At 36.8% G+C, this 54,615-nt stretch overlaps 1 protein-coding gene across 1 annotated transcript; it reads right to left on the bottom strand.

Moving 5' to 3' along the window:
* Nucleotides 1-1,764: 1,764 nt before the first annotated feature.
* CPB1 (carboxypeptidase B1) lies at nucleotides 1,765-45,123 on the bottom strand. Its single transcript, XM_054585281.1, has 11 exons — nucleotides 45,053-45,123; nucleotides 44,870-44,945; nucleotides 32,951-33,075; nucleotides 19,882-19,981; nucleotides 19,694-19,795; nucleotides 18,909-19,010; nucleotides 15,700-15,810; nucleotides 15,521-15,611; nucleotides 14,656-14,858; nucleotides 3,708-3,792; nucleotides 1,765-2,092 (listed from the first exon to the last, which is right to left on the bottom strand). The coding sequence occupies exons 1-11, from the start codon at nucleotides 45,121-45,123 to the stop codon at nucleotides 1,905-1,907; spliced, it is 1,254 nt and encodes a 417-aa protein (XP_054441256.1). The 3' UTR covers nucleotides 1,765-1,904.
* Nucleotides 45,124-54,615: the final 9,492 nt, after the last annotated feature.

Below are 54,615 nucleotides of genomic sequence, written 5' to 3'. Positions count from 1 at the left end.
TGGTATCCCTATTATACGGATATTATTAGGTTTCATGTTGTCCTGCATTTCCCTCAATGCCTCTTCATTCTTTTTGAGTCTTTTTTCATTTTCTTGCTCTTTCTGGGAGCTTTTTTCTGCCTTGTCCTCCAGCTTGCTGATTCAGTCCTCAGCTTCATCTAGCCTGCTTTTGATTCCTTCTGCTGGGTTCTTTAGTTCAGAAATTGCATTCTTTATTTCCTCTTGTCTCTTATGGATAGTTTCTATGTCCTTTTTCATGCTAATATAGTTTATAGTAAATTCCTTGTAGTTTCCCTGTAGTTTTTTTGTAATTTTCTCTGAGCTCACTGAGCTCATTGAGCTTCCTTAGAACTGTCATTTGGAACTCAATATCTGATAGTTTACTTGCCGCTATTTCATTTAGTTCTCTTTCTCTTTGAGTGGGGCGTATTTCTTTGTTTTCCTATTATTTGTGAGACTCTTCTCTTTTGCTTCTGCTTCTTAAGTTGATCTGTCTTGATTTCCTAACTTTTTGGTGTGAATTTCTATGGTTGGAGATCACTGTTTTTACTTTCTGGGTCTGCCTCTATCTTGTGTGCTTTTTTGATGGTGCACACAAAGTAGAATTCTTTTGAAATGAGCACTGTCATAGATATTTCAACATATTTTGCTAGGTGTAGAATTTTCTTTTCCTTGAATCTGCATAGAAAACAATGAGCTAATATTTTGTTCTGTGAATATGAAGTAAGGAATGTCCTCAACTTAAAACTAAATATATATTATTTAAAAAATTTTAACTTTGCACAATATGCTCCAACATTAGCATGTTCAGTTCTGATTCTGGAAAACTTCAAGTCATGGAATGATTTTTGGTGCAGCCAGGATTCTTGACACCTCAATGTTTTACCTCTAATCTGCCTTCTACACCTTAGCCTGGTGGGTGTTTTAAAAATTGATAATGTCATCTATAACTTAATGTCTTTAATCGTCTTCCATTGTACCTAGATCAATGTTCTAAATCCTTAAGATGACCTGCCTGACATGGTCCCCACCTCCTTCTTCAGCCCATATATGTGCCCTTCTGTCCCCAACTCCCTTAGCTTCACGCTCTTTGGCTTTCTTCTCTCAGGTTCTGAATAGTCACAGGGCCTGAAAGGGGTGCTTATTTTTTCCAGCTAATTGTAACTTATTTTTTGGGATTCAGTACTTCCTGAGAGCTTTCTCCCCTATACCAGGTAAGTAGATCTTTTAATTATTATTTATTTATTTATTTATTTATTTATGCAGTTTGCCCAACACTTATTTGCTTAATGTAAATTAATGAATTATTAAATAATAAGGTAGATATTTGTTTCAGGTCTGTCTTTCCAAATGGCCTATCCAACCACTGAGGGCAGAAATGTTATCTTTCTTTTTCATTCATTACTCTGTTCTCAATTGCTTCACAAAGTGCTTGGCATGTAGATAGAGAGCTCATAAAATAACTTGAATGAGCTGAGTGAGATGAAAGCTAAACCAAGTGGGGTCCTTTCATCTATACTGTGGTTTCCAATCCTAAAGTTCTGCTCATGTTTATTCTACCTTGCAAGCCCCCATCATAACCTGTGCATCTCTGTGCTCCTGTCGGTGTTGGCTGACACCCCAAGGACTTGAACTCCTGTGTGTGCTGACCCACGTCATTACCTGTACACAGCTCACTTAGTCATTTGTTCACATTTTTTTCCTGAAGAAGAAGGCAACTTGTCAGGTTTTCCTATTATAATGAGTCACTTTTATTATGGCAAATATTCAAAGATGCAACTAATTTAACAGACCCAGAAGCTTAAAAGAATTGGGATCTGGAAATATTTAGGCAAACAGAAATTAGAATTCAGGAAAGAAAAGGAAGAGTGAGCATTTTGAACTAAGGCTCTCAGCATGCTCAACTAGTATGGATGCTCCAGGACATAGCTGGCAATGTTCTTGATGGCCAGCATCGTCTCCTCACAGGTTGGCCGGATCTGGGATTCAGGAAGGGTAAAACCGTATCTGCCTCTGTCCCGCAGTTCAAAGGTGAAGGCATATTTGATTCCTTGGTCATAGGCCCAGTCGTCAGAGCCTCCGGCAGCAGGATCTAAAATGTGCCAAGAGCAGAAAAAGAATCTTTACATCTACGAAGGAAATTTTTGAAAATGCCAGCTCCCTTTTATAATGACAACTGTTTCACTGTGCAATATAAAATAGGTAGGTTACTTGTCTAGTAAACTGGATCATAAAGGATACGGGGGCTATTTAAAAAAAATAGTGCGATGTCACCTCTAAGCCTGCTTTGTAAGAATGATGTGTTTAATACCTTAGGAAGTATGTAATTGTAATATATGAACTTCTCAGCGTGCCTGCAGGCTACGGTAAACTATGCTACATTGTCTGTAATTTGTTTACAAAACATATATAATTTCTGGGAAAAGAATGTGTATCTCCTAGGAAAAGAAGAAAAGCTGTATGATGATTGGAAAGAGGAGAGGGCTCCACACCCTGCAGAAACTGTGCTGCGTGATGAAATCAGAGGAGCTGGAAGGCAGGGCTGCACCTTCACTTTTGTTTCCTCAGAGCTTAGCATATGTCCTGGCACAGATGAAGCATTAATTCAATAACAATTACGATGTCACTGCCACACAGATTATGCATTCATCCGCTCACTAGTTATTCATTCATTTGTTCATTCTTTCATCTATGTAATTCCATCAGTGATGTACAGCCCCCACTGAGCAGCATGCCACTGGCTCAACTCTGGAGACATCAGGACAAATGAAAGACATGGCCTCTGCCCTCCTAGGCCTCACAGTATAAAATAGACAAGAAGTTCTCAACATAAATAGATGGGTTATTTCTGCTAGAACCCTTTAAGAAAATAGTGTACCACGCTGAATTCAGAGCAGTTTTCAAAAGGACGAGAATACAGAGAACTGTGTTTTACATAAAGCTTTAAAAAATAAAGCTTTAGTATTGGAGCCTCTCCAGTTGCATGGGAGGCCCCTTGATGACAGTCCTGGGTCTTTTTCCTTATATTTCTAGTCCTTTCAGATGCAGGGCAGAAAGGAATCATGCAAGGGCAAAGAAAAATATTGGTAGCAATTGAAAACAGAGCCTGCAGAATGTGCCTTCCCAGTCAAGTCTGAGGTTCTGGGGTCTTGCCCCCACCTAGTTCACTTGCCATGTGTCTCTTGTCCACATGTTTGCACAGCCCAAGCGACTGGTTATCCAGGGAAGCCCTCCTTCTTATGCTTTCCTCGGGCAACTGTCCTGGATAAAGCTTCTGGGGCAAGATCCTGGGTAGTTATCGCTGGCACCGCGGGCTGGGTTGCTTAGTCCTTGGTGTGCTCTTTCCTTGTGCACCCTTCTGTCCCAGCACTTAGTTCACCTATGTTCACATTTCCTGCTTCCCTGCTGTGGGCTCTTTAAAGACTATGTGGGTCCCTTCCTTCCCTTTCTCCTTCTCTCTTCCCTTCTCTCCATTCTTCCTTTCCTTCCTAGGACCTAGTAAAGGGCTGGCACATGGTAGATGCTCAACAGGTGTTTACAGAGAGTGAATGTTTCCTGAACAGAAAACTGATGGCATATTTTATAAAAAACTCACTGTCTGGCAGAAGACACATGCTTTAAATGATCAGAAAGAAGAGGCTCTGGGAACCATTTGTTGCCTTTTTAGGCATGGGGTCTCTCTACACAGTTCTGAAGCCAAGACTCACAGATTGTGGTAGCTCCGGGGCCATATGTGTACTTGGTGCCGTGCAGTGTGGCCAGTTCGTTCACAGTAGCTTTAGCCAGGGCATTCTGCAAAAAGACCACCAGTAAGTGAGTAAATCAAAGCACACACTGACAGACAGACAAACACACAAACAAACAAATATGCACACATTATTTTTAAGACATTGAAGAGGTGTAAGTCACAGTTCTGATTAACATTTCATACTTATTTAGCATGCATTCCAGTTTTTCCATCTAACTTTGTCATGTGATCCCAGTGACTGCCCCTGAAGACTGCCTTTCCCTAAAGCTCCGAGCAGTCACTCTGAGCTTCCCTCTGTCTCACACACAATGTGTCACATTGTGTCAACACCACTCGATGGCCTCTGAATTCTCAGTGACTTTTTCTGTCTTTTCTCTCAGTGGCCCCAGGGTCTAGTTCAGGGCTTGTCATTCAGTGGGTGTTCAGTAACGATTTGTTGGAACGCTGAGGATGCTTAGCGCTCTTCTTACTAATTTGAGAATTAGTTTATTTATTTTAAATCATGTTACAGTAAAGTATCAGTCTGGGAATAAGTTCTGTTTTAGTCAGAGGACAGTCTTTTACTTCATTTTCTTGTTTATTTACATAGAACTTAGTTGGTCTTTTTTTTTTTTTTTTTGGTGGAATTCTTATTTAGGCTTGTTAAACATTTTTTTTAAACCTTAGTTCAGGCTAGAGAAATGAGGCTCTAGTGATTTGTAACTGTCCCAGGTATCACATTTATCAACATAACAAAATGTCACTGTGTATTGAAAATTAGATCATGTCTCAAGATTAATTTGGCAATTTTATCTTGTCTCTGGAGCTTGTAAGAAAAAAGTGAGAGGAAAGGAGGTCTTTATGGTTGTGCAAAGAGGTTATGTGCTTATTACAGGCAAACAAACAAAAGTCAAATGCACACAAAATAACCCCAAACAAAAACACAGCCACTTGGAAATGTGTCTGGTTATAAAGCCAAGATAAAGTCATGGTAGGGTAATGGGAGTTGGGGCAGGAGCATTAGACACTACATGTATGAATGACTCAATAGCCAATGCAATGCTCACAATCCAGTATAGAAATGCGTAGGAACTGGTAGTTGCAAGGATGGGTTGATTTTTGAAGCTTGGAAGATTTCTAGACTGAAAAATTAGAGAACATTTATTTTATTTTCAAATGAGAATATTTGAATTCTAGAGTAAGTAGCAAATATTAACTTCTGTGTATTCTTTTTTTCTTAGAAGTAGCATCACCCTCAAAGGGCCCATTGCCTACCTGCCCCCTGCACTTAGCCCCTCAAGGAGAAGGAAAGCTTTGTATCCAGCACCTCCTTGTACCATAAGAGCTCTAACATCCCTTGACACACTGCCTGTTTAAATGAATCATTAGAAAAGCAAGGCCTGCACAGGCTACCCGGGGAATACAGATTTGAAAATCTGTTTACTGAAAGAGAATAAGCCACAATTCATTCTGGTTATGAAACTAGCTGTATTTCATACGTTGGCATCATAATTATGTCTTGTACATATGCTTGGAAAACTGTGAGGTGGGTGATGAAAATAGAATAATTCTATTTACAGCACAGAAACTTCCTTTAGTCTTTCTCTAATATTAAAACCAGTTTAGTGGATTCTTATGTAAAATTGATGAGGGTATGCCCGTAAGACTTCAAAGATTCCTGCTCCCAAGGAGTTAATGCTTCATCAACCAAGTGGTAAATTAAAAAATTTAAAAAGAATTATAAAATTTAAATCATGATTTTCTGGTTTGGTCAATTCAAATGATGCAGTAAGTTTTTTTGTAACTAATTTATTATTCTCAGAATTATGGACAGTAGCTTGAAAATTTTAGAGTTTTACTTTCTTTTCTTTTCTTTTTCCAAACTGGTAAACTATCATGTGCTTTCTCTTACTGCATGGAATCTTTACTGGTGTGATCTAAGTGTCTGGTTCCTGTTCAATCTTTTTCTGACCAACACACCAGAGTTAGGTCTTCTCACCACCCATTACAGCCTATTGTTAGAATAGGAATAATCTACAAACATTTTATAGTACTCAGAATAAATTTAAAACCATCTGTTAGTGGTGTGAAACATGATAAGATACTAATTCTTTTTGTAGGCAAACAATATGTTTTTACTGTCCTACAATTTGACTTGCCATTACCTAAGACCATCTAGTTATTTTTTCTGTAATGCAGAACCTCTGATCCTAAAAAACTTTTATTCCTCCTCTAGTTACATTCTCCAGGCTTTTCATCTGTTCATTCCTTTCCCCTTTAACCCAAGAATTATTACTTTTACTTAGTAGAAATATGGTTCTAGGAAGTGCCAGTGATCTCAGGTATAGCATTGTGACCATAGTTAACAATACCGTATCAAATACTTGAAGGTTGCTGAGAGTAGAGCTTTAATGTTTTCACCATAATGACAAAAACAAAAACAAAATAGTAATTATGTGAGGTAAAAGATGTGTTGACTGATGTGGTAAACATTTCACAATATATACATGGGTCAAATAATCATATTACCAGTATATTACCAGTGTATTATAATATGTCAGTTATGTCTTAATAAAGCTGGAAACAAAAAGATATATGATTCTCCAGGGTTGGTCCCAAATGTGAAAAGTTATAAATACTACAGAGGATTGACAACAAAAAGATTATTGTCATCATCTCCTGAATTCCTGTATATTGGTTGACCTTCAAGTTTCTAAATATATTTATTGGTATAACATAATATTTGAGATATCCAACAAAATCTAAGGGGCCTACTCGTGATCTGTCACTTCGTTTGACTTATTCAACTTATCAGTCTAGCCATAACTACTGTTAGGATCACACAGAAAAGTTCTGTTTGCCTTTTCTCAAAATGATAACCAAGTGTTTTGAAAGCCTCATAGGCATCTCGGAAACAGCTGCTTTGCCTGTGATGCTGAAGCAATATCTAAGATTGATGTTATCTTAAAACTGCCGTTGTCTTGCTTCTGTCTCTGGTGCACGTTGCAGGAACACTTGGTTTATATCCCTCAGCTTTAGCTCTCCTTGTCCTCAGGGACTCTCTCATCTGGGTATCTACCTCTTCACTCATCTTATGAGCAGCACCTAATCATACCTTTCAGTGACTCTCAGCTTCTAATGCAGGCGAGCCTCCATTTTTTGCATAAGGGTGTGTGCTTGTGCCTCCCTTCTCTTTCAGCCTTGCTGCGCCTCTCCTGTTCCTTCTGAGCTAGGTTTCCCTGAACTCATCCCTGTAGACCCAACCTGGCTTCTCCTTACCTCCATGGTCCTTCTCTCTTTGTCAGAATCTCCTTTCTTTCCTTGTTCACATGGAAAATTGCTCTTGTTCTTCAAGATTTTGGTTTGTAGTGTTACCTATCTTTGCTAAGCTATCTGAACTCTCCAAGGGAACACTGAGTCCCCTCCTTTGTGAGGGCTTACACCTCTATCAGAGTTCCTGTCACTTTGTGCTGTAATCATTTTTTGTTTTTTGTTTTTTGCATTTATTTGCCTCTCCAGGCCACACCCTGCCCCGGGTGAGTTCCTTGTGAGAAGGGATTCTTGGCTATTCATTTTGTATCCTCAGCAGATTGCAAAGCACCTAGCACATGGTTGGTTGACTGAGTCTTATTCTAGGACTTTGGGGCATTACAGATTCGGGGCCTGATTTGGATGTAGGTGCAAAGGGATGGTCTTTGCAGAGGCTGAACTGTGACCCACCTGAGTGGTGATTGGGATGCTTGTGGGGAGGGTGGCAGTACCATAGAGTGATGGCTGATGGGTTGCCACGTTTAGACATTGACCTCTGCTGTGGATTTACTTATTTCCATTAATATTGAAAAAAAATGAAGTCTGTGAACCCTTTCTCTCAGCCCCTCAAAGCCAAGAAACAAAAAATTCAGAACAGACATTAAGCAACCAAAATATCATATTTTAAATTCCAACGATCTTAAAAAAAAAATCCCTGGAATCAGTGTGGGTCTTTTCTTTTGAAGAGTTCAAATACTTTCACAAATGTTAGTCATTTATCTTCCCAACATTATCTGTCCACATTTCATTGATACAGAATTTTGCAGCAGAGCGGAATGCCGTGGGGGGCAGCGTGCTTGGTGCGAATGCTTCAACCAAGCTGGGCGACTGACCCCTGCCAGGGACGGCCAAGGGGGAGGTGATCCCTGCATTTGCTAAAATGTTAGAGTGGTAACTCCTTTCCCTTGTATGGCTCTGTAAAAAGGGACAAAGACAGCTGAGGAAAGACCCACAGAAGCAATCGCACATCAGAGTGTGATCCACATCTTGAAAAACTCCAATTAATGACACTTTCTATATAACCTGTCATTTGAGGGACATCTTACATCTTTGCTCAATGGGTTCAAAATAAGAACTAACATTTACATAAACTTTAGACTCTACAAAGAACTCTTGATAAGAGCTAGATATTTTTATCCCCATTTTACAGATAAAAGAACTGAAACTCAGAGAGGATAAAAGAATGTGCCCAAGGGCACGCAGCCCTGGTAAGTGGCTGACTTGAGCTAGGTTCTTCTTGCTTTAAATCCTGTGCTCTTTTTCACTTCTCCTTGTGGCCTTCGAATACTTCAAAAGAAGTGTTGCTGGAGCTGGTTTTACCAATTGTAAAGAACAGAAGAAAGCTAAATATAAATCAGCCTCAGAGAAAACTTTGCTTTCAGTCAAGGCCAAACATAACGAGCCTTTATTAATCTTTAGATATGAGTTTCCTACCACATCTTATGCATGTTCTCTTTTGTCACCTGTTTTCTTAGAAAGGGGCCTTAGTCATATAGCAAAAGACAGAGAGAGTCTAAAGTGTCACATCTAACTCAAAGCCCAAGAGACAGAGGACCAGTGTAACGGTTCTCCAGGCTCCGAGCTCCAGGGGGCTGGGGAGATGAATAAAGTGATGGTGTTTTTTCCCAATGACCTGTGTTCCTGGGTAACATGTGATGGGGAAGCCCCTGTCTCATGACCGAGCTCATGGTCCTCATTGCAGCCTCCATTTACACAGCCAAGGTCATGATCAGGGATGCTGCCTTCTAATCTTCCACTGGTCCATTTTTATAGTGCAAGAAGATGAAGGCCCCAAACTGACTTGAGGTCTAAACCAATTCAAAGGAAATTTTCTTCAGAACTTTGTTTCTTACTAGAAGTCCTGAGTTTAACCATCTCTCTGATGGATGCATGTGATACTGGAAGCATCAAAATGATCTTTAACTGTAGTTTCCTTCCTTTCCTCCTGTGATAATGGGGAACTTAAACCAAGGGACCAATGAGGAATTGAACTTTTATAATTTTGGGGCAAAAGCAGAAGCCTGCAAGGCCTACAAGCAGGCACTGAGGAGAAAGCCTCTGGGACTTTAACAAACAAATATGCTTCTGAGGAAAAAAAACGCAGGCCCGGGGTTGCAGAACCCTGAGATTAGAGGAAAGGCAAGGAGGCAGGGGCAGGCTTGGCTTAGGAGTGCAGGGCCTGCTATCTCAGCAGAGCCCACAGGGAGTGTGGGAATGTTTGCACTGATGTAAACCAAATTTTTCCTGTGGCTGATCTACAGACATACTTTTAAGCTCTTTAAAATTCAAGGAAAATGTGAAGCATGAGTCAGCTGGTTTCAAAGTCCAGTGATTTGTGTGTGTGTGTGTGTGTGTGTGTGTGTGTGTGTGAGAGAGAAGTGGTCCTCTTTCCAAATAAATACGAAAAAAATAAGTGCTACAGAATGGGGATGGACAGGTCTCCTGCACTTCAGATTTGCAGAACATTGTAAACTATTTGTGAGAAGGGTGTGAGATCCTGTGAAAGCCAGGCACCTTTGGCTGGGAATGTGACTCTGTTCTTATCTTTGTTTAGAGCAGGGTTTCTCCACTTCAGCGCTCTTGACATGTGGGCTGGGTGTTGCTTTTCTGTGGGGCCGTCCTGTGCATTGTAGAATGAGGCCAGAATCCCCTGGCCTCGACCCGCTCCAGGCCAAGCACAACCACAGTTGTGACAACCAAAAATGTCTCCCCAACACTGACAAGTGCCCCCTGGGGGCAGGGGAAGGGGCAACGTTAGTTTAAAGGAAAGTCAGATACAGGATATAATGATGGCAAAAGAATATATTTTGTAGAAAAAAAGTAAAAAAGGCAGGTAACTGGTTTTAAACGTGTTCTGAATCCTTATTTTCTTCTGTTGACTATGGTATAAGTGTCTCCTAAATACCACTGCTAGGTCAATCCTGCTAAAATATCACTTTACCAGCAGGGTCACCAGATATAGCATAAAATATGGCATTCTCAGTTAAATTTAAATTTCAGATAAAGAAAGAACACTTTTAAGTTTAAGTCTGTCTTGTGCAATTTGTAACATACCTAAACACTAAAAATTATATGTTGTTTTTTTGAAATTTCAGATGTAACTGAGAGTCCTCTATTTGACCTGGTGATCCTATTTCCAGGTCGTTGACTGCAGGACCCTACTCTGACACCGGATTCATCCTGACATTCAGGTTCCTCCAGAATCTGGTTACCTCACCCCTGCTCTCACAAGAACTCTCAAAACAGTCCCTCTCCTCCTCGACTCCATTTTCAGTCCCACTGGGGTACCTTTGTTTGCTCTTCTCTCTGCCTAAAGTTCACTTTTCCTTCCGCAGCCACCCCAGTTCTGCCCATCCTTCAAGGCTGTTCAGAACAAATTGGGTCTCCTCTCTGCAACCTCCATTGAATAGCTTCATCACACATTGCCATTTCCCCGCCCTGAAGTCCCGATATTGTCCCTATTTGGAAACTCCCATTCGGTACTTCTCTTGTACAGTATCACATAGGTGAGTCTTCTCATTTCAATAGGATCCTACCTTCCCTATCGGAGGAACCATGGTTTATGCTGAGCACTTAAGAGGTGCTCCATGATATTTCTGGTAATTGCCTGATGAGCCAAGTACTGACCAGGCCCTAGAGGAGAATTTTAACAGGCCAAGAAATCACTTAAAATGTATAGTGGTAAAGCAGCAACCAATTTCTCCAATCAAAGAAACTGTGCAGTTGTTATTTGAAAAATTTCTGTCTTTTAAGTGAGATTACAAATTCTGAGAATATTCCTGAAGTGGATGTTTCGTGCTTCCAGTCCTGTCTGATGTAGCTGCTGGTAGCCTACCTGACAGAGGGACAGTGGCCTCCTCACTCTTGTTATTAGGCAGGGACATGGTGACACTGTGACTGGCTGTGTCCATGGCCCTGCAGTTGTCCACCTCCTAATCACAGTTTTCTTCTACCTGATTTTTATGTTCATCTCTAACCAGGGTTTTGCTCTATGCTCACATGCTTGGGTGAAGTGCCGGATTTCTATCTTGGTGGCTCATTAACTGAAACTTTAATTTAATAATTTAAATTAAATAAATTTAATTTAAATTTCTTATTAATTTAATAAGAAGTAGTGAGGTGCCATGAGACTAGAAGGTGTTAGACTTTAGAATGAGATTTCTATCTTTTGGTTAAGTTTAATAATTTTTCAGGAAGACTATCATTTTTCTCCTGATTAATGAATATCTACCCATGAAAGTAGAACCACAATCAAGGCTGAGCCCTGAGAAGTCAAGCACCTCAGCTGACGAGTGTAAATCCTTAGCAAAGACCAGGGACAGAGGTATGAAAGACTTTATTTGATGAGTGACAGCTACATGGTGTACCAAGATAGAAAAGGGCCACACCAATATGTGTGTGTGTCTTGGGAAATTGGGGAAGCCTAGGACATTCTTCAAGATCCAATGGTGCTAGGCCCTAGGCTGCCTCTGTCACTACTTTGACTTAGCCAAGCCTTTGTTGTCTCAGCTGAAAAATGAGAAACAACCAGAGAAACTCCAAGATTTCCTACTGTAAAATTCAGTGCTTCTAATGCAGAAATGTGGCGTGAGATGCACGCCCGTTTGTGAACCTTTGTAGAGTGAGTGCACATCAGCTTTCTATTTGGTCAGTCTGGGGAGTGGGTCAGGATACTTAGTTGATTTAGTTATTCTGGGTTCTTACTTTTGAACTGAGAAGTTGTATAATAATAATTATTATCATTAATGGTGCCATGTAGTCCTCTCTCAGGGGGAAGGTGTACCAAAAATTGGGAGCTTCTCCTTGAAGCATTTTTTTGGGCAACAAATATAATCTTATAAATTTTGTTAGTATATAGAGAAATTAGAATCATGTATGTCTCCATATATATACACATAGATATATACACACACCAAATTTTGTATAAGACAATATCTGCTTTGCATTTCTTTAAGAAAATTCTGACTTATTTATAATAATGTGGTATGCCCAGAATTTATCCTAGTAATTTTTTCCTACCTTGTTTTCTACTGTGGGGTCACATTTTTTTAACTGAGAATTAATATGGAGACACTAGATTTGGATGGAACATTCATCTTTTTAGAGCAAGACTTTTACTTTCTCCTTGATATCCTCATTAAAAAATCATGAAAAAGCTAATATTTCTATTTTTGAGAGGCTCAAATTGTTTTTTGGCTATACATACATTTGTAATAATGCTGCAGTTATGAGTTCTAGCAAAATGTGCTTAGGAAGTGCATTAGATTTATACAAAATAAGAAAAAAGATTGAAAGGATCTCTAGTTATTCAAAAAATTTAAAGTTTCTTTGGCGTGCCAAACTAAATTCAGATTCCCAAATGAATCAAATTACACATACCTTAGATTTTACTGGTGCATTTAAACATTTCTTTTAAGTTACCAGGCTAAAATTTAATCATAAAACAATTATTGGAAATTAAAGTAACTTAAATCGATTAGTGTAATAAAAGTAAAATGCCATTTTGCATTTTAGTCACTTATTATACTCTGAAAAAGATGAGGAGTAGCATATACTTTTCCTTGACTCTATTAGTTTTGTGAATATAAAAATAAGTATATATATCCAAGATAAGATTATTTTGTGGTTTTTGCTTTTTTTTTTTGAGAATAGATTGTGAAAATTTTACTTTAATATATTTCTGCTTATTACACTTTTTTGCTAATTAGAATTTAAAAGCAATTTTGAAGGACAGGATTTCTAATACTTTTTTTGCGATTCTCTATCTTTCCTTGGTTTTCCCATGAAGAAGGGGCTGTTAGAGGAGCAGTGGTGGCTAACATTGTGAGGAAATGGTTTCCCTCCCCTGGGGTTACATGTGAACTGGCCCACTAAGCCCAGCAGCTCTGAGTCTGGGTCTTTTCCTGAATAAAAGTACCATAGGAAGTAGCAAAAATTATTCACTAGATTCTAAAAGTACAACTTGACATTTTTTTTAAAAAAGGATAATCTGTAGGTTTTCAGAGTGACCCAGATACTATGTTATTGTATTGGAGTGACAAAGTTTTCACCTAAGAGAGCTTGAATATTTTCTCAAATTTAGAAAAAATATTGAAACTTTGTGAAGCAGTTCCATTCCAAAGAATACTTTAAGCATTAGTCTTTTAGAATTTATGTTTAAAACTAGTTGCTCTTAAGTAAACTGGATACCTTGGTTATTGTTACCCTTAATATGGTTTATAATTTTTGGAATTACTCTTTTACTTACTCATTAGTGCTTAGTTATTATGGCTTTGTCTTTTTCTGTTCTTAGGTAGTACAATTTAAACATATTCACATGAATTAAGCAATCAATCACGCCCTTCACCCCCCGCCCCGCCCCCACCTCCTCTCTTTTGGTGGCCAGAAATATGAGTCTGAGACGAAGAGCTTACTGCTCCCTGCCCCCCACCTCTGGGATGGCAGGCCTTCAAGCACCCACTGGGAACACTCATAGACCGAGTATATTGGAAAACTGAAATATTTAATGGTTCTAACTAATGATGTTTTCCTTTGTATTTTGGCTACAGATAGGGAAAACAGGGAGCTTTTTGAAAAACAGCATTTTTTTTTTTTTAAAAGGACCTGGCCAATTATTGCATTAGCTATCATTTTTCTAAGAGGGTGAGTTATTTTTCCATTTTGATCTTCACAAAATATTTACAGCATTACATGTTTGACTTGGTCTCTGAAAGACTGAATCTGAAAGTACAGAACAATTTCCAGTTGTTAAAGTTACTGGGTCTTCAAATTTATGTATTTAGGTAAGCCAAATAAATATCTGTGTCACTGTGGAAGTGGAATAATTTTTTTTTTGGCATAACTCAAATGCTTTAAATCTTTTACTTGTTCTTTTAGATCACTCATCCCAACTTCTGGCAGCCAGATGTTTCAAAAATTTAAAAAAAAATTTGAAGAATTTAAACCTGTTTCTTTAAAAAATATGCACGTATGTGTGATATTTATTATATAATTTAGCTTTTCATGTAGTTATATCTTGATCCTCCAACAAGATTGCTAATTTTTTGAGTCAGAGATATTAATTTTTTTGCATTATTTCATATATCTAGTAAGGACTCATTCACATCATTTTTCCATTGATTGATTTACTTTTGTGTCTCACCTAATCAAACAGTGAAATAAGTAATTTTAGGATCTTATCACTTAACCCATCAACCAAATGTGTCACCTGCCATCCCCTGCCTATGTCAGATTCAGGTCAAGGCAACTTGACAAAATTGACTTTCTGATTAAGATTATGTAAGAGATGAAGGAACTTTGTTGATTATCCCAGATGCTTCCGAAATTATCATGTGAGTCAGTATTGTGGTGAAGCAGGAGTAGGTAGAACTATTGTCATTCTGAAGATTAGCGAATAAGCCACATGTTGCGGACTGTTCCCTGCATCAAAATCATATTTTTTTTAGCTAATTTATCTAGCCAATTCTAGATTCCCTATAAATCTGTGGTAAATTTTTGCTTCTATTACCAAAAATCACTGATGGAAGTTGCAGAAATGGATCTTACAGTTTTTTTTTCCAGAAATAAAATTAAAAAAATTTCAACAGTGAAATGCCACATCTATTGTCATGACTACTTACCAACTCAGCATTGTTCTCTGTGAGTTTGTAATCATAGGAGTAAGGATAAAGCATCATTTGAGAGTAGGAGTGGATTGTCAGATATGCTTTGATTGAAGACAGGTTGCTGCGGATGAAATTCGCCAGGGCCTTGGACTCCTTCTCAGATTCTGCAGCAGGTCCACAGTAAGTTTCATCACAGGGATTTCTAGAGGCTCCGATTTCTGAAAAAAGATATTTTGTTGTTAATGGCAAATGATCATGTATTGAAGTTCTCACAGGGCATGTTTCAAACTTTCAAATTAGAGAGTTAAAAATAAGTGGTTTTCACAGAATGACATATAATTATCCTCTTATATGTATACATTATAAAATATGTACACATTTAGTCACAAGATTAGGACAGTTTGTTTTTTAAAGTAACAGGGTAATAAATTGCATGTGAAATCAGCAATGTTTCCCTCTGTAGTAGTATACAATCAGAGCAATATGGTGTAAGAAAATTAATATCCATGAGAAATTTCCATATTATTGTAATCACTTGTAAGAGTCAAATCACAAAATTACAATTATATCACAATTTTATTTAAATAACTATTTAATGATGGTCTCCTCTAGATTAGCTGTTCCACAAGTAATAGGATTATGTCTGGTTTGTTCAGACTTATGTTTCCCACATCTAGCATAGCTAGGAACACAATAGAGCAGGCAATACATTTTTACTGACTTAATAAATAAATTTTGTTACCCATGCTTTCAGAAGTTAGAATTCTAAACTGTAAAATTTTATATTTTTTCTTATTTTAGTCACTATTGTGTTTCCTATGTCACTTTTCCTCCTATGCTTCTCAACAGATACATGCAAAACGGTCAGCCAGATACTTACTGCACCAACCAGCATCAAAATTCCTGTTGGGGTCTGTGCCAATGCATTTAGTTCCAGCATATATGGAGCGAGTCTTTCTCCACATTCGGTTCTGAAGGTAGATTATATGGTTAGAACAAGTAGAATAGAAAGTGGTTGGTTTTAATTTGATTAGACCCTCTCAGTATTGGTTTATATACCTTTGTCCAGGTGTAGACGTAGCCATCAATATTGAACACAGGCAAGACATAAAAGTCTAACTTTTCGAGAAATTCTGTCATGTGGATCTCACGTCCATAGGTGCGAATAGCCTGTGTATGAAATATGAAGCAGAATTTCATGAAAAAATGGAATGTATGATGCTACTAAAATTACAGTCTAACTACATAGACTGGATGAATGTTGACTTTGGTAATGAAAGCAGTGTCTTCTATTAAGGTAGATATTAATATTTAAAAAGCAATTAGGAAAATACTACTGATAATTTTATTTAAAATACTTATTTCTAATTTTTCCCTTTTTTCAGGATACTCTATTTTATCTCTATGTAATCCATATAATTATTTTTTATTTTAACTTTAAAAATGAATGAAGATTTAACAAAATTAAAGACTGCTAAAGAACTTAGGAGGTATCCAGAGTCTGTCCAGAAGGTATCCAGCCATGTTATATGAAAAATAGAGACATTTATTGAAGAAGACACAGATACAAGAAAGAGTGTACATAGGACAATGACACCTCAGTCCCCTTCAAAATAGGCACCTTGGGATCTTACACAGTTCTTCCAATCTCTGTCAGCTGCCCCATCATATTTTCCTGAATCTCAATGACGGTCTGAAATCTCTTCCCTTTCAAAGGTGATTTTAATTTTCGGAAAAGCCAGAAGTCACATGGTGCCAAACGTGGGCTGTAGGGGGGCTGAGTCACCTGGGTGATTTGATATTTCAATAAAAAACTCTGCACGAGATGTGATGCATGAGCAGGCATATTGTTGTGATGAAGCTACCAATCACCAGTTGCCCATAGTTGAGGCCTTGTGAATCATCTGAACAGTTTCCTTGGAGGAATGTTCAAGCTCAATACAAATCCGGTGCAGATTTGTTGCTCTACTCACTCAGTCATTTTGAATGCAATGGCTACACAATACACATGTTCACACAATAGTGTCTTCTGCCCCCACTGACTAGTCCAGTGAAGTTGTCATTGTTCATGCATGCACATTCCATGCTCCTTGGCAGCCAGGTTACATGTATGTCCTGCAAGCCATTTTTGTTATATTAACAATGGCTGGACTTTTTCTGGACATACCTTTGGGTATATATTTACTTCCTTTGCAATAATAACTGCAATATCTTTTTTTCAAAGTTAGTAGGATATGAGGGTGAGACCCGTTCTACTAAGTAAGCAATATATATGGGTGGCTATGCATGTTTCTCATAATATCATCTAGAAAATTTATTTAATTTCTACAAAACTTCCTGTAGATGGTTTCACAGGAATGTCCATCATAGAAGAAGAATGAGAAACTCTTCCATTATGAAGTGAACTTCCACTGATGAATTTTGGGCAGCCTGTCACTGAGGCTCCCAACTGCGCAATGATGGAAGTCTCCTTCCTATTCTTCTTTCTTCAGAACAGAACTCTGTTAAGGGACTGGATTTGTTTTCCATGCTAAGTAATGTGGACACTTATCAAGGAATGAGGACCTCATGCTGATTTATTATATTCTCTTAGTTGTAGTCGCTCAGCCCCAGAATTGTTTTTAAGTGAATAACTCTTCCCTAGGCTTGCTTGCATGGACTTTAAGATATGTAAGTATTCTATGTACTAATAGTTTTTATATACTTTCTGTGACCCTAAGTGTGTGTGATCATTATAACAACACTTGGTAAAGCTTGGGCTTTTTAGGTTGGAGAAGCTATAGAACCATGCTTTTTTAATGGTATACAATTGGAGATAACCAAAGTAATGATAAATGTTCTTTCCCTCTAGAGGACAGATGGTGAGACACCCACTGAAGTTAAATGGTACCAGTTAGATACGTAAAACATCTTGAAACCAAAACTATACAAATAGGCACAGAAGTGCTTCACAGAAAGTATATTGTATATAAAATATTCTTATATTTTAAAGCCCTTTAAAATATTTTAAACCTTTGACTTTGAAATAATTTTAGACTTACGGAAGAGTTGCAAGTACAGGGAGTTCCATACACCTTTCACTCAGCTTTCCCTAAAGTTACCATTTTACATAACCATGGCATCATGATCAAAGTGATACACTTTGGTACAATATTATAAACTAAACTACAGGCTTTACTCAGATTTCACCAGGTTTTCTACTAATGTTCTTTTTCTGTTCTAGGGCCCCACATTGCATTTGGTTGTCATGTCTCCATAGTCTCCTCTTATCTGTGACTGTTCTTCAGTCTTTGTCTTTTATGACTGACACTTCTGGTGAAGAGTACTGGTCTGGATATTTTGCAGAAACCCTCAGCCGAGTTTCTCTGATTTTTTAAAAGTAATTAATCAGAGAGAGGTTATGCATTTTGGAGAAGAATACCACAAAGACAATATGCCTTTTCAGTGGGTAGTATCAGAAGGTACATTGTATTGATTATATCTTATACTGGTGGTGTTAACCTTGATCATTTGGCTAAGGTAGTTTGTGCTAGATTTCTTCACTGTCAATTTTACCTTTATATTTTGATACATATTTTTGAAGAGATACTTTTAAGACCGCAAATATTCCATTTCTCTTTAAACTTTTACCCCCTGATTTTTGTAGCCATCCATTGATTTCCCTGAACTGATTATACCTATGGTATTCTAGTGACGATTTTCTATCTTGCTCATTCTTTGTATATCCATTAGTTGTAATTCTGTAAGAAAGACTTGATCATTCCTTCCCTTTTATTTATTTATTTAATCATCTATAACAATAGGAGCTCATGGAAATTTAAAAATTTTAATTTTTAAAGGGCTTTCAAATGTATATTATAGTTATAAGGAATAAAAACAATATCATTTAGAGTAGGAACCACTATGTACTGTTTTCTTTTATTCTGAAGCATGTAATGATTATTATTCAGGAGGTAATGATCAAGGTAGTGATTTATACATAATCATTAACTTTTATCCACTATATTACTGATTAGCCTCTCCAACAAAGGTGGGTGTGAATGTTAGATGAGTGAAATTCAAGTCAATACAATTTCCTGTTTTATTTTTAAAATCTTGACTTATAAAATTCTCTTGGTGAAAATTGAAGCTAATATCCAAAAATGGGAACTTGAAATTATGATTTTTCTGCTATTATTCTCTATTATTATAGTTAGTTTATATGGAACTGATAGAAGTAAAATAATACTTTCTATTTCCCTCTACCCAAAATCATTCTACATACTGACCTCTCTCACAAACCACTGGCAAAATGCTGGGGAAATCCACTCTCTGGCATGGAAACCACAGTCCATGAAAATGGCAGGTTTATTTGGTCCAGGTTTGCCAACCTATTGCAAACAAAAAGAAAACTCAAGATTTCATCACATTCAGGGCTGAACATTTACTATGTTTCTGAGCTTTGAACTCAACAGGTGAAACTTGATAGCAGCAAGTGATATGTCCCATGATTAAATTAAAATGTAATAATAGCACAGTATGTTCTTGCCTTTAGACACCCACAGTGTTTGAGCTGAAGGCTTACATGGCTGTTTATTATTTTTATTAAGCTTGACAAGCTCATATTTTCAGAAGATGCTTGATTAATCTGCTTAATTGTCCTCATGCTAAGGTTATTCTCAGCTGCTATGATTAAGTGACATGACCAAGACTGGATGAGTAATTAGAAATAATTGTGATTGTTGCTAATCTTGTAAGTATTTTTCCTTCTCTTCCACTTATTACTTGTCTTTATGTTCTTCATTAGAACTATGTGACCTAACTGGCATTAGAGGATTGTAATGTTAAATTTATAGGTCATCTATTTTATTGTGTTTTTCTTTTTGAATAAATCAACATAATGATTGAAAAATCCACATATGATAAAAGAAGCCAGATTTCCTGGGGAATACAGGTTGGGGTAGAATTATAACAATGTTTGGGATGAGCATATCTGTGAAACTGATGTTTGATCTGTAGAATTCATTGATTTAAAGCTCTCAGATTTGGCAAGGTCATGGTTAAAAGCAATTACCTTGAGGAGGTACATAGTGCGTCCTTCAAATGTGGTGCCGATTGCACTACGAGAGATGAGGTCTGGGTTCTCACTGGCAACTTGCTGAGTCCAAGCCTCTATCTATCAAATAGAATCATGTGGATCAATGTGACATTCTTGGTTTGACTCCTAAAGTAATGTCTTACAAAATTATATGCACATCATACCGTTTCCCAGTTGTTGTACTTCTCATAACTGTGTCCAGCTGCACGGACTTGGCTATCAAACTGAGCCTCCAGCATAGATCTCAGGTTGTTTATCAATACCCTGCAATAAACCAATATGGGTGCTCCTGTGAACGTAAGTGTATTTCCCAATGAACACATGGAAAACCCAGAGTCATTGCATTAGTAGATGGTACAACACATTCTCCATAGAATCACTTGTGATCTGTGATAGTTTCTAATGTCCTTCAACTTGAGATGATTTTCACAAATGATGAGTAAATCACTGAGAAAGATACTGTAGAGTGTGAGCAAAACAGGCTCTTCCTGGCTTGCCTAGGACCCAACACTTGAAAAATGGTTTATCCTGGTACCAGGAGCATGCTAGGTCAGGGCCATGAGATGCCACACGAAAATATGCACTTGAGCCCTGTTTGTGGTCTTTCTTCTTCAGGACATTCCTGTTGTTAGCACTAAAAGTCCCATGTCCCAGGAACCTACTCAGTCCCAAGTAGACCAGGACAGTTGGTCATCTGTGTTCTCTCTCTCTGTTTTTGAGAAAAATATATTAATGGGTGGAAATTCAGAAATATTAACAAGCTAAAGATTTATTAGACAAAAGAATACTGACTTTAAGACCTAGTTTTTGCTTGCCTGTCTTTCAACTGTTTAAAGTAATCTAAGAATGGTTCTGCAGCAAAGTAATATGAAAATCAGTGATAGAACTTTTTAGGCCTGCTTATTTCTATAAATGACTGTTCAGGTGAAAGTTCCTACTATCAGAGGCAGGTCTGAGGGTGTGCATATATGTGCCTTTATTTCTTTGCTATTTCTGAGTGGAAAGTGTATTCTGAAGGGACAAAATATTATAAGTATTAATGTCCTGAATCACAGCACTGTGAATATTATGGACAGAGGCCAGGTAGCAGAAACTTCTGTTAACCACAATCAAGCCTTGAAATTTTTTATCTGATACACTGAGAATTGCAGCCCCACATCAAAAGTCTACCTCTCTTCCGGCTGACCCAAGGGCACTCCGATGAAGTATGCCTGAAGCAGCCTCTGAATCTCCCCCTTCTGGTCTCTCCTTCATTTGGTTAACTTGGACATGAACTTGTGTCCGTTTATAGAAAATGCAATCAAGTAATACTAAATGATATTTGCTTCCTAGCAAAAGATAAATACTCTCTTAAGGTAGATTTTTTTTTTAAAGAAAAGAAGCAGATTTTAAAATTTATTCTTTGGAAAGAAAATTTTCTGATGAGCCACCATTAGTACTTTGTTAGTGCATTAGTTTCCATGGCTGTTGTAAACTACCACAAACAACATGAATCTGCTATTTTACATTTCTGTAGGGGAGAAGTCCAACATAAATCTCTCTGGACTAAAATCAAGGAATCAGCAGGGCTGAGCTCCTTTCTGGAAGCTCTAGGGGAGAATCTGATCCTTTAACCCCTCCAGCTGCTAGAGGCACAGTCCTTGGACCTATGCTCTCCTCTTAATCCTCAAAGCCAGCAACAGTGGCTCAAGTCCTTCTCACCTGGCATCACTTGACCTCTGCTTATGCCTCCCTCTTCCAATTTTAAGGACCCTTGTGTTTATAGTGGACCTATTTGGACAATTCAGGATAATGTACCTATTTTAAGTTCAGCTGTTTAGCAACATTAATTCCATCCACAATACTAATTCCTCTTTGCCAATTAACATAATGCATTCAAATGTTCTGGGAATTAGGATATATGAGTTTTGGAGGGATCATCATTCTGCCTGCTAAAGTTAGGGACAATGAGATTAAAGTAAGTTCCATAATTATATTCAGTACCTACATTGAATTGTTAGGGAAGAAGTTAGAAGTAGAAGAAATCCTAAATTAGAAATAAAAAGATCAGGGTTGTAGTTTTGCCTAACTCATGAATTGGATTCAGAAAATAAATTTCATCTCTGGGACTTAACTTTCTAATTTTTAGAATGAGAGTATTCAATTAGCTGGTATTTAATGTTCTTTTTAGTTCTAAGATGCAATGACTTGACTCAAATGCATAGGCCTTGGTCATTTACATAGATGTCTTCCAAGGTTTTTTTAAAAAAAGATTAAACTATGGTCAAGTTTCTACTTAACATTTTCATAAAATTCAGGAAAATATAGAGGAAACTAATGTCTAGAATACAGATAGTTTAGGAAGATGACTTTCAAATACAAATAAAAATAAACAAAAACCTTGAAAACTGAAAAAAATTAGCAAGCAGAAATTTTTAAGCAAACCATTACATCCTAAGATTATCAAATTAAGAGAACAAATCCTGCCTAACAAGGATGAACTTCTCTGATCAAATGACAAAACTAAAAATTGAAGAGGAAAGAGTAAATGACATCTATTTTCACTTTAACAAGATTTTCCATGGCTGGGGAGCAGGTAATATAGCATCTCGGTCATACGGCTTCTTAGTGGGTGCCCAGAGAAAAGCAATCATCAGTTAATTGTTTGCAGTCATTCCACAGCCTCAAGACTTTCCCTAGATATTTGTATCTAAGACCATAACCATGGTGACAACCTCTCACTATTGGGTACTGGCCCTGAGTGGCAAGGGCAGCAGAGCTCTTAGAGGACATCAGCATATCAGCACATCGCTGCCCTTCCTCCTGTTCCCAAACCTCAAATCCAAATTGTTTAGGAGAATCAGTGACTATGTGGGGGTTGGTGTTTTGTTTGGTACTAAGATGAGGTATTCTGTTAGCATTATTACTATGTTAAATATTAAACATTTTCATCAATAACCAGGACAAAGAAGCATAAAAAAGGGTAAATTTAAGATGATGCCTAAAAGTAAAAGTATCCTCCATTAACTTGCAAAACAGCATCAGAATTAGGTTGAAATGTGGTGCTGACTTTTGCCTGAAGGCAGGGAATTGACCTCAAATGATCTTTCCAGCTCTATGATTATTTGATTTTATTAGATTTAGGACAAAGTACTACTTTAGCTATATTACAAAATATTATTACTAAATAATGAGCTCCTATTCTAGGAGATTAAAACAATGCCTCTTAATGTAATAGAGACCACATTACAGCTCCAAAATACAGAGCCATGTACACTATTTTATACTTTCATATGTTCCTTTTATAGTGCTATGCAACTTCATTTTTTAAAATGCTGGCAAATTAGATAACAGGCACTCCCAACAGAGCAAGGAATACAATGCCTGAGAAGGAGAGACTTGACTCAGTTCTCTTCACCTTTCAGGTTCCTGACAATAGAGTATTTGTTCAGTTCCTGGTCTAGGTGCCCATTGCTATTGAAGAATACTACTATGTACTCATTGTTCTGCGAGGACACTTTCCTGCGAGAATCTGAAAGATGCAGAAAAATGTTGTTATAGGCAGTTAGGAATAATCAGTCTCTCCCTGGATTGGATATCAACACCACTGAATTCATTGTCTGTCTGTATCTAAGGGTGCAAGAGAAGCTTTTAAAAATAGTTATTTTTCTGGGTACATACATTGTGGATTTTTTTCCCATGATAATTCAGAATCTGATTAAAGTTGCCAAATGATACAAGTCTTGGAGAAGAGGATTGGAATCACTGAAATATCTGAAAAACTGTTTTGGTGAAACTTGTGCAGTAGATGGTTCCTATTGTATACAAACACAACTGCAAATTCTTGCCAGCAGGAAATCATACAAATACAAATTAGTTACCATATGAGGTAATAATGGGATGCACAGGGACTTCTTGCAGCCCAGGCAAGGATATTGCTGGTGTGCTTCCCCAGGATTTCTAGGGACTTATTATTATTTAATATTTAGAAAATTATATGCTACAAATGTGCTCCACAGTGAACACAGAAGCAAAAATTAACAGGATCTTAACTCTTAGGGAATGTCCTGTGTTCTAGATGAGACAACGTTCATACACAATTCCCCCAAAATTTACCCACTAAAAACATATGTAAATTTTCTATCTGATACAAGAAGATTGGTGCGTGATTAGAAGATATTTTGCTACTTTGCAAGATGGGTAGAGTTTGGATATCATTCAGATGACTAGGGTTAGCTTATGGTCACTGATCTTTTCTCTTAAAGAATGATGAAGAAACTGTCATCTTTTTAAATCTTACCAAAGCCTCCTACAGGCTAGGAATTTAGAAGTTCTTCCTAGTGCAGTAAGAAGAGCAAAATGTCACAAACATGAATCTTAATCACATTTTGAAATTTACTATGTTATATTTTTGTTTTTAAAAGACAGTCAATTCTTAAGGTGAAATTTTGACTTTCCATAGGCAGAAGCAGATAGCTAAGGTATGTGAAGCACGATAATGGGGTTAAACATAACACTTTCTGTTGACCTTTAAAAAAATGTATAATCTCCCTCTTTGTATAACACTAAACCATAGCAGCATTCTTAGCAATAGGAATATCAGTTGCAATTTATTTAGATATTGTGTTTTATCTTCACAACAGTTCTTTAACAGAGGCACCATAGCCTCATTTTATTGAGAAGGAAACTGAAGATCAGAATGATTAAGCAAATTTCCAAGATCACACGACCTGGAGGTTGCAGAGACAGGATTTGAACTTGGTCTACTTTTTTTTTCTCCAAAGCATTTACTCATTGTGTCATGCTACACCACTTCTTCTGATGGAGGTGCAGATTTTACAAGTGAAAATCTGACATATTCAGTAGCATAAATACTATTCTATATGCTTAAGATATGAAAAACAAGAAATTTTCTGTTAAAATTGTATAGATCACATTTTCTCAAAATATAATGAAGACTTGAGCTTGGGGTGGAGGATTGTTGGGGAAACATTTCAATGTTTAGGACTAGAGTCCGATTCTGTCCCTTTGCTCCATGGGGACCTACTCTCTGGAGGAAAAACTGCTCTGAACTAAAGTCTCATTTTCTCCCTCCCTCTGGGTTAACATGGTTTCTCCCAGTTCTAAGCCTTAGCATATAGTCTATTCTCTGCCTACCAGGGCTGTCCAAATTTTGGCATCTCTGGGCCACACTGGAAGAATAAGAGTTGTCTTGGGCCACACATTAAATACATTGTGACATGTAAACACACAAAAAATCTCATAATATTTAACGTAAATTTATGATTTTGTGTTGGGCCCCCTTTATAGCCATTCTGGGCTGCACACAGCCCACAGGCCATGGGTTGGACACACCTGGTAGAGTACAATTGGTTCTTGTCATTGTCTGGCTAATTCATACTCATCTTTCAGTGCTCAGCTGAAGGCTCATTTCTTAGGATAGCCATTTAAAAATTTTCTTGTTGAATTTATTGAGGTGATATTGGTTAATAAAATTTTATAGAATTCAGGTGTACAATTCTAATATACATCATCTGTATATTGTACTGTGTGTTCACCATCCCAAGTCAAGTCTCCTTCCATCATAATTTATCTCTTCTTTACCCTTTTCTATCTCTCCTGACCCCTGTTTCTGTCTGGTAATCGCCATACTGTCGTCTGTGTCCATAAGGTATATTTTCTTCCCTTATTCACAGTTTTTACTAAGCTTCTTTTACCCTCTGACAGCTGTTAATCTGTTCTCTGTATTTATGAGTCTGTTTCTATTTTGTTAACTTATTTTGTTCATTAAATTATGCATATAAGTAAAATTATATGGTACTCATCTTTCTCAGACTGCTTTATTTCACTTAGCATAATACTCTCCAGGTCCATCCATGCTGTCAAAAAAAGGTAAGATTTCCTTCTCTTTTTACAGCCAAGTAGTATCCCATTGTGTAAATGTACCATGGCTTTTTTATCCATTCATCAACTGATGGGCACTTGGGCTGCTTCCAGATCTTGGCTATTGTAAATAATGTTGCAATGAACATAGGGGTGCATATATGATTTTGAATCAGTGTTTCAGGTTTCTTTGGATATATTCCCAGAAGTGGGATTGCTGGGTCAAAAGAAAGTTCCATTTTTCATTTTTTGAGGTATCTCCATACTGCTTTCCATAGTGGCTGCACCAACAGTGCACGAGGGTTCCCTTTTGTCCAGATCTTCGCCAATACTTTGTTGATTTTTTGATGATAGCCATTATGACAGGTGTGAGATGATATCTCATTGTAGTTTTAATTCACATTTCTCTGATCATTAGTGACATTGAGCATCTTTTCAAATATCTACTAGCCACCTGTATGTCCTCTTTGGAGAAGTGTCTACTCAAATCCTTGGCCTGTTTTTTAACTGGATTTTTCATTTTTGTTGTTGAGTTGTACAAGTTCTTTATAAATTTTGGAAATTAACCCCTTATCAGATATATCATTGGAGAATATGTTCTCCCATTCAGTGGGTTGTTTTTTCAATTTGTTGATGGTTTTCTTTGCTGTGCAAAACTTTTTAGTTTGATGTTGTTTCATTGTTTATGTCTTTTTTTGTTTCCCTTGCTCAGCATGATATATCAGAAAGTATACTGCTATGAGCAATGTCCAAGGCTTTACTGTCTGTGTTTCCTTCTAGGAGTTTTACTATTTTGACTCTAACTTTTAAGTTTCTAATCCATTTTGAGCTTATTCTTGTATATGGTGTAAGAAGGTGGTCTAGTTAATTTTTTGCAAAATCTGTCCAATTTTCCCAGCACCATTGGTTGAATAGACTACCTTTATCCCATTATATTTTGCCTGCTTTGTTAAATATTAATTGACCATAAAAGAGTGGGTTTATTTCTGGGCCTTCTATCTTGTTCCATTGATCTATATATCTGTTTGTATGCCAGTAGCATGCTGTTTTGATTACTGTGGTCTTATAGTATAGTTTGATATCGGATGCCATGATTCCTCCAACTCTGTTCTTCTTTCTCAAGATTGCTGTGGCTGTTCCAGGTCTTTTGTGGTTCCATATAAGTTTTTGGAGTATTTGTTTTAGTTCTGTGAAATATACCATTGGTATCTTGATAGGAATTACATTGAATCTATAGATTGCTTTGATAGTATGGACATTTAAATGATGTTAATTCTTCCTATTCATGAAAAAGCATATATTTCCACTTATTTGTGTCTTCTTTAATTTATTTCTTCAGTGCCATAAATTTCTGAGTACAGGTTTTTTTATATCATAGGTTGAATTTATTACTAGATATAAATGGGATTCGTTTCTTAGTTTTGCTTTCTGAAAGTTAATTATTGATGCATAAAAATGCAACTGATTTCTGGATATTTATTTTGTACCTGCTACTTTATTAAATTCATTTATCAGTTCTAGTAGTTTTTGGTTGAATCTTTAGGGTAGTCTATATACACTATCATGTCATCGGCAAATAATGACAGTTTTACTTCTTCCTTTCCAATTTGGGTACCTTTTATTTCTTTTTCTTATCTGATTGCTGTGACTAGGATGTCCAGACTATATTGAATAAGAGTGGTGAAAGTGGACATCCCTGTCTTGTTCCTGATTTTAAGAGAAACACTTTTTATTTTTGCCCATTGAGTATGTGGGTTTGTCATATATGGCTTTTATTATATGTTTCTTCTATTCCCCCTTTGCTGAGAGTTTTTATTTTAAATGGGACCTGGAGTTTATAAATTGATATTTCTGCATTCTTTGACATGATTGTATGTTTTTTATCCTTCATTTTATTTATGTTGTGTATTGTTTATTGATTCATGGATATCATACCAAACTGCATCTCTGGAATAAATCCCACTTAATCATGAGGTTTCATCTATTTAATATATTGCTGGATCCAGTTTGCTAATACTATGTTGAGGATTTCAGCATTTAAATTCACCAGGGATATTGGCCTATAATTTCCTTTTTTGTAGTGTCTTTATCTGTTTATGGAATTAGGATATGGATGGCCTCCTAAAATGAGCTTTGGAGTCTTCTAACCTCTTGAAGTTTTTGGAATAGTTTGAGAAGGATAGGTGTTAGTTCTTTTTTGAATGTTTGGTAAAATTCAGTTATGAAGTCATCTGATAGTCCAGGACATTTACTGGAAGTATTTTTTTAAATTACTACTTCAATTTCATTTGTTGTAATGTTTTTTCGGATTTTTGATTCTGACTCAGTTTTGGAAGATTGTACATTTATAGGAGTTTATCCATTTTGTCCTGATTGTCCAGTTTGTTGGCATATAGTTGTTCGTAATATATCTTATGATTCTTTGTAGTTGTTTGGTGACAGTTGTTATTCTCCTCTTTTATATCAGATTTTATTTATTTGGGTATTCCATTTTTCTTGATGAGTCTGGTTAAAGGTTTGTCAATCTTGTTTACCTTGTCAAAGAACCACTGCTTGGTTTTATCGATCTTTTGTATTTTTTTAGACTCTATTTTGTTTATTTATGCCCTGATCTTTATTATTTCCTTTCTTTTATTCCCTTTGGATTTTATTTGTTGTTTTTTTCAGTTTCTTCAGTGTAAAGTTAGATTGTTTGACATTTTTCTTGTTTTTTTTTTTGTTTTTTTTTTTGAGGCAAGCCTGTAATGTTATGAATTTCTCTCTTAGGAGTGCTTTGGCTGTGTCCAATAGATTTGGGTTGTTGTATTCTCATTTTCATTTCTTTCAAGGTATCTATTGATTTCTTGCTTGATCTTATTATTAACAGATTGGTTGCTTAATAACATTTTATTTAGCCTTCATATCTTTTTGTGTTTTTCAGGGTTTTTTTGTGGGATGATATCAAATTTCATACCAATATAATCAGAGAAGATACCTGATATCACTTCAATTTCCTTATATGTATTGAGACTTGTTGCGTGTCCTAAGTGGTCTATCCTAGAATAATGTGCATTTTAAAAGAATGTATATTCTGCTGCTTCGGGGTGAGATGATTAGAAGATATCAATTATATCCATCTGATCTAGTGTATCATTTAGGCTGCTGTTTCCTTGTTGATTTTCTGTCTGGAAGACCTGCCCATTTATGTCAAAGGGGTGTGAAAATTCCTACTGTTAGTGTATTGCTGTTGATCTCTTCTTTTATGTCCATGAAGATTTGCTTTATACATTTGATGCTCCTGTGTTGGGTCCATATATATTTACAAGGGTTACATCCTCTTGTTGGCTTGCTCCTTTTATCATTATATAGTGTCCTTCTTTGTTTCTTACTATAGCCTTTGTTTTAAAATTTATTTTGTTAGAATAAGTTTTGCTACCCCAGCATTTTTTCATTTTATTTGCATGAAATACCTTTTTCCATCTATTTATTTTTAGCCTGTTTGTATCTTTTATTCTGAAGTATTTCTCTTGTAGAAAGCATACATATGGGTCTCTTATACATTAAGCTATCCTATGTCTTCTGATTATAGCATTTAAGCCACTTACATTTAAAGTGATTATTCATAGGTAGATATTTATTGTCATTTTATCCTTTATAACTCCTTCTCCTTCTTCCCCTCCTTCTCCTTCTTCCTCTTTTTACTCTTTCTCTCCTTTATCTTCTTATTCAAGAAGACACATTAACATTTCTTACAATGGTGGTTTGGTGGTAATTAACTCCTTTAGCTTTCCTTTTCTGGGAAGCTCTTTATTTCTCTTTCAGTTTTAAATAATAGCCTTCCTGGGTAACGTAGTCTTGGATTTACACCTTTGCTTTTCATCACAAATATTTCATGCCAGTCCCTTCTGACCTGAAATGTTTCTGTTGAGAAATAAGCTGACAGTTTCATGGGAGCCTCCTTGTAGATAATTAACTGCTTTTCTCTTACCGCCCTGAAGATTCTCTCATTGTCTTTAATGTTTGCCATTTTGGTTATGATGTGTGTTGGTGTGGGCCTCTTTGGGTTCATCTTGTATGGGACTCTCTGTGCTTACTGGACTTGTGTGTCTTTTTCCTTCACTAGGTAAAGAAATTTTCTCTCATTATTTCATCATAAAGGTTAGTGATTCCTTGTGCTCTCTCTTCTTCTTCTTGCATCCATGGGATGTGGATGTTGTCACAGTTCACATTGTACCAAAGGTCCCTTAAACTATTCTCATTTTTTTAAAATTCTGGTTTGTTTATTTTTTTGCTTCTCTAATTGAGTGGGGTTTTTTTTTCCTACCTTGCCTTCCAAATCTCTGATCTGATCCTTTGCTTCACCCAATCCACTTTTTATTCCTTCCAGTTTATTCTTGATGTCATATATAGTATTCTTCATTTCCAACTCCTTCTTTTTCATGGTTTCTATGTCTTTTTTCATACTGTTGTAGCTCACACTATGTTTCTTTAGCATCTTTCTAACCCTTACTTTGAACTCTATATCTGATAAGCTTACCCCTATTTCATTTAGCTCTTTCTCTAGAGAGTCCTCCTGTTCTTTCATTTGGGTCCTGTTTCTTTGTCTTCCCATTTTGGCTACCACCTTGTGTTTGTTTTTATGTATTACATAGTCCTGTTATGACTCCCAGTCTTCATGGTGTGGCCTTATGCAGTAAATGTCCTGTGGGACCTAGTGGTGCAGTCTCCTCGATCTCCTGAGGTTGGTGCTCCAGAGTGTCCCTTTTGTGGGTTATGTGGGCTCTCTTTTGTAACTTGAGCCTTTATTACAATGGTCAGTTTATGCATGAGTTGACCGTCAGGCTGGATGTCTATGAGGATCGACCTGTACCTCAGTTTTGAGTTGCTCTGCAGGTGCTGATCACACAAAGCAGAACTCACCTCTGCAGGGTCTGGTGCCTGCTGATTTCCCTCTTTGGATATATCATTTGTGAAGCTAATTGTATCATGATCTGATAGTGTCTGAAGCTGGCCACTTGGTGTGTTTGTTCTGGGGCCTTTTGGGAGGGAATTGTGTGCAGACCAATGTCAAAGGCTGCTGGTGACTGGCTCTGGGCAACCTGTTTGTAGGTACAAAATGATCCACAGTTTGTGGCTCTTTCTGCACCACCTTTGTGTGTATAGAAAGCTCTAATCTGCACACCAAAGCCAGCTTTTACCAGCACCAGGCCTGGGGATAGGTCTGCAAAAGTCCTTAGGCACCTCAAAGTCTGCCTTTGCCTGCTTCTGCCTATCAGTTCTTGTTAGGCTCTGTCACTGTAAGAACCCCTGGTGATACTCAAACTTTATGAGGTAGGTCCTCATTGAGTCATCAGGTAGGGGAAAGTTTTGTTCATCAGATTGCTACAGATTCAAACTTGGTGACAATGCTGTGTTTGAGGCCACTCAGCTGATGTCCCAGGTATACTAAGTCTAACTACCACCTGTTAGGTGTTCATACATCTTTGTGGTGGAGCAGCATCTCAGGGAATAATTAGGTTGAGGCCAGCAGAGTTTATCAGGCCTGGCCAGACCAAGGTTTAGCCTTGTGAAGGGAAGGCTCTGTATGGCTCAGTTGTGCAAGGGAAAAATATCTCCTTTCCTAGAGCCACACAACTCAATTTGTCCCATAATTTTTCCAGGAACCTGATCTCAGCAGGGCAGGGCCTCTGGGAATCAGAAGGATGGGTCTAATGGATCTCCTGTAAGGGAGAAGTGCCAGTAAGGCTTGCGGGAAGTTGGGGTTGTGGCCACTACTCCAGAGCCACACCACACACTCACTGATACTTCCTGAGTCGGTCCAGTCCTCTACACCCTGGCCCACGCATCTGACTTCTCAGCGGGGCACAATCTTTGCAGGGGTAAAGCTACAGGGAATCTAGAGAGTGGAGCTATTGACTTTTTACAGGCTTATACTCAGGGAATGCTCCACCAAGAAAGAAGACGTCTGCAGTGTAGGGAGTGACTCAGGACAGGTAATCTTGTGGCTGTCCCTCCGACCCTCTCCCCAGAGCTACAAACCTTAGTTTTTCTTCAGATGACTCTAGTCCACCCTGCCCTCGCTTCACCTGATCCCAGGTTGAGTGGCTGTGAATGAAATTTTGTCTAAGAGGACACCTATTTTTCTAGTGGACTATCATTTTTCCCTGGCAGACAGAATCTCCACTGATTTTCACAGCCTGATGTCATGTGACCACCTTCTCTTAGCCCTGGTGTTCTGGGCTTTAGAGCCCAGCTTGGGGTTGAGACCCCATGCTTCTCAGGGCATACCTCCCATAGCTGAGATATCCTTCTGATGGCCACTGGTCATGGGAGAGTGGCCATCACTTTTTGCGTCTTTGTACTTCCTACCAGTCTCTGTGTGTCTTCTATGAATTCTTGGTTATAAAACCTCTCTTCAGCTAGTCTTCAGTTTGTTATTCAGGTTGGTTTTCCAGTTTTTAATTAATTAGTTATTAATTCCAGTATTTCCCTGTTAAGAAGTAAGTATAACGTCCATCTACTCTGCCACCAACTTAAATCTTAAAAAATTAGGATAACTCTTTCTAGCTCCCAGACTTGGTCTGTTTTCCTACATTTTGATCTGTTTACTCTTCTTAACATCTATTATACATTTTTGCAATTTTTATGAATAGTCTATTTTCTTCAGAAGTGGGTGAGACCATATCTATTCTTTTTGGTACTTGGAATTTGTAGGCACTCACTATTTGTTAGATGAACAAATGGACAACTGCCTCTACTTAGGAGGGCATTCTAATCTTAAAAAGCTTAGATGAATCAATGTGCTTTTTGGAGAGAGGAGACACAGTGTGACCAACTTAGCTAACTCTACTTTTGGAGAACGACTTCTTTTTTTCAGTCCTTTTCTACATGCCTCTCTTGCCGTTAGATATAGTAGAGGGACCTTGGGGGGAAAAATGACAGGAGGACTACTCATTCTGATTCTAGTCTGGTCCTTAATCTAAAGGAGCATGAATAGCTCTCATGGCTCATAATACATCTGGCTGCTCACCTGGAAAGGAGACTTGGTATGATTTGGGACTAAAACTGTATCTTTCTGATAAAAGAGTGCCAGTTGGTTTGGCTGATAGTCTATATATGACTTATAAACCAGTAGCAGGTCAGATATCTGACTGAAGATTTGGGATTCAAGAATCAAAACCATTTTTATTAGAGCAATAACTAAATACAAAATCTACCCCAGGCCTGAAGTTTTAAGATTTGTATTTTAAGGCGAGCTCTGCCATGATCTATTTGTGGGTCCCTGGGAAAGCCATGGTCTTGGTCTTATTTTTACCTTCCCAGAGTTATTCAGAGGCTCAGATGAGACTATACATGGGAGAGAATATTAGTACCTTTAAGATATAGACTTACTCATATGGTAGTTCATTCTGCTCCAGAAAGTCTTCCACAGTGGAAATATCCTGTGCTTTAACACGGAAGTCAACTGTACTGTGAGGTTTGACTTGTGTGACAGAATCTGGTTTCCAGAAGTCAATCTGAGTAAGAAATAAGATATATTGTATTGGACACCTATTATCTATTGGGTGAATTATCATTGGTGAGCACACTATTGCTCTACACCATTGAGTCATTTTCAAACTCAAATTATTCATAAAATCTCTTAGAGATGTATCCTTTGAGACCAAGAATACATCTTGGTCCCAAGAATTGGGGCCAAGCAGTTAAATGTCAATAAAAATATTTACACATATATTCATAGCCCTAATTGATTATCAACAAACATGAAGAACGTATAATTACTTTCCAGAATGCTACTTAATGACAGTATTTTATTGGTACTTTTTTCTATTTATTGATTTTGGGAGCAGTTGCTTATTGGGATAGCAATGTTTGCAGTAGTGGATAAATGTGCTGAATGAGTGATGAGACACAAAATATAATAACAAGAAATTGAGCCTTCCTTTTTGATTTTTAATATACTTATTTTATGAGGAACCCAGTGCTGTACATCACAGTAACACGTGGACTCAGGGCTATTCCTGACCTGCAGAGGATACGTAAGAGCAGAAAAATGTGTCTTTCCACTGTGGCAATCTTCGTTCTATGGCTAGAAACAAACTACTGTTGAAGATTCAGTAATATACTGACATTTTCTTTTGTTCAATTATTCATCAACTGTTACTAAGGACCTACCAGGTGCCAGGCTCTGTATCTGAGACTAGAAATATAACAGTGAGCAAATCAAACATGGCTATCTTCAGGAATATTTTAGAGAAAATTATGCACAAAAATAATAGGATGATGTATTTGACAATTCTATGACTTTCTCTGTGCATGTGTGGTTTCAGATATCTTTTTTTCCATAAAAAAATAATAACCAAGGACATGCTGTCTTCTGTAGGTGCTGTTTTCTGTTCCTCCCTTGAGCTGAGTAAACATCTAGAAACCTGAGGTGAGCCTGACAGTGGATCTTTCTCCACCTATGTGTTGTGCACAATCCCTGTAATTTCTCCACCTATATGTCATGCACAATCCCTGTGTAGATGTTTACAAGTTAGTCTCAGGCTGGAGATATGACAGGTGGAGATATTTAGAATCATTGCTTAGAAACTTGGAAAGGAGTTTAGGCAGACTTAGAGGTTTTTTAATAGAAACTGGTGAGGAAAAATATTAAGATGATTCAATTTTAGATAAACCTATGGGTAACTCCAATATCCAGTCCTAGTATTCTTCAAACTGATGTAGATGTCTAATGGATGTTGAGTCATGAGTCAGGGTCATAGGGAATGTCAGTGCAATGGAAGGCAGGGACACAGGGATTACATCAGGAAGGGTTCCAGAAGAAAGAGTGTGAGTGTGGTTGACACTAAGGAGTTGAAAGGAGAGAATATTGATGATTTGATGTAACCTAGTGAATTGAAGCTGAAGTATTAGAAGTAATAGAGGAAGGGAGTTTCAAGATAGCAGCGGAGTAAGTGGATCTTATACTCACCTCCTCCCAGGACCAACCTGGAAACACAACTAAATTAAAGAACAATTACCCTGATATAACAAACTAAGAATAGCTGAAGAGGTATCTTATAACCAAGGATTTACAGAAGCCACCTAGAGGTATCTGCACAATAGCTCACAGGCTATGGTTGAGGTTGAGCTGCCTAGTCAGCCAACCTGAAGATTGACCCCATGTACAAAAAGGCCAATTGCAAATAAGACTACAAGGCCAATTGCAATCACTACAAGAGGGCCCACATAACCAACATGAAGGACATTCCTGAGCACCCAGCTCAGGAGATCGAGGAAACTACACCACTGGGTCCCACAGGATACCTACTACATTAAGGCCACAACTAGGAAGACTGAGAGTCATAACAAGATGAACACAAGGTGGCAGCCAAAATGGGAAGACAAAGAAACAGGACCCAAATGAAAGAACAGGAGGACTCTCTAGAGAAAGAGCTAAATGAAATAGGGGTAAGCTTATCAGATATAGAGTTCAAAGTAAGGGTTAGAAAGATGCTAAAGAAACATAGTGTGAGCTACAACAGTATGAAAAAAGACATAGAAACCATGAAAAAGAAGGAGTTGGAAATGAAGAATACTATATATGACATCAAGAATAAACTGGAAGGAATAAAAAGTGGATTGGGTGAAGCAAAGGATCAGATCAGAGATTTGGAAGGCAAGGTAGAAAAAAAAAACCCCACTCAATTAGAGAAGCAAAAAAATAAACAAACCAGAATTTAAAAAAAATGAGAATAGTTTAAGGGACCTTTGGTACAGTGTGAACTGTGACAACATCCACATCCCATGGATGCAAGAAGAAGAAGAGAGAGCACAAGGAATCACTAACCTTTATGATGAAATAATGAGAGAAAATTTCTTTACCTAGTGAAGGAAAAAGACACACAAGTCCAGTAAGCACAGAGAGTCCCATACAAGATGAACCCAAAGAGGCCCACACCAACACACATCATAACTAAAATGGCAAACATTAAAGACAATGAGAGAATCTTCAGGGCGGTAAGAGAAAAGCAGTTAATTATCTACAAGGAGGCTCCCATGAGACTGTCAGCTTATTTCTCAACAGAAACATTTCAGGTCAGAAGGGACTGGCATGAAATATTTGTGATGAAAAGCAAGGGTGTAAATCCAAGACTACTTTACCCATTTTACCCAGCAAGGCTATCATTTAAAACTGAAAGAGAAATAGCTTCCCAAACAAGGAAAAGCTAAAGGACTCTTTTTCTCCACCCAGCTGGTATTCCAAAAAATATTAAGGGGACTGATTTAAGAAATAGAACAAGAAGAAGAAATTTAACTGAGAACAGAGTTCAAAGAATAAAATGGCAATAAATACATACCCATTAATAATCACTTTAAATGTAAATCAACAGTATAGGGTAGCTAAATGGATAAGAAAACAAAGTACATATATATGCTGTCTATAAGAGACCCACCTCAGAACGAAGATTATGGAGAAGGATATTTCATACAAATGCAAATGAAAAAAATACTCAGGTAACAATACTTATATCTGACAAAGCAAACTTTAAAACAAAGGCAGTAGTAGGAGACAGAGATGGATGCTACATAATAATAAAAGGAACAATCTAACAAGAGAATATAACTCCGGTAAACATTTGTGCACCCAACATAAGAGTACCCGATATGTAAAGTGAACACTGATGGACAAAAAGGCAGAGATCAACAGTAATACAACTATAGTATGGGACTTCAATTTCTATTTGCCATCAATGGCCAGTTCTTCGAGACAGAAAATCAACAGGGAAATGTTGGCCTTAAATGTTTCCTTAATTATATGGGTTTCATTGATATCTTCCAAGCATTTCTCCCCAAAGCAGCAAAATATACATTCTTTTCAAGTTCACATGGAACATTTTCTAGGATAGACCACATGATAGGAAACAAAGTAAGTTTCAATAAATTTAAGAATATTGAAATCATATCAAACATTTTCTCTGACCACAATGGTATGAAACTAGAACTCAACCCCCCCTTGACCCAAAACTGAAAAACACACAAAGTCATAGAGGCTAAAAAACATGTTCATAAACAATGAGTGGGTTAACAATGAGATCAAAGAAAAAATTAATGGTTACCTTGAAAGAAATGAAAATGAGAACACAACCACTCCAAATCTATGGAATACAGTAAAAGCAGTTCTAAGAGAGAAATTCATAGGGTTATGGGCCTACCACACAAAACAAGGAAAAACTCAAATAAACAATCTAATTTAAACACTTAAAGGAACTGAAAAAAGCCCCCAAATATACAAAGCTCAAAGTGAGTAGAAGGAAGGAAATAATAAAGATTAGAGCAGAAATAAAGCAAACAGAGTCTAAAAAATACAATACAAAATATCAATGAAACCAAGAGGTGGTTCTTTGACAAAAGAGGAAGTCTCAAATAAATAAAATCAAAAACAAAAGAGGAGAAGTAACAGCTGTCACCAAAGAAATACAAAGAATTTTAAGATATATTACAAACAACTATATGCCAACAAGCTGGACAATCTGGACAAAATGGATAAATTCCTAGAAACATACAGTCTTCCAAAACTGAATAAGGAAGAATCAGAAAATCTGACTAGACAAATTACAACAAATGAAATTGAAGCAGTAATAATAAAACTCCCATCAAACAAAACTCTTAGTCCCAATAGCTTCACAGCTAAATTTTAACCAAACATTCAAAGTAGAACTAACACCTATCCTTCTCAAACTATTCCAAAAACATTCAAGTACAAAGAAACCATGAAGCTCTTTTTTTATGTCCATCATTACCCTAATTCCAAAACCAAATAAAGACACTACAAAGAAAGAATATTATAGGCCAATATACCTGGTGAACATAATGCTAAAATCCTCAACAAAATATTAGCAAATTGGATCCAGCAATACATTAAAACATTATATTCCATGATCAATGGGATTTATTCTGGAAATGCAAGGTTGGTACAGTATTTGAAAATCAATCAATATGATATACTACATAAACAAAATGAAGGATAAAAACCATATGATCATATCAATAAAAATAGAAATAGCATTTGATAAAATGCAGCACCCAATTATGATAAATACTCTTGGCAAAGTAGGAATAGAGGAAATATACATCAATATAATAATGACCATATATGACAAGCACACAGCCATCATCATACTCAATGTTAATAAACCTAAAAGTGTTTCCCTTAAGATCAGGAATAAGAGAGGGATGTCCGTTTTCACCACTCTTATTCAACATAGTACTGGAAGTCCTAGTCACAGCAATCAGACAAGAAGAAGAAATAAAATAACATCCAAATTGGAAAGGAGGAAGTAAAACTGTTGTTATTCACAGATAAAATGATACAGTACATATAAAACCTTAAAGACTCCATCCAAAAAACACTAGCTCTAATTAATAAATTCAGGTAGTAGCAGGACACAAAATTAATATCCAGAAATTTGTGGCATTTTTATACATCAATAATGAATTATTATAAAAAGAAACTAAGAAAGTAATTCCATTTACTAATGCAACAACAACAAAAAATATATAACTCAGGAATAAACTTAACCAAGGATGTTAAAGACCTCTACTCAGAAAGCTATAGGATATTGAAGAAAGTAATTGAGTAAGATACAAATAAGTGGAAACATATACTGTGTTCATGGGTTAGAAGAGTTAATATCATTAAAATGTCCATATTATCCAAAGCTACCTTTATATTCAACACAATTCCTACTAAAATACCAAAGGCATATTTCACAGATCCAGAAGGATTATTCCAAAAATTTATATAGAACAAGAAAAGACCCCAAATAGTCTCAGAAATCTAGAGAAAGAACAAAGTTGGAGGTTTCACAGTACCTGATATCAAACTATACTACAAGTCCATTGTTATCAAAATAGCCTGGTAGAATGGGCAGAAGAACAGGCAGGCAGATCAATGGAATGTAACAGAGGGCCCAGAAATCAATCCTCACCTATATAGTTAATTAATATTTGACAAAGGAAGCAAGAGCTTACAACAGAGTATAGGTAGTCTCTTCAACAAATGATGTTGGAAAAATTGGACAGGTATATGCAAAAATAAATAAATAAAATAGGCCATCAACTTACACACATGTAAGAATAAACTCAAAATGGATAAAAGGCTTAAATGTAAGCTGCAAAATCATAAAAATCCTAGAAGAAAATGTAGGTAGTAAAATCTCAGACATCTCTCCTAGCAATATTTTTTGCCTGTATGTCTCCTAGGGCAAGGGAAATAAAGGAGAAAATAAACAAATGGGGCTGCATCAAACTAAAAATCTTCTGGACAGCAAAAGAAACCATCAACAAAATGAAAAGGAAACCCACTTTATGGGAGAACATATATGCCAATGAGATATATGATAAGGGATTAACTTCCAAAATTTATAAAGAAATTATACAACTCAATGCCAAGGAGGCAAACAATCCAATTAAAAATGGGCAAAGGGGATGAATAGACACTTCTCCAAAGAGGACATACAGGTGGCCCATAGACATATGAAAAGGTGCTCATTAATCATCAGAGAGATGAGAATTGAAAGCACAGTGAGATATCACCTTACACTTGTCAGAATGGCTATCATCAAAATACCAAAAAATAACGAGTGCTGGCAAAGATGTGGAGAAAAGGGAATCTTAGTGCATTCTTGGGAATGCAGATTGGTGCAGCCACTGTGAAAGCAGTAAGGAGTTTCTTCAAAAAATTAAAAATGAAACTGCCTTTCGACCCAGTGATCCCACTGCTGGAAATGTATCCTAAGAACCCAGGAACACCAATTCAAAAGAATATATGCACCCCTATGTTCATTGCAGCATTATTTACAATAGCCAGGATCTGGAAACAGCCCAAGCTCTCATCAGTAAATGAGTTAAAAAAAACAGCTATGGCCCATTTACACCATGGGATACTACGCAATTATAACAAAGAAGGAAATCTTACCTTTTGCAACAGCATGGATAGGCCTGGAAAGTATTATGCTAAGTGAAATAAACCAGTCAGAGAAAGACAAATACCATATGACCTGCCTTATATGTGGAATCCAATGAACAAAATAAATTGATGAACAAAATAGAAATAAATAGAGGTATGGATCCATGGAGCAGACTGACAGCTATCAGAAGGTATGGGGGTAACTGGTTGAAAGAAGGTGATGGGATTAGCCAAAAAACATATATGCATGACCCATAGATGCAGACAACAGTGTGGATGGCCAGATAGAAAGGGGGTGAGGCCTTGGTGGATGGGGGCAAAGGGGGTTGAGAAATGCACACATTTATAATAATGTCAACAATTAAAATGAAGTAAAAAAATTTAAAAAAAGGTAATAGAGGAAGTATAACAGCATGTTATAATAAAAACAGAGGAAACAATTGACTGGTAATGAATTCTAGTTAGCTAACATTGTAGAGAAGCATGATGAAGAAAAGAATATTATATTAGAAAGCATATTTTTAAAAGTTAACTCTTAATTTGTGTTTCTAATAAACATGTGTCATTCTAAGGTGGGACAGATGAGGGGTGTATCTTTATAGGCACAAAAGTTTAGAATTGGGTAAAGCACATAAAGTCCTCCAAGTATCTGTTGGCTGTGCCCCACCCATATATCATGCTGGGACCTGTTAGTGTGCTCAGAGGAGTCCCCATGGCCAAGATCTGTGTTTCCATGTTTGAAAACTCTTTCCTCAAGAATTAGAAAAAGTTAAGCTAACAGTTTGAGGTAGGCAGGAGTTGCCAAGTAATAATTCTTTCCAGTGCTCAACCAAGACCCTGGAAGTGGATGTCTAAATACTCCAATTCCTTAAGTTCTCAGGTGGGATAATTCTGAAGCATGTGACTTGCACCCTTTCCTAGAGTTTTTCTGTCAAATTAAGTTCTAGTCATGCTCTGTGGTAAGTGACTTCATAGGAGCCCCTTTGTTGGCTTCTCTGTATCACTCCCCATTTCTCTACCAGTACTCCCTGAACTTCCCAAATGAATTCTTTGCCCACAAATATTTTTCTAAGGGTCTTCTTTGGAAGAACATATATTAAGATGTAACTTGTCACTCAGAGCAAAAAATGTCTGCACAATATCCTTGGTGATGGTTCTAATAAGATATTGATTATGTCTAGTACCACTTTAGAACAGCCTAATTATCTTATGGGTAGTTTCATTTTTGTTAGTTGAAAAATTGCCTTCCCTGAACTCCTAACCTCCTGCCCATTTGTCTTGGCTCTGCTAAATATTCCAGGGAGGTGAAGATATATATATATATATATGATTCTGCAGTAAGAATTATGTTTTTTTAAATAAGGTGGAGAAATATCATAAACATATTTGACAGAATACTTGCAGATATAACTTGAAGTTTCTTAAAAATTTCAGTTTGACATGGAGAAATTTTTCAGCAAACAAACCAACATCCAACTCTATAGAGTACTGCAAGTATGATGCAACTTACTATATTGAAGTTACTCCCCAGTGCTTCTTCAGAGAAATGGAGCCAAAAATCAGGAGTAACACTATAGCCACATGATGTTCACCAATGCATCAAGTATGGATACAAATAATAAACTCAAATTATTAGCAGAAGGAGATAAATGTAAATTTCAGTAATTATCAAGAACTTGTGAATGAGATCTATATCTGAAGTATGGAAAGGACATAAAATATATAATATGACATTTGGGGAATTGAGTTATATGTTAAGAAGTTATACAACTGAAGTCATAAAATTATAATCCAGGAAACTGAGTGATAAAGAACATTTGCTGGAAGATAAAAGAATATCTTTAAGTGATAACACTGAAGTAATGTCAACTTAATCAGCCAGCTGGCTAACAACTAAAGAGTCCTTCTTAAAACATATCACAAAACTAGTGCAATAGCAAGATAAAGATTAAGAGTTTATCTTAACTTAAATTCTTTTGGAAATAATATGGGCATATAAAAGATATTAGTCTTGGGGGTCTTTGGTTCTTCACAAATTTACACATTTGTTTCTTCACATTGCATTCAACTATAAGTTGAGCATATTACTGACTCTTCATTTATCTTGATTGGAACTTTCTTATTGTTGGAAGTGGAAGTGACTTATTTTTCTAGGCTTAATTCCTCCTGATTCCATGGAAGAACTTAACTAGTATAGTGAGAATAATGAAAACATTGAAAGACTGTAACCATGTTACTCTAGGCATAGATGAACATGTACCTTAGAGAAACAGAGTTTAAAAAGTACAGAAAGAAGAAAGTAGGTTTCATAGTAAATGTCAACAATAAAAGAAGAAGTGCAACCTTGATTGCAAGGAGATAAAATAAAGTCCTTACTATACAATTATAGATGAAAAAAGGGAGGCAGCTAGAGCCCAATGTGGTCACGGGTCTCCCCAATACACTTAACTTTTAAAAGGACATGTTCAAAAGCTAGGAGGAAGGACACATGGCCAAGGATGAATACAAAGACTAGATGCCCTTGTAATGATCTTATCAGGAAGGCTACAGTCCAGAATATGCTGTACTTGCAAGATTGCTAAGGAGAATAAAACTCTCTTTTTCGATCATGTTGGAAATAAAATGAATAAAGAAGAAACATGCAGCTCCACTGCTTGTAGCTAAAGCATAGTGTTTGCAGCTGAAAGAGAGAATGTAGGCCTGTTTAACTTTTGTTTGGCTTTGTTTTTTCTGAGGAGTTAACACTATTTCTTGTTTCTTCTACTTCTGAGAGATGAAATTAACATAAGTAAAGAATTTTTCATATTATAATGTTAGCAGAAATAACCTTTGGAAAGAAAACTTTGAGGCCCACAATAGATGAGGAGAGAGGAGACTATAATGGCGGTGTAAATTGCCTTCCAAATCCCAGATGTAATAAACATTTACATAGTTCTTGTTATATATGTTCTTTCTAAGTGCTTTACTTACATTAATTCTTTTAAATCTCACAACAACCTTTAAGTTAAATATTATTGGTATCCTCATTTGATTAACTAAAAAATTGAGACCCAGAGTGGTGTCCAAGATCCAACTAGCAATTGGTACAGCCAGTTGAACCCAGGCAGTCTGTGTCCAGATTCTCTTCTCTTGACCACCAAAAAGTGTTGAATTTTAGGTAACTAAAAAAGTACTGCAGATGTGATTGCAGAACTTTCTCAGCAATCTTGGAGAATCAGAACTTGAAGGGATCATTGAGGAGTGGAATAGGCAAGTCATGGATTTCATAAAGGGAAAAACAGGCGAATCCCAGAAGTAGAAGCTTCTGGGGCCTGGCATGGATTCTGGTAAAGCTGCAGAGTAAACTGGAAGCAGATGGATTGTGAATGCTCATAAAAGGAAGCTGTGATTTCTGGGAGCCAGAACAGTTTAAAGCAAGAATAAGTCAGGCTCAATTACCTTCATCTGATCATTGGAAGAGACTACTAGCCTGAATGCTGAATCTTTACAAAAGTTTATATTCTTTACAAGTTGAAAAGCAATGTGTTATCTGTAGGTAACACTGAGTAACATGGGAAGTTGAGAAAAATTATTCAAGAAGAGTTGGTTAATGAATCACTTTCAGTGCTTAACACTGTGTTTGGCACATTGGAGAGTTAAGATAAATATGTATTGAATGAATAAACAATGAAGGAGGCCTCTACTTCTGTGCTAACTTCTGACTTAATGTTTTTCTTTATAAGTGACAAAGATAAAAGTTGAGAAGGCATACTAATCAAACTTGCTGGTGATGCAAAGTTAGAGGGAAGAATTATTATGTTGGATGACTGAATTCATTTTTAAAATGATCTCAACATGCTGAAATGGGCTATCAAGATAAATTTTAGCACGGCAAATCTAAAATCTTGCATTTGAGTTAAAAAAATCCTGTTGGGCAATTGCATAAGGAAGAATATCTTACTTGAGGGTGATTCATGTGAGAAATAATGATTTTGATTGGCCATAGATTTATTGTGAGCTAAGAGAATTCAATAACTATTCAAGATGCTAAAAAGTATCTTGAACTTCATTAATGAAGGTAGGCAATGATCCTGCAGTATGTATTAATCAGAGCACAACTGGAGGTCCATTGTCAATTCTGAGAGCTAAATTTGAAAAAAGAAATATAGACAGAAAACTTGAGCAATATCCATAGGTGACCAGAATGATCAAGTGTCTGTAAACCAAAGCTAGGAGAAGTGATGGAAGGCCTGGAAAAGATAAATCTTAGAGTTAAGACAATATTTTCCTCAGCTATGTCCAATGGGTCAAAGTTAGAAAAGGTAGCTTTCAGCTTTGTATAACAATCAGAATGATTTTTAAGGCAACCCCATGGGCTACTCTGGAAAGCAGTATTCTTACTATCCCCACTATCCTTAGAAGTACTCAAACAGGATTTATTAGCACTAGCAACCAGGGATATTGTTTCTATAGAGAAAATTCCAGATTTGAGTGGAAGACTGGAATAGATGACTTTATATTATATTATCTTCTAATTATAAACTTCTGAATTTTCACATTATGATACTGTTTACCTTCTTTTTTTTCCCTTCCACACCTTAAAAATTAAAAAAAAAACTATAGGAAGAAAATATAGCTGGATAGATAGAAGGCTAGATAGATATTTAGGAGCTAGTAGATGATTTTGTTTTTTATATTCATGAAGAAACAGCATTGGTCTAAGTGAGCTATTTGTGATCAGCAATAACTCCCTGCCACATTACACACATAATTAAAAATGTCAGTTTTTATCCCATATCCAATGGATTTTTAAAAGTAGCATAGAGATTTTGGTTTCTTGAAAGGGAAAAAGAAAGAATGAAAATCATTCATGTCTTTTTACCTTCTTTTTCTCCATCATGTCATATAATTAAGAGGGCCTGAATCAAGGTCATGAAAACTCAAGCTGTTTGATTTGGAATGAAAGAAAATCAAAGAGAACAGATGATACATGGGATGTGGAAATGAATTTCAAGTTGGACAAGAGCCCAGTTTTTTAGTAATGTGAAGTCGATCATTTTTCTTTTTTGCCTGAGAAGGGAAATGACTGTACATTAGATGTTCTATGACCTTTGTGACAGTTCCAACTCATCCAGTTGTCAAACTCTGTCCTCTCTTAAAAAAGTTACCTTGGATTTATAATACTTTCAGGCTTATAGCAATCTAATTTAGGCAGAAAAAATGGTCTGTGGCGCTAAATGTTTTTCAAGTTTTTATTTTTTGCTACAAAAATACTATAGTTACTATTTCATGTCATTTTTCCTTTAATGGAGTCAGAGTGCAATCTAAAATTTTAAAGTAAGTGTGAAGCAAACCTATGGTACAGAATTGTTATTTACCTGGTTGGTGCTGGCCAACTCCTGGAGCAAGTTGACGTGAGTTTCATCTTCAACTGTGACACGGAATACCTTCTCACTGAATGGTGAAATAACAGAAGAGGAAGAGAAATTTTAAATTGGGTATTACATTAATATTTTTGGGTTAGCAAGGAAACTTGCTCTTTTAAGGAGTTGTTTGCTTACCCTTCGAAGTGCTCACCAGAATGGTGAGCAGATGTTAGGGCCACAGTCGCGAGAACCAAGAGTGCCAACATTTTGCCTGACTAGGTCTTTTGGGTGTGTTTTGCCTGCTTTTATAGTTCAGGGTATTTGTTTTCTTCTTATGATTGCCAATAGGCACTATCAAATTTTGATTAATAGTTTTCCTGGCATTGTTGCCTTGGTAGCTGTGTAAAGTCTGAGAGGCTATCTCTCTCCACACCTGTGGAAACAGAACAAACAGTCTCAACTTCAACCTATCTAATTTTGATGTCAGACCTTGAATAGTCTGGAGATAAGTGAATTTTAAATAAAACCTATTTTTAGTCTGTATTTTTATTTCATTTTGAGTTGAGAATTACATGGAATAAATTCTATAGATTTAAGTGTAAATTTTGATGAGTTTTAACAAATGTATATGCCCATGTAATAAACATCTGCATCAAGGTACAGGACATTATCATCACTCTGAGAAGTTCTTTTAATATCTTCTAGTTTGTTCCTCCCTCAGGCAACCACTATTCAGATTTCTAGCTTCATGCATTAATTTTGCATCTATGAAAGCTTCATGTAACTGAGATCATACTATATGTATTTCTTTGTTTCTGGCTTCTTTCAAGATATTGTTTTTGAGATTTATTAGTATTTTTGTTTGCATTATTGGTTTGTTCCTTTATATTAATGAGTTATATTCCATTGCATGAATATTTGGAAAATATATTCCACAATTTGATTTCCTATTTTCCTGTTGATGGATATTTATATTTTTCCAATTCTGTGTTATTATGAATAAAGCTACCATAATAATTATTATGCAAATCTTTTTATTGACATGTTTTAATTTGGAAAGGAGGTAAGTAAGAGTGGAATTGCTAAATAATGTAGACGAGTTCTAACATTATAAGATTTTGTCATTTTTTTTCAGTGTTTTTATCATTTAAGTTTTTACCAGTATCCAGTTGCTTTTTTTTCTCTCCAACATTTTGGTATTATTAATTTTGGTAATTCTAGTGTTTTAGTGAGCCTACAGTAGTATTTAATTGCAGTTTTAATTTGTATTTTCCTGATGCTGAGCATCTTTTTATGTATTTATTGATCATTTGTAAATCCTCTGAAATGAAGCATCTATTGAAGTCTTTTGTCTTTTTAAAGAAATTTGTTGTTTGCTTTTGAAAATTGTTTTATAGCAGTTCTTTATACATTCTGGATACAAATCTACTATATTAGAATGGTTATCATCAATACATTAACAAACAACAAGTGGCGGTGAGGATGTGGAGAAAGGGGAACACTTTTACACTGCAGGTGGGAATGCAGATTGATGCAGCCACTGTGGAAAACAGTATGAAGATACTTCAAAAGATTAACAATGGATCTGCTTTTTGACCCAGCCATCCCACTTCTGGGAATATATCTGAAGGACACCAAAACACTAATTTGGAAGAACATAAGCAAGACATTGTGATAATTTTATAAAATTACAAAGTGTAATGTCTTACAAAAATTTTCAGATTGAATCTCAATGGACTTGAGTTTCCTTTTTGCTCAATACCTCCACCCTCTGTGTTTATTGCAATGTTATTTACAGTTGCCAAGATATAGCAGCCCAAGCGTCTCTCAGTAGATGCGTGGATAAAACAACTATAGGACATTTACACAGTGGAATACTACTCAGCCATAAAAAAAGAAGAAAGACTTACCATTTTTAACAGTATGGATGGACTTAGAGAACATTATGCTAAGTGAAGTAAGCCAGTCTGAGAAAGATAAATACCATATGATTTCACTCATATGTGGAATCTAAGGAATAAACTGAACACACAAAATGGATACAGACTTACAGATAGAGAGCAGGCTGACATTTTTTGAAAATGCTTTTCTTTCCCTATTGAATTACATTGGTGTCTGTTGAAATTCATTTGGCTGTATATGTGTGGGGTAATTTCTGGACTTTCTATTGTGTTCCATTGGCTTATATGTCTAATTTTATACAATCGTCACAATGTTTTGGTTACTATGCTATATAGTAAGTCTTAAGGTAATATAGCGTGTAAGTCCTTCAAGTCTGTTCTTTTCCAAGATTGTTTTGGCTCTTTAAGTACTTGACATTTCAATATATATAGTAATATCAATTTGTCAATTTCCATGAAATATTTTTCTGGAATTTTGATTCTATTTGGAATTTTGAATCTATAGAGAAATTTGGGGAGAATTGATAAAATAATGATATTGAGTCTTTCAACTCATATACATGTTATCTTTGTACGTTAATGTGGGTCTTTGTCAAAAAGTGCAAAGAGTGTGAGATTTTATCCTATTTAATTCCTTTAAGATAAAAAGTTATCCTGCCAGAGTTTTATAGATGCTAACAGAAGAGAATAAAATTCTGGGTCAGAACCAAAGGACTTTATTATCTGTGGCACAGTGGGCAGCATACGCTTTTTATTTGTGTTCTTTTACTCCCCAGTCTCATGGAATGATATGAAGGTGGAATTATGTTTGGTACACAGATTTTGTTTAGGAAACTCAATTTTATGAGGGGACTGCTAGAAAATCTGCCCAGCCTTTGTGCCTTTATTATCCTGGAGTGCAAACAGAACTTTCTTTTGCCTTACAAGGAGACACTATTTCTGACTTCCAAGCTTTTTACTGTACAAATATCTTTGAAAAGATAGTTCAGAATAAAAGCTGACCTAGGACATGCAGAAACAGAGGACTCCATGGAGAACTGTCTCTCAACAATACCTACACCTTTCTATATATTCTTGATTTCTGGTGAATTTTATTGTAAGAATGCTACTCTCTTGGTTCACTCTGATTAATCTGACTGACAGAGGCTGGGGCCAACTCCATTACATTTGTCTAATGTAACATTTAATTAAGATTAATATCAGCAGGACTTCAAGCAGCATGAGGAAACCAGTCTGTAACACTGACCTTAGCCATGCCTTCCCAAGGTACTACACCCAATCAGCTGAAAAAATTCCATAAACCATCAGTGTCTGCTTTAGAAAGCCAGGTAGCTTCCTATATTTCAGTATTGACTATTCCACTTCATCTGAGGCAATAATACAGGTACAACAGAATCTGTTAGGTATTGCACAGACTTTACCACATCCTGCAAGGAGGGCATCTAGGGCAATTCTATCATGGACACCAATTCTGGTCTCAACTAGCTAGATGAAATGGAGAGAATTCAATATTTATGTAACTGTAAGTTCAACAATAGTGCTGGCTTCAAAAATTCAGTTGATGATGTTTGTTAAGCCTGGGTCTCTCTTTTTGGTCAGTTCTGCCATATAATTAACAAGATGACCACTATTTGTCCAGTTTTGCATCCTGCTTGCCAATCTTACTGGAAAGATAATTTCTTCTTCCCCAAAATTCTATAAAAAAAATTTCAGGTTGAATATCAGTGGACTGAGTTTGCACATGTGCTTCCCTGTCTTTGAAGCAATTCTGTGGTCAGGATAATGAGATGTACTGATGGCCAGGCCCAAGTCATTTAACAAATCCTAGGCCCTTGGCATAGGCTGTACACAAAATATTTAATAGAGCTATTACTGCTGCTCTTCCCACCTTTCTTGTGATCGATCTTGAGCAGTCCTCACTTTTCTTTGTCACCAGCTCCTAGTCAAAGTCATGGTCATAAGTCACTGCCCTAGCTACAAGAGAGGCTGGAAAAGTGGTAGCCTGATTTTTAACTTAGGTGGTAGGAGGGGTCTCTGACTCCTATGGCTCCTTAGCTAGAGCACTCTGCAAATTTGAAGAAGGGGTTCAGATCTGGATGACTAAAAAGAATGTCAAATATACACTAAAGGAGGATATAGTAATTTTTGGGTGACTTGTGGTGTTGTACTTGCAACTGTAAGTATACTAGACAGTTTATTTCAATTGATGCTTTATGAATCCAAGTAGAAGACAATTAGGACTTTCAGTTAGTAATTAAAATTTGTTTTTGTTAGTTGCAATAATTTTTTATAGATATTGAAGTTTCTGCTTCCCATCTTATATTTATATATCTAAATTCTTTTTTATGTGCAGCTTTGGGGGTTAATAAGCCAAGAAGCTCCTTTGTGTCTATTTGTGTTTACTATAACAGCGTGAGATTTTGGAGAGTCTGTAAACTACCCCATTGTGTTATAATTCATCCTATGTGTTGTCTCAGTTTCTGGTAAAACATTTCCCCAAGCATATTCCATGGTGTTAAAGAGGAAAGGGTTCTGAGGTCAAATGTGTCTGCTTTAAACTAAAACAAACAAACCCTTTTAGTGTAGGGCTCTTTAGAGTCTTTAATGCATATTGAAAATCATCAAAAAGGCACTCTGATACAGCATTTCCCAAATGTATCTCACAGTGGAGTGCCAGGTTAGTTATGTCCAGCTAACATGAGATAACTTAGGACCATTGCTACGTTCCAATATGTTTGGCTATGGAACATTTTCTTCAAAAGCATCAGTTAGATCCAGTGATTTTGGGAACATATTTTGGAAAATTAGTCTGAGTTCACAAATGGAATCACATTAAATTAAAAGTTTGGCCCTTTGGATTCTTGGTGTGTTTTGTTCAAGGTCAAAAAGTTTATTTTGACTTAAATTTTAAGGTCACTGATTTAAGTGCTATGTAGCATTCAGAAATTAAAAAAAGGCTTGATTTCTATTCTTCAGGCCCTGCAGTGCCAAGCATGCAATAGGTAGGCATGAATATTAAGGGAGTAATTTTCTTGACATCTTTCTTTTTTGTTTTAGAATGTACGTTTAACAACTGGGTCAATTGATGATCCTTGGCAAACCATCCTCTCAACTTGAATGTTACATCAAACTGATAAGTGAGGAGTAAATAGAGGACTCTTTTTCACTATAGGACCAGATGATACAAGAGAAGACAGGTAAATCAGGGGATGTGTAATTTCTGTTAAATCAGATAAAACAGTTCTAATGACTTGGAGGAGTTAAAGTGCTTTGTACATGTATTTGTGATTATTGTATGTTGAATAGGAAAAATTTTATGTAGTAATTTATTCTTTCAGTTCTGGATGGTGTAGCTCAGTGGATTGAGCACCAGCCTGTGAACCAAAGGGTCACCAGTTCAATTACTGGTGAGGGCACATACCTGGGTTGCAGACCAGGTCTCCAGTAGGGGGTGCATGAGAGACAACCACACACTAATGTTTTTCTCCCTTTCTGCTTCCTTTCCTCTCTGTATAAAAATATATATATTTTTTAAAAGAATTCTAGTCTTAGAGGAAATAAAAAATTATTCTTTCAGAAATTCTTACAGATATGTCATCATCATATCAGTCTCATATCCTATCATCAATTGTTAGACCATTTGCTATGAAAGGAGAACACTGTTGCTTCAATTCTGATGTCAAATACACAAAAGAGGTCAAGGTCTGTTGAAGATGGTGGAGGAGTAAATGAAAGCTACATTAACCTCCTCCCAGGACCAATCTGGAATTGCAAATAAATTGTAGAAAAATCATCTTGAATAACCAAGTGAACAATAGCTAGAGAGAAACCTTGCAACCATGGACAGACAGAAGAAAACACTTCAGCACAACAAGACTGGTAGGGAGTGGGGAGGAGACATGAGGGAGCTGACTGGGCTCCCATGTATGGCAGCTGAAGTGCCAGAGGGATATTTCAGTGGCCGGGGGGATCTCCCTGAGAAGTGTGGGATCTAGACCCTAAGCTAGGCTCTCAAGCCTATAGCACAAGAGCTGGAAAAGAACCCAGATAGCATCCAGCTGTGAAAAAGCACCAGGGGTTCTGTTAGCCAGGGAGAGATGGCTGAAGATGCAGAGAGCCTTTTAAAAGGCCAAAAGCAAAAAATTTCATTTGCAGATACTTACCTTGGATGCTGGCAAAGGGAGGGCAGAGTGGACTAGAGATACTTGAGGATAGTCTGGGGTTGGTGCCTTTGGGGAGAGAACTGAGGGAACAACCACCAGGATCCATGTACTGTGTCATTCTCTATACTGCAGGAGCCATCTCTCTCAGGCAGAGCATTCCCTTTTGAATGGCATCCACCTGAGGGGACACAATAGTCTCACCCACAGGAATTACTCTGCACCAGCCTGTAGAGTTTAAGCCTGACAGCTGATTCCAGCTTGATTAGATTAACAACTGGTCGGTTCCCTGATTGTTTAGTTTAACAACTAAGGTGGAAAATATAAAGAAGCAGCCAAAATGGGAAGACAAAAAAACAGACCCCAGGTGAAAGGACAAGAGAATTTTCCAGAAGAACTAGATAAAATGGAAGTAAGTAATTTATCAGATAGAGAATTTTTAGAGTAATGATTATAGGGATACTCAACAGCATGAATAAAGATATAGAAACCATACAAAAGGACAGTCAGAAATAAAGAATGCAATATCTGAGATAAAATATACACTGTACGGAATAAACAGTAGGTGAGATGAAGTAGAGGATCATCTCAGTGTTTTGGAAGGCAAGGTAGAAAAAAAAACACCCTAGCAGAGCAGCAAAAGAAAAAGAGTTTTTAAAAAATGAGGAATGTTTAAGAAATCTTTGGAAAAACATGAAGCATAACAACATCTGCATCATGAGGCTACCAGAAGAAGAAGAGAGTGAGCAAGGGATCAAGAACATATTTGAAGAAATAATGATGGAAAACTTCCTTAATATGGTGAAGGAAAAAGTCACACAAGTCCAGGAAGCTCAGAGAGTCCCAAACAGTTTGGACCCAAAGAGGTCTACACTGAGACACATCATAATTAAAATGACAAGGCTTCAAGGAAAAAGAGAGAATCCTAACAGCCACAAGAGACCTTGTGTACCTACAAGGGAGCACCAATTAGACTTTCATCTGATTACTCATTAGAAACATTTCAGGCCAGAGGGGAGTGGTGTGAAATATTCAAGGTGATGAAAAGTAAGGACCTAAAACCAAGGCTACTTTACCTAGCAAGGCTATCATTTAAAATTAAAGAAGAAATAAAGAGCTTCTTAGACAAGAAAAGGCTAAAGGTTTGGTGTTAACACCAAACAAATACTGCAACAAATGTTAAAAGGCTTGATTTAAGAAGAAGTAGAATAAGAAAAAGAGAAAGAAAAAAAAATAGGGGAAAACAGTCTAATAATAAAATGGCACTATATACATAACTATCAGTAATCACCTTAAATATAAATGACTTAAATGCTCTAACCAAAAGACAGAGAGTAACTGAATCGATAAGAAGATAAGACCTAAACATATGCTGCCTCCTAGAGATCCATCTCAGAGCAAAAGATACACACAGATTTCAAGTAATGGGTTGGAAATGGACATTTCATACAAATGGAAGAGAGAAAAAAAGCTAGGGTAGCAGCCCTTATATCTGACAAAATAAACCTTAAAACCAATGCAAACCAAGGATTGTAAGAGACAAAGAAGGATACTACATAATGATAAAAAGGGAACAATCCAACAAGAGGATATAACCCTAGTAAACATTTATACACCCAACATAGGTGAACCTAAATATGTAAAGCAACTCCTGATGGACATTAAAGGAGAGAATGACAGAAACACAGCCATAGTTGTGGATTTTAATACTCCATTGACTTCAATGGATAGATCTTTCATGCGGAAAATCAACAAGGAGACCATGACTTAAATGACACAAGACCAAATAGATTTATTGGTGTCTTCAGAGAAGTTCACCTTTAAGCAGCATAATTTAGACACTTTTCAAGTGCACATGGAACATTTTCTAGGATAGATCACATGCTAGGACACAAAATATGTCTCAATAAATTTAAGAAGATTGAAATTAGATCAAGCATCTTTTCTGACCACAGTGCTATGAAACTAGAAATCAATCTAAGAAGAACACTGAGAAACACACAAAGACATGGAAGCTAATAACATGATATTACACAGTGAGTGGGTCAACAATGAGATCAAGGGAGAAATCAAAAGATACCTTGAAACAAATGAAAATGGGGACATAATAATACAAAATCTGCGGGACACTGAGAAAACAATCCTAAGAGCAAAATTCATAGCACTAAAGGTCCATCTCAAAAAAATAAAAAAAAGAAGCTCGAATAAACACTCTAACTTCACACTTAAAGGGACTTGAAAAGGAACAACAAACAAAGCTCAATGTGAGTAGACAGAAGGAAATAATTAAGATCAGAGGAGAAATAAGAAAAATAGAGATAAAAAATGATACAAAAGATAAATGAATCCAAGAGCTGGTTCTTTGAAAAGATAAACAAGATTTACAAATCTTTAACCACAGTCATCAAGAAAAAAAGGGAGAGGACCCAAATAAATAAAATAAGAAATGAGAGAGGAGAAATAACAACTGACACCAAAGAAATACAAAGGATTGTAAGAAAATATTATGAACAATTATATGCCAACCAACTGGACAACATGGAGGAAATGGATAAATTTCTAGAAATACACAATTTTCTGAAAATAAATCAGGAAGAATCAGAGAATCTGAATAGATAGATTATACATAACAAAATTGAAGCAGTAACAACAACAACAAAAAAACTCCCAAAAAACAAAAGCCCTGGCCCAGACGGCTTCGAAGGTGAATTTTACCAAATATTCTGAGAGGAACTAACACCTCTCCTTCTCAAACTATTTCATAAAATTCAAGAGGAGAGAAGACTCCCAAACTCATTTTACAACACCAACATGATCCCAATTCCAAAACCAGAAAAAGACACTACAGTGAAAGCATACTATAAGTCAATATCACTGATGAACATAGATTCTAAAATTGATTCTAAGGATGTTACAACATTTGTAAATCAGTAAATGTGATTTACCACATACACAACATTAAGGATAAAAACCACATGATTATATCAGGAAAAAACCAAGATGGCAGAGGAATGAATGGAAGTCACACTGACCTCCTCCCAAGACCAATCTGGAATTATCTCTAAATTGTGGAGAAATCACCTGGAACAAACAACTGAACAATGGCCAGCGAAGAGCCTTATAACTTCAGACAGACAGAAGAATCAGCTTTAGCACAACCCAACTGGTAAAGTGTGTGGAAGAGATGAGAAGGCGGGCAGGGTACCTATGGGCGGCAACACAAGAAGGATATATAAATGGCCAGTTGGATCCCCTTGGGATGAGCGGGATCTAAACCATAAGTGGGGATCTTCAGCCTACAGCACCAGAGCCCAAAAAGTACACAGATAACAGCCAGCTGCAAAACGTGGCAGGGTTGCTCTCTGCAAGAGACAGGTGGCTGGAGGCACAAAGAGCCCTTTAAAGGGCCAACATATAAATTTTTATTTGCAGCCACTTACCCTGGTCTCCAGCAAAGGTGGGGGCACAGTGGACTAGAGACGCCTGAGGAGAGACTGAGGAAGGAGGCTTTGGGGAGAGAATTGAGAGACTAGCCAGCGGGATCTCAGTGCTGGCTCAACCCCCATGCAGCAGCAGCCATCTTGCTCAGGCAGTCCACTCCCCTGAGCCGCTACAGCAAGAGAGGACACAATAGCCCTACCCCCAGGAGGGACTCTGCCCTGGCCCGGTGGTGCCTAAGCCTGACTGCTGAGTACAG

This window comes from Pteronotus mesoamericanus, unplaced genomic scaffold (genome assembly GCF_021234165.1).
Source record: "Pteronotus mesoamericanus isolate MK-2021 breed Mesoamerican mustached bat unplaced genomic scaffold, CSHL_Meso_final contig_82, whole genome shotgun sequence".
Lineage (NCBI taxonomy): Eukaryota > Metazoa > Chordata > Mammalia > Chiroptera > Mormoopidae > Pteronotus > Pteronotus mesoamericanus.
Note: the sequence above shows the minus strand (reverse complement) of the source record. Positions and strands in the feature narration are given on the sequence as shown.

Bases quoted from the DNA above. Each gene is read 5' to 3' on its own strand.
- CPB1 (XM_054585281.1), bottom strand. From the start codon at position 45,123: ATGTTGGCACTCTTGGTTCTCGCGACTGTGGCCCTAACATCTGCTCAC. The intron at 15,612-15,699 runs GTATATAAACCA...ATCTACCTTCAG, and splicing joins ACGTCTACACCTGGACAAAG to AACCGAATGTGGAGAAAGAC. The intron at 3,793-14,655 runs GTAAGTAGTCAT...GTCTTTTTGCAG, and splicing joins CAGAGAACAATGCTGAGTTG to AATGCCCTGGCTAAAGCTAC.